This window comes from Mus musculus, chromosome 11 (assembly GCF_000001635.26).
Source record: "Mus musculus strain C57BL/6J chromosome 11, GRCm38.p6 C57BL/6J".
In the NCBI taxonomy this organism is placed as follows: domain Eukaryota; kingdom Metazoa; phylum Chordata; class Mammalia; order Rodentia; family Muridae; genus Mus; species Mus musculus.
Window position 1 is genome coordinate 74,028,109 of NC_000077.6, and position 72,089 is coordinate 74,100,197.

General features: G+C 38.9%; 3 protein-coding genes and 1 pseudogene across 3 annotated transcripts, besides 2 other annotated features; 1 reads left to right on the forward strand and 3 right to left on the reverse strand.

The window, feature by feature from the left end:
• Positions 6,820-8,442: an enhancer, noted in NCBI's record as "Crete enhancer fragment used in the GFP reporter construct". NCBI's record gives its function as "activates a minimal E1b promoter by reporter assays in transgenic zebrafish olfactory sensory neurons" and the evidence as "EXISTENCE:transgenic organism evidence [ECO:0001131][PMID:25417106]".
• Positions 7,845-8,426: a transcriptional cis regulatory region, noted in NCBI's record as "Crete enhancer segment used in the LSCHR array". NCBI's record gives its function as "acts cooperatively with segments of the Lipsi, Sfaktiria, H and Rhodes Greek islands to upregulate expression of the Rhodes cluster olfactory receptor genes when inserted as an array next to the endogenous Rhodes enhancer" and the evidence as "EXISTENCE:transgenic organism evidence [ECO:0001131][PMID:28933695]".
• Positions 16,217-17,164, reverse strand: Olfr139 (olfactory receptor 139). The gene has a single exon (NM_147003.1). The coding sequence runs from the start codon at positions 17,162-17,164 to the stop codon at positions 16,217-16,219; it is 948 nt and encodes a 315-aa protein (NP_667214.1).
• An 8,503-nt stretch (positions 17,165-25,667) lies between these two features.
• Olfr399 (olfactory receptor 399) lies at positions 25,668-26,670 on the reverse strand. The gene has a single exon (NM_147004.2). The coding sequence runs from the start codon at positions 26,647-26,649 to the stop codon at positions 25,714-25,716; it is 936 nt and encodes a 311-aa protein (NP_667215.2). The 5' UTR covers positions 26,650-26,670; the 3' UTR covers positions 25,668-25,713.
• A 6,118-nt stretch (positions 26,671-32,788) lies between these two features.
• Positions 32,789-59,193, forward strand: Zfp616 (zinc finger protein 616). The gene is made up of 5 exons (NM_001177570.1): positions 32,789-32,798; positions 42,062-42,229; positions 42,962-43,088; positions 43,550-43,632; positions 54,764-59,193. Exon 5 carries the CDS (start codon positions 54,799-54,801, stop codon positions 57,760-57,762), a length of 2,964 nt encoding a protein of 987 aa, NP_001171041.1. The 5' UTR covers positions 32,789-32,798; positions 42,062-42,229; positions 42,962-43,088; positions 43,550-43,632; positions 54,764-54,798; the 3' UTR covers positions 57,763-59,193.
• Gm12331 (predicted gene 12331) lies at positions 49,411-50,032 on the reverse strand (annotated as a pseudogene).
• Positions 59,194-72,089: the final 12,896 nt, after the last annotated feature.

A 72,089-nucleotide genomic window follows, 5' to 3' on the forward strand; every position in this document is an offset into this window, starting at 1 on the left:
ATAAAAATTCTGATACACTGAAAAAAGAAAGTGAAGAAAAGAAGGGATTGCTAGACCCCCTACACTCACACTGGCAGAACTAATATTGTGAAATGACTCTATTACTAAAAGCAAACTACAGATTTAATGCAATACATATCAAAATTCCAATGCATATCAACTCTTCACAAAAATAGAAAAATATGTTAAATTAATTGGAAACCACAAAAGGCCTTAAGTGGCCAAACCAAGTCCTAAACAAATAGAGTAGTGCTGGAAGTATTTCAATACCATGTTTCAAAATTATACTACAAAGCTATAATAACATGAACAGCATGGTTCTGGTGCAAAATTTGACATGTTGCTCAATGGAATAGAACAAAGGACCCAGAATTAAAACCCACTTGACTACAGCCACCAATTGTTTTACAAAGATGCCAAAATAAACACTGAAGAAAAGACAGGATCTTCAACAAGCAGTGGTAAGAAAACTGGGTATTTACATATAGAAAACTGAAAGCTGATGCCCATCTCTCACCCTGTATAAAATATTATTTAACATAAATCAAAGCTCTTAATGAAAAAACAGAAACACTAAAACTGTTAGAATAAAGTGTAAGTAAACACTTCAAGAGATAGGCATAAAGAAGGACTTTCTGAAAAAGTCAAAGAATGGGTGTTCCTCAGGAGGACACCTCTCTTCTTCCCCTGGGTCATGAACATCATTACCAATGACTGAAGGAGACAGCAAAAAGCAGGTCCTTGTGGCCTAGAATATAGGTACAAAACATCTCTCCAACCAAACCCAAAGACTTGAAGGTAGAGAAAGCAGCTCAAGTTGAAGATTCCTTTGCTTTGATCCTGACAAGGCAGCAATTTTGTCAGAAGCTTCTGTACCCATTATTCAAGATGCAATCAGAGCCCTCCCTATACAAGAAACTGAGTGCAATGAAGAAGAAATATGTATAAATATACTGTTGTCCCTAGAGTATCAACTCAAGGCAGATGGCCCAATGTCTTACAGTAAACAGGTGATGCTATTGGAATTCACAGAGCAGAAATTAAGCAAGGAATTTGTGAATGCATTTGTGTGTAAAGATCAAGATGAAAAATTCAGGTTTGGGTTTAAATAAAAACATAATGGCATATTTGTTAGCAAATTCAGGTTTATTATCCATATTTATTATTTGGTCTGAGATTTGGGGACCAAATGCCCTGGATCAATGGTAAAATTATACAAACTAGAACTCCAATAAGCACTTATAGTGCTCAAATGGGCTTAACGTAAAAAACAAAAACAAACAAACAAAACTTTTTTCTTCTTCTTTTTTAATTAGGTATTTATTTCATTTACACTTCCAATGCTATCCCAAAAGTCCCCCATTCCCCCAACCACCCACTCCCACTTCTTGGCCCTGGCATTCCCCTGTACTGAGGCATATAAAGTTTGCACGACCAATGGGCCTCTCTTTCCACTGGTGGCCGACTAGGCCATCTCAAACAAAACTTCTATGACAAGCCTTTTGAATAGATAATTACTATGCATAAGGATAGGAATGTTGGTTTTTAGCTTTATAAATGGGAGAATTTGTGGTAATAGCAAAGGATAATTTTGTAGCCAGAAGTACTTCCCTAACTGAATATAAAATGTGAAGTCAATAGATAAAACATCATTCGATTGAATGGCTCTCAAAATTGCAGGCATATTGTCAGTATGGGCTATAGTTATTGGAATTTTGCTGCTTTTTCTTTATCACATTATTACAAGACTGACACCAAACATTAAGAATGGCCTTATGGACACCTTCAATAAGACAAAAAGGCCACCAACAGATTGGGAAAGGATCTTTACCTATCCTAAATCAGATAGGGGACTAATATCCAATATATATAAAGAATTCAAGAAGGTGGACTCCAGAAAATCAAATAACCCCATTAAAAAATGGGGCTCAGAGCTAAACAAAGAATTCTTACCTGAGAAATACCGAATGGCTGAGAAACACCTGAAAAAAATGTTCAGCATCCTTAATCATCAGGGAAATGCAAATCAAAACAACCCTGAGATTCCACATCACACCAGTCAGAATGGCTAAGATCAAAAATTCAGGTGACAGCAGATGCTGGTGAGGATGTGGAGAAAGAGGAACACTTCTCCACTGTTGGTGGGACTGCAAGCTTGTCCAACCACTCTGGAAATCAGTCTGGTGGTTTCTCAGAAAATTGGATATAATACTACCAGAGGATCCCACAATACCTCTCCTGGGCATATATCCAGAAGATGTTCCAACTAGTATGAAAGACACATGCTCCACTATGTTCATAGCAGCTTTATTTATAATAGCCAGAAGCTGGAAAGAACCCAGATGTCTCTCAACATAGGAATGGATACAAAAAAAAATGTGGTACATTTACACAATGGAGTACTACTCAGCTATTAGAAAGAATGAATTATGAAATTCTTAGGCAAATGGTTGGACCTTGAGGGCATTATCCTGAGTGAGGTAACCCAATCACAAAAGGACTCAAATTATATGTACTCACTGATAAGTGGATATTAGCCCAGAAACTTAGAATACCCAAGATATAAGATACAATTTGCAAAACACATGACACTCAAGAAGAACGAAGACCAAAGTGTGGACACTTTGCCCCTTCTTAGAATTGGGAACAAACCACCCATGGAAGGAGTTACAGAGACAAAGTTTGGAGCTGAGACAAAAGGATGGACTATCTAGAGACTGCCATATCCAGGGATCCATCCCATAATCAGCCTCCAAACGATGACACCATTGCATACACTAGCAAGATTTTGCTGAAAGGACTCTGATATAGCTGTCTCTTGTGAGACTAGGCCGGGGCCTAGCAAACACATAAGTGGATGCTCGCAGTCAGCTATTGGATGGATCACAGGGCCCCCAATGGAGGAGCTAGAGAAAGTACCCAAGGAGCTAAAGGGATCTGCAACCCTATAGGTGCAACAACATTATGAACTAACCAGTACCCCAGAGCTCTTGACTCTAGCTGCATATGTATCAAAAGATGGCCTAGTCGGCCATCACTGGAAAGAGAGGCCCATTGGACTTGCAAACTTTATATGCCCCAGTACAGGGGAACTCCAGGGCCAAAAAAGTGGGAGTGGGTGGGTAGGGGAGTTGTGGGGAGGGTATGGGGGACTTTTGGAATAGCATTGGAAATGTAAATGAGGAAAATACCTAATTAAAAAAAAAGAATGGCCTTATGGATCCCAATACTAGAAATATTGATATTTTATTTTCCATATTTTGATTTAACTATTCCCACTGAGTATTTTTAAATAATTTTTATTTATCTTATTTTTTATTATTATCATTCTTTAATCCTCTTTTACAGTCCAGTTGTTATCCACCTCCTGGTTTGCCCTCCAACAGTTTCTCATCCCTTTCCTCCTCCCCTTTTCCAAGAGGATGTCCTAGCCACCCCTTATCCCACCAGACCTACTGCCTCCCTGGGGCCTTAAGTCTTTTGGGAGTTAGGTTGTTTCTCTCACTGAGGCCAGACCAGGTAGTCCTCTGCTGTATGTATGTCAGGGGCCTCATATCAGCTAGAGTATGCTGTCTGATTGGTGGCTCAGTCCACCAATCAGATCTGATTGGGATCTCAGGTATCCAGGTTAGTTGAGACTGTTGGTCTTCCTATAGGGTTGCCTTCCTCCTCAGCTTTTTCTAGCCTTTCCCTAATTTAACCACAAAGGTCCCCGGCTTCTGTCCATTGGTTGGGTGTATTCATCTGCATGTGGATCTTTCAGTTGCTTGTTGGATCTCTCAGAAGACAGTCATTCTAGGCTCCTGTCTGTAAGCATACCATAGTATTAGTAATAGTGTCAGACCTTGGAGCCTCCCCTTGAGCTGGATCCCAATTTGTGCCAGTCTCTGAACCTCCTTTACATCAGTCTTTTCTCAACATTTGTCCCTGAAGGGACAGGGACAATTCTGGGTCAGAGTTTTTGACTGTAAGATGAAAACCCTATCCCTCTTCTTGATACCCTGTCTTTCTACTAGAGGTGGACTCTACAGGTTCCCTCTTGACACTGTTGGGCATTTCATCTAAGGTCCCTCCCTCTGAGTCTTGAGCATCTCTTACCTCCCAGGTCTCTGGTACATCCTAGAGAGACCCCCTACCTCTTACCTCCCAGTTTCCTGTCTCCATTCTTTCTGCTGGCCTTCGGGGCTTTACTCCTCCCCCCATACCTGATTATGTTCCCCTTTTATCTTCCCTGTCCCCTCTCCAACCCAGATCCCACCCTCCCTTTGCCTTCCATGATTGCTTTCTTCTCCCTCCCAAGTGGGATTGAGGCATCCTCACTCCGGGCCTTCTGCTTGTTAACCTTCTTAAGTTCTGTGGATTGGATCCTGGGGATATGTTAATCTTGGTACCTTTCATATTTCATCAGTTTTTAATCATGTAAATTTAAAAATATGTTCTGTGGTTCTGTGTTTCAGGTCTCTAGTGTTTGTTAGATAACAATGTATCATAAAGAATTAATAAAATAAACATACACAAAAGAACCCAACATTTATATTTCATACTTAAACTTCCTTTCATAACAACAAGTAACATCGACATTGAAAGTTTATTAAAAAGTGGGGACTTGTTTTGTACATCCCTTTAGTCCCAGTACTCAGGGGATAAGGGCAGACAGAGTTCTATGTGTTCAACACCAAACAGGTCTACTTAACAACTTTCAGGTTACCCATAGCTACATAGTGAGACCATAGAATAAAAAAAAAAAAAAAAAAAAAAAAAAAAAAACTGGGGAAACTCTAAGGCCAGCTGGGGCACAAACTGTTTTTCTAGCACACAGTAGGGAGGAACAAGAGGCTTGATAGCTAAATGTCAGCCTAGGTAAAACAAGAATCTCATTTTAAAAAGGCTTAAAATAAGATATCTTCTTTAAACCCCTCCCTTCAAGGTTCAGGGATTGAAAGAGAAAGCAGAAAGATTTTAAGAGCATGAGGTAGTGGATAGCTCCAAAAAAGTGTGTCTTCCAGTTACAGTAGGTCCAATACACAGATGAACTCAGAGACTGTGGCAGTATGCAATTGGACCTCCACAGGTTCAATCCAGATGAGGCCCCAGAACTTAGAGGGTGAAGTAGACACAAAGTCTTACCCCAAGAAGCTATTTTCAATCAATAGCTGCTGGAAAAGGAAAACAATCATTTTTCTCCAATTCATTATCACAGAATACAATAACCACACTCCAAGTTAGGCCCTATGTCTAGGAGTAGTTGGCCAACACAAATATACTGTGTGTGTGTGTGTGTGTGTGTGTGTGTGTGTGTGTGTACACTTTAGCTTTTATTTTGGCATTTTAACCTTATTGATTTCCTTTTATTCTTTTTCAGTTTGTATGTTTTTTCTTTGTTTTTCATTGTTTGTTGTTTTTCCTTTTTTTTTTTTGGAAAAAAGAGAAACATGGAGTTGGGTAGGTAGAAAGGTGGGTAGGCGATAGAAGGAGTTGGAGGACATAGTACTACCAGAGGATCCCGCAATACCTCTCCTGGGCATATATCCAGAAGATGTTCCAACCAGTAAGAAGGACACATGCTCCACTATGTTCATAGCAGCCTTATTTATAATATCCAGAAGCTGGAAAGAACCCAGATGCCCCTCAACAGAGGAATGGATACAAAAAATGTGGTACATTTACACAATGGAGTACTACTCAGCTATTAAAAAGAATGAATTTATGAAATTCCTAGGCAAATGGTTGGACCTGAGGGGCATCATCCTGAGTGAGGTAACACAATCACAAAAGAACTCAAATGATATGTACTCACTGATAAGTGGATATTAGCCCAAAAACTTAGTATACCCGAGATATAAGATACAATTTGCTAAACATATGAAACTCAAGAAGAACGGAGACCAAAGTGTGGACACTTTGCCCCTTCTTAGAATTGGGAACAAAACACGCATGGAAGGAGTTACAGAGACAAAGTTTGGAGCTGAGACAAAAGGATGGACCATCTAGAGACTGCCATATCCAGGGATCCATCCCATAATCAGCCTCCAAACACTGACACCATTGCATACACTAGCAAGATTTTGCTGAAAGGACCCAGATATAGCTGTCTCTTGTGAGACTAGGCTGGGGCCTAGCAAACACATAGTGAATGTGCTCACAGTCAGCTCTTGGATGGAGCACAGTGCCCCCAATGGAGGAGCTAGAGAAAGTATCCAAGTAGCTAAAGAGATCTGCAACCCTGTAGGTGCAACATTATGAACTAACCAGTACCCTGGAGCTCTTGACTCTAGCTGCATATGTATCAAAAGATGGCCTCGTCGGCCATCACTGGAAAGAGAGGCCCATTGGACAGGCAAACTTTATATGCCCCAGTACAGGGGAACGCCAGGGCCAAAAAGTGGGAATGGGTGGATAGGAGTGTGTGTGGGGGGAGGGCATGGGGGACTTTTGAGATAGCATTGGAAATGTAATTGAGGAAAATACCTAATAAAATATTTTTTAAAAATGAATATGGTCAAAGTATATAGTATAAAAATATTAGATTCAAAAAATTTGAAAAGACTATAATATTTCTCTAAAAGTGACACTTGAATATATGGATAGACGATCTCATGTTCCTAATCTAAAAAGTTCAATATTGGTACACTGTCAATCCACCCCCCTCAAGTTATCCTACAAATTTAGCACAGTTCTAAAGTAAAATTGCTATGGAAGAAAACCCTAGTTGGCCAAACAAAGTTGTAGCTAAAGTGGAGAAGAAAGTGTGAGAGCATTTGAGGGATAAGAGTCAAGATGGGACTTTCCAGGATGTGATGTGGGTACTATTGTAAAGTGGGTAGATGGTGGCACAGGACACAGAATTCAGAAGCAGGCATATGTATGCAAACACACTTGATGTTTGATGAAGGGCCATTCCAATTATTAGGTCTGCTCTCAAGCCATAGATTATATTTAAAAGTTATAAAAGAAGGAGTGAAAGAATCAGTTATTTTTGAAAATTTGAAATAAGGAAGAGACTTTCAAGTGTAACAGCAGAGGCAGGAGTCATAAAATGAATGTTTCCATGTGTAGATACATAGAAAATTCCTTACAAAAAACAACATTAGGTGGATAAGATGGTTCAGCACATAGAGGTACTTGATGTGTGAGCCCGGTGACCTGAGTTTGAGCATCAGAACAGTGTAAAGATGGAAGGAGAGAAAGTTGTCCCCTGACCTCCACAAGTGCACCCACACATGCACACCATGCACACAAACACGCACAACACACACACACCCTACATCATTTTTAAAGCACCATTATCATTAAACAGAAGAGAGGAAAATATGTTCATTGCCTGTGATACAATGTTGCTATTTGTATTACAATAGGAATAGTCTCTTAGTCTTACTTATAAAGAAATATAAACTAAAACAGCCAGGGAAATATTGCTTCACACTGTGTTGTACATTTTAACTGATAATTTCAAGGTTTATCTAGGAATAGGAAAGCATTCTTCTAACAACAAGTTGATAGAAAAGTACTACAATGTGTCCAGTTAATAACTTAAGTTCATAAATAATTGAAATATTTTCAGAGAAAAATAAACTAGAAAATAGCTATTAAATGAAACAGTCCATGTTCAGAAAGTGAAACAGCACAGGTTCTCTCTCACATGTAGATCAGCATTGTGCCAGACCCTGTCAAACCACAGGTAGAGTTGACGTATGGCTGTGTAAAGAAATCATAGTACACCTATTAGATGAAAAATACAGAAAATATAGACTGTGACCACAAGAAGACATAGGAGACTGAAACATTTGTGTGTGTGTGTGAATTAAGGAGGAAGATATAGCACCAATAACCAGACCCTGCTCCCCTAAAAAGGAAGAAGCACAGTGCCTTATGACAGCAAGGAAGTTGGCTTAAGCCCAGGTGGCTTTATTTCTTAAGTATTTTTAATAAACTTGATTAACACATTAATACAACATAGGGTTTGTTGTTACATTTTCTTACATGAATAGAATAGGCACCTCTCCCCTCTACCCATAGTGTGCCTAATGAGTCTTGCTAATGACAACTGTAACTATCTGTGGCTAATTGGCCTCTCTACTCTCCAAGGAGCTAGTTTTCTGCAGCCTAACAACCAAAAAGAAAGTAAAACTTGTCTGAGTGTTTCTTCCCTCTGGCCTTATTAGCAGAGATGCAGAAGACATCATAACTCCCTTCTCTCAGCACTTGGGCCATAGTGTCTTGAACCCTCATCTGGGAACTAATTAGAGGATTCTGCTTACAAACTTTCAGGGCTTCAATCCCCAGTCTTTGCTCTATCTCTGTGGGGATCATTGCTGGGTAGATACCTCCTGAGGCCCTGCAGAGAAGTTAATGAAGCTTTTCAATTAGTCACTACTTGTCTGATATATCACAATATGCTAGGGCAAGAGACTCGGGAGATTAGCCATTCTCCCTCCTGTGTGTATGTCAGATGGGTGGCAGGTTTCTATAGACCTAAACCTTCAGTTCAGTCAATGAAATAAAGTTAATGGTGGTACAGAGTCCATAGCTATCTGTGTGGACTGAAGTGGGTATCTAGAGTTTCAGGGAGTTACATTTCATGAGTAAGTCCCAGCCCTGATCCTCATTAGAGAGAAAGATATCAGAGATGGTTAAAAAAAAAAACAGTTACTCTCTCAACTCAAAAACCAATGGAACCTTCTTCACATCTATGATACCACAAACATCAATTCAATAATGATTAGACCACTCATCATTGAATCCTCTAAATGATCACTTGAAGGACTCATTATGAATCCTATTTCATGGTTAAGTAAACAAAAGCCATAGAACTGACCTGCTCAGTGTCATATGAGCAACAAGAAGTAGTGTTCATCCAGCATCCACTTCTCTCAACTCCGCATTCAGTGCTGAGTTAGGGCATCAGGAACCTGAGTCTCCCAGCTAACTCCCTGCCACATGGAAGATGCTACATCCTCCATGACCTTCCCTTATATTTATATTCTAAAATGGATGAGCATCTGCAAGTACCAAATAAAGGTCTGAACTCTGTAGGACCCTGGTAGCTTTATTTCCTTCCAATCCTATAAACAAAGTCTAAGAGCAAAGCTGGGCAGCTTCTAACTGACATTCCAACACCTTCTTAAGCTCTCTTCTTTGTTACAGTTGCTGCTACCTCCCAGGTCTCCATATCTCTGTCTGTCTCACTATATGCACCTTCAAAGTGTACGTCTGTCAAGCTGACTATTTCCCAAAACTAGACTCTACCCATCAGAGATCCACCGTATGTGAACAGTTCTTGGGTTTACAACATTCTTAATATTATTTCCTGTCTATTTAATTTCACATAGTCATATATTTCTTCCTTGTGTTGCACCCCATGTGGGTCTAAGCACTTACCATGCAGTAGGTAAAAAAAGAAGCCTAAGATCCTTAGGTAGACTAAGTAAGGTTAGGTTGGAACTGGGGTCTCTATATGTCTTCCTGAAAGCTTTATCCATTCTTATTCACTGCCTTTTGTATTTCTGAAGCTCTCAACAGTATTACTGTTAATTTTGTGGGTCTTCAATGATGTACCAGATGCAGGGAAGGAGGGAGTAATGGTGGACTCAAAAGCAAATGCTGGACTTGAGGGATGTTCCCCCAAGATATTTTTCAGTTGTATATGTGTTAAATTTCTGTCACTTTCTGAATTTAGCAATATTCCCTATAATCTCCCAAGTCAATATGTAAAACTTTTTAGACAAAATATATACTTTATTCAAATTATTTACTTGAAATACTTATGTATTGTTAGTATATAAAAATTTAAAACTATATTAGAATGAAAATTAAAGAAAGACAAAAATAATTTATCATAACTTATGATTATTCATTATTATATACTATCTCTTTATTGCTATCATTCATTTATTATCATTGGCCTACAACACTGTTAAGCCCATTCATTTATTGTTATACACCTCACTATTATAACAACTCATTATTATCATGCTTTCCTACAAAAATCATTTATTATTATCATCCCATTTCACTATTATGATCATTCTTATCCCACTTTACTATTACAACTATTCATAATTACTATCTCATCTTATTAATATAACAGCCTATCATTACTATCTGGTCTTACTATTAGGAGAATTTGTGATTATTGTACCTTTTCACCATTACTACACCACCTCACTAGTATGATCATTTGCCATTATTATGCATACTATACATGGTGCTTGAAGGGAAAAGTCATCAACGGGTCTTAACCAGCTACAAATCCTGCAAGCTACAATAACAACTGACCTAGAAAGGTATAGCCATTAGTAAAAAAGTTATGACCTTCATATTACAGAAGTTATGGAGGTCATTAAAAACTTTCTAATTTATTACAGGCCTATTTGATAGATTGAAATTCATATCTGGTACTGTAGACCTAGCAAAAAAACTCATGGTTGGGGAAAACCTGCTATTAATATTTTGTTACTTGGTATCAAACTGCCTTCTCAACACTGATATTTAAACCTATAGATTAGTGGAGAATTCAGAAGAAGTGGAAAGATTGTAAGAGCCTAATGCTGGGGAAGACTACTGCAAAATAGTATCTACTGGGTATTACAAGGTTATCATACTCTGAACTCACAGCAGCTCTGGCTGCCTACACAAGATCTGCATAAAGAGAAGAGATTCAACATTCCAGCATGAGTTACAAAGGGGCTTATGAAGTTCCATGCCTAGCTGAGGTAGTTGAGGCTTGCCTGAAGTTTCTTCAGGCCTGTGATCCTTAGTAGATTGCCCATCTTCCAAGATATGGTCCTATGTACCTATGGACATACAGGAAGAACTAATTTAATTAGGAGGTTGTGTGTGTGTGTGTGTGTGTGTGTGTGTGTGTGTGCGCGCGCGCGCGTGTACGTGCGTGTGTGCATGTGTGTGTGCATGTGTGTCTGTGTAAAATGATAGAATATGATAGAAGTTAGAAGGGTTATTGGATATCATCAAATGTGAAATGGGGCAGAAGGAAGAGTGAGGAGCCATAAGTGGATATATTCAAAATATATGTATACATGTATGAAAATTCTCAAATAATACATTAAAAATATTTTTTAAACTTATCTATGCCCAAAGTCAAGGATCTTGTCCTTATTATGCCTAATACAATAATTGCTTTTATTGCTCCAGAAAACATTTTCTTTCTAAGAAAGTTCGGGACCTCCAAGTTGGCCTAGTTGGAACACAGCTGCTGTGAAATTATGTCTTCTCTATGACAGGAAAGCTACACCTGTGAGTTTTTTTTTAAGATTTATTTATTATGTGTAAGTACACTGTAGCTGTCTTCAGAAGAGGGAGTCAGATCTCGTTACTGATGGTTGTGAGCCACCATGTGGTTGCTGGGATTTGAACTTGGGACCTTTGGAAGAGCAGTCGGGTGCTCAGAGCAGTCGGGTGCTCTTACCCACTGAGCCATCTCACCAGCCCCACCTGTGAGTTTTTACCTAAACAAGATCTGCATACTGACATCACCAGTTGGCATACCAACACAGACAGAAGAAATCTCACAAGGCCCCAAACCTAAATGAGGAGCTACAGGCAATTAATGCCTGTTGAGAGACTGCCAACTGGTCAACCCTAAAAATATGCATATAAGCAACACTAAATGGATTCAGAAAGTTGTATTTATGGATTTGTTCATGTATCTTTATGTGTGTAACAATAATAGCTAAAAAAATATAAGTCATAAAATTGAGAGGGAGCAGAGAAAGGGGACAACACAGAAGGGACTGGATGGAGGAAAGGGAGAAAGGAATGTAAACACAGATACATATATGAAATTTTATAAACATTTTTTTAAAAAATGGCTTGGTTGGTGAAGTCAACTTTCCTCCAACCTGGAGACCTGAGTTCTATCCATGGAACTCACATGGTAGAAAGAGAGAACCAACTTTCACAGCTTATCTTCTAACTCCACACATGACTCATGGCACATGTGGACACATGCACATACCAATAAATAAATAAATAAATAAATAAATGACAAATTTTAATCCATATATGACTTTATTTTTCCCTAATATTCAGCCCATTAAGGTAGTTTGAAAACATCATGTTGGTTTAGCTTCACAAACATCCTAGGTTAAAAAAAAAAACAAATTTCTTTTCATAAGTCATACTTCTTCCCAGTGTCAGTTAACCTGAAAACTGTATGAATTTCAACTATCTCCCAGCATTCTTCTGGATGTTTGGAGGACACACTGTGATGTAAGATTTAGATTCTAACCTTCAGAACCATATCATTTTCTTGGAGAGAACAAAAATGTCTGCAATAAATACAAAATTATTAACATGGTATCTTTCTATATGATACCATGCTTCCATACTAGAAGCAAAGGGATCATAAGAGTCATTTCTGGGAAATTGTGGTTGAGAGGTGAAGATGGGTGGAGTGGCATTGAAGAAAGGAGATCTTGCATATCATACAAAGATCTAGATTTTAAATGAGAAAAATCATTTCAAAGAAATCAAATAGCCTTTGGAGAATAAGGTGGGGAATATACCACAACAAGATGACATGTTAATAATTTCTGTACTTATTATGGCCTTTTTTGCTCTCTCCAACAGTGAGCAACAGAAGTGAACTAGTGTTAGATAGCACGGGTCTCAGGAGCTCTTGCAAAAACCCTAATGAGACAGCTCAAGACAGTCTGTGAGGACAGATATGGTTAGAGCATTAAATCATTAGAAGTCACTTAATACTATTTATTTAAAGATTTGTTCATTTATATGTGTAGGGGTATACTACCTACATGTATGTCTGTGTGCCACATGCATACAGTGCCCATGGAGGCCAGAAGAGGGTTTCAGGTCCTCTAGAGCCAGAATTATAGACAGTTATTGACCATTATGTGGGCTCTTGGAATAGAACCTGAATCCTCTGCAGAACAGCAAGTGTTCTTCTTAACCATTAAGCCACCTCTCTACCTTCTAGCACTATGTCCATTTAGCAGAAAGATAATATAAAAGAGTTCTTTCCTAGGTTCTATGACCTATCTAACCAGGTTCTTGACCTACTTCATACTAGGAATGTGTTCCAACTTATACAGCCTGCATCAGATTCAATTGGAAAGTGGTTGGCTACTCTCACAACTTTTGTGACACTAATGCACCAGTGGGCAGTTTTCCATACACAGTAGGACATCTGCACATATGAACTGACAGTAATTGTGGCAGCATGGATAAGACCTGCATAATTTCATGTTGTACAGAATCCCAGCCTGGATGTGGAGGTGGGGTTAATAGTTTCTGAAAGAGACAGTGTCAGCTCTGTTTTATCACTGGAGGGACTGACTTGGTAGATCCAGCATACTCCAGGGCCAACCCAATTCTGGTTCAGCAACACAAATTGGACTTGATGAGGAGATAATAAAACAAGAACAATCAAATTTGGGTGGATATGGAGGTTAGGAAAGAGATGGTAAATATGGGAAGAGTTGGGACATGGGGTGAATATGACCAAAATACATTGTATGAAATTCTCAAAGACTTAATAAAAATATTCTTAAGTGTGGGTACAAAGGATTGAAGCCAAGTTCAGAACCCATTAGATAATTGGCTTGGAGAGAGTGGTGGACACAGTTTGATTGGGAAATATCCTCAGATTACCTTTCTTCATTAAAAATAAATACTACTAATTCTTTTTTGTTTGTTTGTTTTTTGTTTTTTTGTTTGTGTTTTTGTTTTTGTTTTTGTTTTTGTTTTTCAACACAAGATTTCTCTGTATAGCCCTGGCTGTCCTGGAACTCAGAAATCCACCTACCTCTGCTTCCCAAGTGCTGGGATTAAAGGCATGTGCCACCACTGCCCAGCAATACTATTAATTCTTTTTTTTTTAATTCTTTTATTAGATATTTTCTTCATTTACATTTCAAATGCTATCCCAAAAGTTTCCTATATCCTCCCCCTCCCTGTTCCCCAACCCACCCACTCCAGCTTCCTGGCCCTGGCATTCCCCTGTACTAGGGCATATGATCTTCCCAAGACCAAGGACCTCTCCTCCCATTGATGGCCGACTAGGCCATCCTCTGCTACATATGCAAGTAAAGACACAGTTCTATGGGGTACTGGTTAGTTCATATTGTTGATCCTCCTATAGGGTTGCTAACCCCTTTAGCTCCTTGGGAACTTTCTCTAGTTCTTCTTTAGGGACCCTGTGTTCCATTCAATAGATGACTGTGAGCATCCACTTTTGTATTTGCCAGGCACTGGCATAGTTCAACATCCTTAATCATCAGGGAAATGCAAATCAAAACAACCCTGAGATTCCACCTCACACCAGTCAGAATGGCTAAGATCAAAAATTCAGGTGACAACAGATGCTAGTGAGGATGTGGAGAAAGAGGAATACTCCTCCATTGTTGGTGGGATTGCAAGCTGGTACAACTACTCTGGAAATCAGTCTGGCGGTTCCTCACAAAATTGGACATAGTACTACTGGAAGATCCAGCAATACCTCTCCTGGGCATATACCCAGAAGATGTTCCAACTGGTACTAAGGACACATGTTCCACTATGTTCATAGCAGCCATATTTATAATAACAAGAAGCTCAAAAGAACCCAGATGTCCCTCAACAGAAGAATGGATACAGAAAATGTGGTACATTTACACAATGGAGTACTACTCAGCAATTAGAATCAATACTACTAATTCTTAATGCTGCTTCTCATAGGATGGAAATGTGTCATTCTTTGGTGGAGGGGTTGTGAGAACGTACATGAGCTCATGCACATTCCCACACACTGTCCAGTGTGTTGGTCTCGCTCATTAGTTAGTTAGAAAGTGAGTGTGGTTGGGAAAGAAAGGTTCTAATAATGTTTCTCTGAAGAATGTGATGACATGATTGTCTGACTGCTTCTCAGATATCAATCACAGTGACTTAGGGGCAGTATCAGGTATGGGAGGAGATGGGGATGATATACATAGGTCAAGAATTTGAACAGAGATGTGTAGCAATAGGAGATGAGGAATGGGGCATAAACACCAGCAAGTCCCAGATGCCAGGAAATCAAGAGGTTCTAGGACCCAACCGGGATGAAATTAGCTGAACTGTTCAACAAAGGCGAGGGAGAATCTGTAGAGACCATATCCAGAAGTTAGGCAAGGCCCCTGGCTGGGGTATGGGGCCACACACTCATGTCCAAATTTTTAACCCAGAATGGCTCCTGTCTAAAGAAAATACGGGGGCAAAGTGTGGAACAAAGACTGAAGGAAAGGCCATCCAGAGAATGCCCCACCTGGGAATCCATCCCATATACAGATACCAAATGCAGACACTATTGCGGATGCCAAAGAGGTGCTTGCTGACAGGAGCCTGACATAGCTGTCTCCTGAGAGGCTCTACCAGTGCCTGACAAATACAGAGGTGGATGCTCACAGCCAACCATTAGACTGAGCATGGGGACTCCAATGGAAAAGTTACAGAAAGGACATAAGGAGCTGAAGGGGTTTGCAACTCCATAGGAAGAACAACAATATCAACTAACCACAGCTGTCAGAGATCTCAGGGACTAAACCACCAACCAAAAAGTACACATGGAGGGACCCATGGCTCCAGCTGCATATGTAGCAGAGGATGGCATTGTCTGGCACCAATAGGAGAGATTGATCCTTCCTTGGTCCTGTGAAGGCTTGATTCCCCAGTGTAAGGGAATGCCAGGACTGTAAGTTGGAAGTGGGTGGGTAGGAGGGGGATCACCCTCATAGAAGCAGGTGGAGGAAGGATGTGATACAGGATTTCTGGAGGAAAACCAGGAAAGGAGATAACATTTGAAATGTAAATACATAAAATATCCAATAAAAGTAAATAAAATAAATTTTAAAATAAAAATATTAAAAACACATTAGTACAAACATAGATTTTATATATAAAGGAGGCTGAACAATTTTTATTTATTACCATCTTAATTTAAGAAGTAAAAATACACAAAAAGTTTATCTCCTGTTCATGATTCATGCTTTAATTTTCTTCCATCTGTATTTAATATAGCTTCTATCAATAACTTACATGGTCTTTATCTAACATTCTGCAACGCTAAGCTATAATCTCCTCCAACCAATACTATCTAATTTATTTCCATCCTTAGACATACTTCCGAAGAATTCCTCCAACTGTGCACTTGAGCTTCCAGTATGAGAATGCCAAGGACATATGTAAGGATGGCAGGACATTTTAATAGCCTTGTCCTGTCTTCTCACACTGGATACCTCTTTCCTGTCAGCACCCTCTTCAGGGCACCCTGTACATCTGGGTTCCGGAGGCTGTAGATGAGTGGGTTTAACATAGGGCTGAGGATAGTATTGAGGATCCCAATGCCCTTGTCCTTGTCTGAGGCTGAGACAGAACCCAGACGCATGTAACTGAAGAAGCCAGTTCCATAAAAGATACAGACCACAGTGAGGTGGGAGCCGCATGTGGAAAATGCCTTCTTCCTCCCCTCTGTGGAGCGGATCCGTAGTACTGCAGCTGCAACGTGGGCATAGGACACTGAGATAAGTATCATGGGGACTACTCCCATGAAAGTGGCTCCCACAAAAAGCAGTTGCCCATTGAGGTAGATGCTGGAGCAGGAGAGCTGGAAAAGAGGTGGAAGGTCACAGTAGAAGTGGTTGACCACATTAGGGCCACAGAAATCCAGCACAGACACTGCCACTGTGTGAGTCAGAGCATTAATGAAGGAGACAGTACAGCAAATACCCACCAGTGTGCCCTGCACTTCACGGCTCATGCGGGTGCTGTAGGTGAGGGGCTGGCAGATGGCCAGGTAGCGGTCATAGGCCATGGCTGTCAAGAGATGACAGTCCACACCTGCCAGGAGGTGGAAAAAAAAGAGCTGTGAAATGCAGGCAGCGTAGGGAACTCTGCACTCATGAGCCAGGAGACACACAAGCATTGGAGGAACAGTGACACTGATGCATCCGATGTCCAACAGAGATAGATTCCCCAAGAAGTAGTACATAGGAGTGTGGAGCTTGGGTTCCACAAAGATGGCGGCCAAGATGCTGAGGTTACCCCCAACTGTGACAATATAGGCAAAGAAGAAGACAACAAAAAGGATAGGTTGCAGTCTTACATTTCCTGTTAAGCCAAGAAGGATGAAATCCGTGACAGCTGTCCTGTTTCCCCAGGCACCTGGCTCCATAGGCCACTGCTATGAGCTGGAGAGCAAAGGAGGAAGAGTTAGATCTCACAATAGGGAAAGAAAGAGGCATGTGTGAACATGCAATCAGCATCTACATGGTGCTGGTATGGTATGTGCAGAACACTACCTGCCGATTAAAATCAATACCTGCCTACTTTGCAGGTATCCTGAAGTTTTCTAAAGAGTCCTACTGACCAAATAATCAACCTTTTAGCTACTGGTCCAGGGAGAAAACCAGAGAATACTGGGAAAGGGGTTGGTTGAGTGGCTATTTACCAACATGGTGTGCAAGTATTTCAATACTACCATACATTTTACATTTGTATCAGTTTATAGAAACTGACTAACAACTCTCACTGGTTGGTAAGTACATGAGTTTCTACAAAGTACACCATAGGGTTAATAGCAACATAAGATAAAAGAGTAATAAAAAAGTTTTCATGAACTCAAAAAGGCATAAAGAGATTGAGAATGGAGAAGAACAAGAAATGAGCCAAAGTACAGAAATACATGGAGGTGGAAGACTGGAGCTGCGGTTGACAGTTTTTAAAGAATATTAGCATTTAGATGTAGTGTATATAGCTCTTTTTATTTAATTTCATTAAATTCTATGAAGTAACTACTGTGCCTCTATATAATGAGGATAGTGATGCTTACAAAGATTTTATAAACACTCTTAGGTCCTAATGTTCCCAAGAGCTAGCACAAACTAAGGACTGTCTAGCACCAATCCCAAATATTTACATTGTATTACTTTGGCATGTGTTCTACTAGGCCTTTTGGGGTGACACTGTGTATAATAAAAAGAGGTATGGCATTCTAAAACTATCAGTGTTAGCATCCAAATAACTATTCTAAAAAGTCAGGGTCCCATCCATTTATCTTCATTAATAATTATTGGTCAAATATTAAGGAGTGTTTTGTGGTGGAACTAACAGATTGGGTGTGATTTGTGAAACACAGGTGAAAAGATGATCCCTTTGCTGAGCGACTAAAAAAATTGAGTTGATGCTAAGTATAACAAGGACACATGATTACTGCATGCCTGTGTGAAGGAAGAGCAGGAGCTTTTCAAAGGCAAATGGGGAATTGAAATTCTGGGGGATATTTCACTGGATTCCACTCACCTCATATGACAATAAGTTCACAGTGGATGGACAGAAACAAGAAATCAAAGGCCCTTTTATTGTTATTATAAAAGTCATTCAGGAGAGTTTCCTTTGACTCTCTCTGCTTCTGGACCCTCACCTATGCTGGGCCACTCTCTCCCTGTAACTTAACTTCTACTTTTTCTGTCAAAAGTGCTCCCTCCACAGATTAAAAAAAAATCCCTTGGGACTCAATCCTTAGCTGTTGCTCTATGCCTTCAAGGAAATTCTCCTTACACAGCCCAGTCTTCATTTGAGTTTTCCCTCCTATGGCATCATAGGCAGTTAGCCTGATCATTCCAGCGCTTCACCAGTAGCACAGTTGCAAAGCTCACAACTCCAGATAAAGAGCTTATCTTTATTAGGGTAATGGGTCATCATAGGACAGTGTGGCACTCCTGCACCTACACCAATCCCATCACCATCATTATGTTCTTTTCTACAAAAATCCATTGGCTATCTTTGAGAAAAGTGAAGCTCAAAAAAACTTACAAGATCACACACATCAGATTTTGTTCTGAATAGACACTTTACTCTTTTCTCCCCAACTCCTATTGACTCTCCAGGCCCCTGCCATACATACAGATACATATGTATATGTGTGAATTTACCTTTCCCTCCCAATTACTCAGAGAAGAAAGGCTCATCACTGCCTCTTCTAATTTATCATCACCTGATACTTTTCCTACACATAGATAGTAAAAAAAAAAAAAAAGACTATCTGAAGTTGAAGTTCATGGATGTTGTCTCACATGTCCTTATTTGACAAGGAAAGAAAACAGGTTGTTGGAGTGGTATGGAGGACTGGAAGGCACTTACCTCACTGTAGCACCTGGTGTGCTTCTGGTTCTTACAGAGAGTTGAGTAACTACCAAGTTGACCCAAGGTTGTCAGTATTCAGAAAGCTTATAAAAAGCTGAGAGTATGTCTTGTTGTTCTCTTCATTTGGGAGCTAATCAGCACCCAAATAATAGTAATATAATTCCCCAAGGATTTCAAAGGAGTCAGAGGAGAACAACCTCAGTCCACACGGGTTTCTCTCCACCACCTAAACAAGTATTCTATTCATGACACCATCATCAACATGTTGGAGACAGGAGAGTATGATCTTAAATGCTTTGATAGCCTGCTGAGTCCAAGTAGATCCATGGTTGGAGCTCAGCCTGGATTTCAGATGATCTCTGAGACCCAGCAATGATCTCATTTAATTTTCACATATTTCAGATATAATTCTGGAAAGTTGGCTTGTGTTTTATGTAAGCTTAATCATACAGTTTATGAGTTTGATAGAATGTGCAGTAATGGATCTAGCACTTCTCCAACAGGGAGGATGCATCAGTGATTCCTTATGGCTCACAAGTGATTCCTTGTAATTAACACTCTCCACATACTACAGCCTTCAGCAATGTCTTATCTGGCTTCTGTCCCTAGAGTTTTGCCTTTTACTATGGCATAAATAGATTCATGCAGTATGCATGCATGCATATCTCTCTCTCTCTCTCTCTCTCTCTCTCTCTCTCTCTCTCTCTCTCTCCCTCTCTGTGTGTGTGTGGGGGGGGGGTGTACAGGTATTCTCCAGTACACACATGGAGATCTGAGGATGACTTCAAGTGTCAGTCCTTGCCTTTTATCTCGTTTGAGTCAAGTCCTCTTGTTTACAGCTGCGTACACTATGCTAGCTGGCCCATGAACTTCCAAACATTCTCCTGTCTCTGAATCCCTTCTTGTTATGGGAGCACTGGGATTACAGACAAGTGCTACTGGACTCAGTATCACTTAGGTGGGTTCTTGAGGATTTGATCTCAAATCATCATGCTTGTGTGGCAGACTCTTTAGTTATTGAATCTTTTTTCCAGGCCCTATTCAGGTTCTTTTAATAAATTAATGATTTCAATAAGTATAATACTTTTGATATTTGTGGGAGATGGCTGTACAGTTGTCCACCTTGTTTATGAGGAAAATATTTTAAAATCCCCAGGGGTTATCTGCCACTGTGTGTAGCCCAAACATATATAAATACAGCATGAATTTCCCATATACATGTATAAAATAGTTCAATTCATGAATGAGATTAACCATCATAACTAACAATAAGATAAAATAGTTACTGCAATATGCTACAAGAAAAGTTATTTAAAACTTATTTGTTGGTTCCTTCTGTAACTTTTTGTGTAGTATTTTCAGACCATGGTACAATGGTACATGAAAAGCAGAAAAAAAATATGGATAAAGATACTAGTGTGCTAAAAATTTTTCTTCACTGAAAAGCTATTCTATTATATAGATATAGTAATTTGTTTAGCTTTTTACCTATTTATGTAATGTATGGTTCTTTACCATTGATGAACATTTGGGTTATTTCTAGATTTTAGTCATTACAAATCAGCTCTAGTAAATATGTGTTTCCAATTCTTTATGATGATCTATGTCTTCAATCCTCCCTGGAAAATACCTTCAACTGTAATTACTGGAGTCCAGGCATAAATGTATTGTTTAATATGATTAACTGTCAAGGCTTAAAAGATGACTCCATGGATAAAGCACTTACTGTGCAATCATAAGAACCTGAATTTGAATCCTCAGCATCCAAGTAAAAGCTAAAATGATATGGTAGTATGCCTGAATGTGAGTGTTCTGGAGACAGAGACAGGATTCCCACAGCACACTGGCTAGCTATACTATCCAAATCAGGGAGTTCCAGGTTCAGTGAGAGATCCTGCCTCAATAAAATATAGGAGAGTCAAGAAAGACACATGACATTAACCATTAACTTCTGGTATCCACATATGCACTCACACGTGTGAGCACACATGTGTACATGAATGACCAACACACACTCTCTCTCTCACACACACACACCCCTCACCGGCCAGTTTGTTGTACAAATTCGTGATGTCATTTTGAATTCCCAGAAAATACAAAAACAGAAAAAAAAACAAACATACAAACAAAAACAAATCTTTCACAGCACCAGAAGATTCCAATGGAAGGAGAGAACCAATGGTTTTACACAACCAAAATTCCTATGAACCACAATAACAATAAGGATGGTAAGATGTCCCTAATGATGCAATACTGGTATTCATGTCTTGGCAGTAACCCACAGCTATCTAAAGCCTGGTCAACAGAAAGGAAATCTTTCCTAGTACTTGAGATCTACCCAATTACCCAAAGCTAATGAAGTCATCAGTCTTAGAGGAGAACCTAATGCCTGCCACTTTACCAATCCAGAATGGCTCCTAACTGCATTCTAAATCTTATCCTTACCCACAGATAAATGTAGCTTTCACACTTCATTAAGGAAACTATCCTTCACAACAACTAATCCTTTCATGCTTGGAATTGTTGCTACTATATCCAGTAGTATTTGTGTATGGTTACTCCACTGTGTGTACAGTTTCCATACTAGTCTCCAAGGGAGAAGTATATGCCTCTAATTACTGTTTTATTTCTGTATTCTTTACATAGAATAGTGCTGAACATTCAGGATACTAGTACGCATTAGTCAGCTGAATGAATAAATGAAGTGAACAGATAAATAGATATGTACAGATGTGACTAGGTATATGATAGATAAATATACATTGATAAATGATAGGAAATAGATAGATAGATAGATAGATAGATAGATAGATAGACTTAAACCTTACATTTACTATTGCCATATAGTCCTGGCTTCCAGTGCTTAAATTTTCCTTAGATTCATTGAGTGCTTAATCCCTAGGTTTTATAATGAACATATAAATACTATTATTGCATTTAAAGCATTTCATTATAATTTTCTTTATGGGTTTCTGTAGGGCAGGAACAGTAAGTAGACATTTTAAACAATCCAGTAAATCAGCGTTTTAGCAAGATCACCTGTTGAAAGGGAAATGACAGAGTAGTAACAGGGATGAGAGCCAGTGTTCACATATCGTACTAACTCTATTCCCCTTAGTAAACACTTCAGTGGCTGCTTTTCTTAATCAGCACACATATCTCTATATATAGAAAATCAAGCATCTCTCTTACTACTGTTGCATTTTCATGGTCTTGTTCTTAGTCTGTGGGAAATCATTTCATTCTTAAGCACCTAACTGCAATCAACTACTGCTGGTGTTTGTCCAGCAGCACTCTGGCAAGCAGTCTTCTTATCTTCAATAAAACTATTAAAAGTTCTCTTCACAATATTTCTGTCCAGCCAGGGCTACATGGTGATACTCTGTTTCAAAACAAGCAAGAATAAGATGAATAGAGCCAGCAAGATGACTCAATGGGTATAAATGCCTTTATTATACAAGCCTGATATCTTGAGTTTGGTCACTGGGACCCAAATAAAGCTGAAAGGAAAAAATTAACTCCATAAGGCTGTCCTCTGATTTTCTGTGTGTGCATGTGTGAACAGAAAATAATAATAATAATAACAATAATAATAATAATGATAATAAAAGTTTTAAACTCCTTTGCGCTGTCTGTGGCCTTTTTCAAAACTTCTCTAGAGAGCTGTACTCATCTGTGATCTTCACTTTCAGACTTCCTTTCCCTGGATCTTCCCTGTGTGTCTACCTCCTTCCCAAGAACTCTCAAAGAGCACATGCTACCTGAGACGAAGTTGACTTCATTGGAATGACAAGTGCCCATTTTCCATTAATATGAGACTCAATAGCCCCATTAACAAGGTTCAAGCATTGCCAAGTTCATAAAAATAAAGATGATCATCTTATATGTTTTCATATAAAAATATTTCTACTACTATTCTTAAAACACAACATTCAATTTTACTAATGATTAATTTCAATTAATGTAGAAATGGGTTATAATATGTGGCATTTAAACAAATAGAAATAATCAATAATTAGCAATACCAGCTTGTTCAATCATTTCTGAGTGTCAATCTAACCAAAGGTTTTGTTGGGTGTTTTTGTTTGTTTTTGGATGGAGGAAAGATTTATTCTAGCTTACAGTTTTAGAGGTCTTCGGTCCATCATGGCAGGGAAGGCCAGGAGCAGTTCATATCTTGGTGGACAGGAAGTAGAGACAGTAAAATGGGAACAAGTCAGGGATGATATTACCTCAAGGACGCAGTGCAAATGATCTACACCTTCAAACTAGGCCCCACTTCAAAAGTTCCCAAATAGCACCACCATGTGGAGCTCAAACATCGCAATCCTGAGACTGAGGGAAACAAAGCATTCAAATCACAGAATAATTTAAGATGGTTTCATAGCTCTGAGTTCACTTTAATCTCTTACCACATTCAGAATTTAAAAAAAAAAAAACTAACATTTAAGTGGGGGGAGTCCTTGGAGTCTTATATATAAAATCCAAAGAATGTCAGGTATACTGCACTCCTGTAATCTCAGCACTCTAGAGGCAAAAGCAGGGCAATCAGCGCAAGTCTGCAGCAGTCTGGGATACACAGAAAGTTCCTGGCCAACCAGGAACGTGTAGTGAGACCCATATTCAGGAAGCAATCCAAAAGTACTGGGATCTTGCAGGAAAAGACGTAATCAAAAAGTTTCTGTCTCTAGCTAAATGTTTTTAAGTATTCTAAAGTTCATACACTTTGACCCAGGGCCCTGCTTCCTGGCTTTCTGTCTTCTTAGAGTTCATAGCCTTTGACCCAGGAATCCTCATAATAGGCTTTTCTATTTAGCAATTGGAAGAGAGTGCACATATGAACACACAGGAAGCTAATCCCAGCATACCATGCAGCCCAGATTATTAGAACAATCAGATTCAATGTAATCTCCTAATAGTATATAAATACATTCATTTCACCTCATCTACTGAAAGAAATACTATGCACCCACAAAAAGGATGGCAATTATCTACATTTAATATCATGGAGAGTCACCCATATTATTGAGTTCACCTATGTTGGCAAAATTATAGAATTTTAGGCATTAAACAATTCTGTTCTTTATAAATGTATATCATGGACAAAAGCATTTTTAATAATTATATATTAACTGTCCATGTGATTATCTGTAAATAGTGAGCCTAATGTTGCCCTCCATTAGATTTTCTGTATTTTCTTATTTATTTATTTATTTATTTATTTATTTATTTGTTTATTTCTCATATATTTGTGTGTGTATGTATATGAATGCATGCTTACATGTGCATGTACCCATATATGTGTATATGTGTGTATATATATATATGTATGCACCTGCATATGGTGGTTCAAAGCTGACATTTGCTGTCTTGGTCAATCACTTTCTATTTTCTTGCTTAGGTGGAGTCCCCCACTAAACTATAATCCTGTCTGAGCTTGCTCTAAGGATACCATGCCTTTGCCTTCTGAGAGCTTGGATTACAGATGGCTACAATATCTATTACTATACCCGTGGGTGCTGAGGACCTGAACTTCAGTTCTCACACTTATATGGAACGTGATTTATCCTCTAAGCTATCTCCCTAGCACCTCTAGCTTTTTAATAGGCACACACTTTGTTGTGTTGTAGAAGCAGCTGTCTAAAGCTTTCAGTTGAGGCAGCTTCCTCCTTAAGGTGACATAAAGGGAACAGTCAGTTTCCTGTTCAAGGATAGGTACCAAAACTTTCTTTTCAGTTCATGAGATTTTCTAATTAATAGACTTTTATTTAGATAAAATGTGACAAACCTCTTTCTAATTAAAAGCCTATTGATAAATCCAGATAGGCTCAAACAGCCTGAGTCTTTGGATCATTCTGTGAGCATCCTTCCACAATCATTTGTCCTTTGCTGTAAGTGGTCTAATGGGGAAACATTCTGCCTTATTTCTATGATTTTTCTAAACAATGCCTGTTCTTCATGAATTATGTTTTAAGATATGTTGTCTTTTTATTTGTTTATCTCATAAACTGATATTTTGAAAACCCTCAATCTGCAACAGCTTCTTTGGACAAATCAGATTCAGCAAAGAAATAAAAATCTAATTCAGTTTTAATTGTGGATATAGCTTTTATTACACTGACATTTCTTTTATTACTCTTTATTATTTTCTATTTATTATCACCTCTTTACTTTAGGGTGCCCCTCCTCCTTGCAATAATCTATTACCACTAAGAAGCAATAGTTACATGTGTAGCTTGCCTCCAGGATCATATCCTTGCTCTGACACTCACTAGCCCTGTGGCTTTGAGGAAGTTACTCAACCTCTCTGAAGTTAAGGTTTCTGATCTACAATATGTCAGCTGCACCCACCTTATATGATTAGGAGAATAATGGAAGTAGTGACACTAGTCACTTAGAACCTTGTATGTGGCAGTGATGATGCAAGTGATAGTTTTAGGGAACTCCCCTTTCTAACCAAGGATGTACCCCATTTTGTCATACACACACTTCACTTCTGTTAATCTCAATATCATTTAGAAGCAATGAGAGGAGCTCTGACATTGGTTAAGGCCAAAAGAAAAGAGTGTCATTAGTGGGCTACCTCCCTGTGAGCACCTTCCGTAGGGCACCCTGCACATCAGGGTTCCTAAGGCTGTAGATAAGTGGGTTCAGCATGGGACTGATGACAGTGTTGAGGATGCCAATGCCTTTGTCCTTGTCTGAAGATTCCACTGACCCCAGACGCATGTAGCTGAAGACCCCTGTCCCATAGAAGATGCCTACCACAGTGAGATGAGAGCTGCAGGTAGAGAAGGCTTTCTTCCTGCCCTCAGCAGACCGGATACGAAGAACTGCAGCTGCCACATGGCCATATGACACAGTAATGAGGACCAAGGGGACCACACCCATGAAGGCTGCTGCTACAAAGAGCAGCTGCTCATTGAGTTGGATGCTGGAACAGGAAAGCTGAAAGAGCTGAGGGAGGTCACAGTAGAAGTGGTTGATTGTGTTTGGACCACAGAATTTAAGAGTAGATAAGGCAACAGTTTGGGTCAGTGCATTACTAAAGGAAAACACACATGACAGGCACACTGAGGCCTTCTGAATCCTCCAACTCATATGGGTGTTGTAGGTGAGGGGGTGGCAGATAGCCAGATAACGATCATAGGCCATGACAGTCAGAAGGAAGCAGTCTGCCCCAGCCAGGAGATGGAAGAAGAAGAGCTGTGAGAGGCAGGCCCCATAGGGAATGTGTCTGTCATTGGATAGAAAATGTTTCAACATGGCAGGAACAGTGACACTAATGCATCCAACATCCAGCATAGACAAGTTCCCCAAGAAGAAATACATGGGAGTGTGGAGTTTGGGCTCTATAATGATAGCAGCCAGGATGCTGAAATTGCCACCAAGCGTAGCTACATAAGCAAGAAGGAAGATGACAAAGAGGATGGGCCGCAAAACTGGAGTCTCTGTGAGACCCAGTAGGACAAATGTGCTCACACAGGAATCGTTTCCCAAGGTTCCCAGATCCATGCCTCTCTTCCACCAGTGACAGTTGAATGAACTTCAAAGGTGATACACAGACAGTGACATCTTGGTAACAAATATCAAGTATTGCAATGTCCAGGTGCATTCAAGATGTAGGAGAAAACACAAGAGGAGGAAAAGTTAAAGGCTGAAACACAGTAGGAAAAGGTGTGATGTATCCAGCAGTTACTGATACAAAGCAATGGCATCAATCAGACTCAGAGACACACAAACACTGACATAGCAAAGGGAAGAAATGTGATGATTGATAGTTAGAGGGAAAGAACATTTACCTGAGGTCAAAATTCTAGAAAAGAAACCACAGTCTTCAGATGGTGACCTAACCCAATATAGGTACAAAAGATCCTGGAGCATGAAAGAGAAGTTTCCAGAGAAGAGATAGCATGGTCCTCTTCCCCAGCCCACATATCTACAGCAACCCCCAGCATCTTAAAAGGATTGGTTCCATAGCTTGTCAGACACCAAAACCTAAGGGTTCTCATGTCTCTTATATAGGATGGAACAGAATTTACATATAGCCTATGCACATTCTCCCACACACTATAAGTTATTTCTAGATGACATAAAATATCTTACCCTGTATCCATGCCATGTGAGTTTTTGTTATCTTATATTGCTTAGGTGATGTTGACAGAGAATGCCTGTCCTTACTAAAACAGACATAATTTTTTTCACATACTTTCCATCCACGGATTAAGCCACAGATGTGGAATTTGCAGGCAGATGGACAGTTAAAGGATGTGAGTAATAAAATGGCCACTGTGACCTAGACTATTAAAAATTGAGTTGTAAAGCCATGACACATGATCCAGACCTTTCACAGAAAGGTAAAACCCCATAAAAACAGCGACACTCCATGAGGACAACATCCCAGACTCCATGAAAACACATCACTAAAGACATTTTTCAGCTCTAGAACTGATAACAAGCAGCCTTGGATTTCCTGACTCCTAAGATAATACATTACATTTCTCTATAGGGTCCAGAAAAGTTGGGTACCACAGTGGTCATGCTTTGCTAAGTAAGAACAATATGGAAAAACTTTGAGTGAGGTGAAAAAATGGATGGTTTAGTGACTGAGAGAGATGAACAGCTATGCAGTTCAAGGGACACCCAGCTGGACACACTCACAACTGGAATCTTGAGCAAGAATATACCCAGACCCTCCCATTTTATATAACATGCATGCTATCACAAGGCTACAGCATACTATAGATGCATAGATGGTTCCCACACATATGGCCATTTACATGCAGCCCCCTGAGCCTCACAAGGACACATAGTGATCTGCCTCATTGAAGTGAAGATAATCATTACTCAGATGGATCCAAAGGCACATAGAAAAAGGTAGAAGCTGGAGTTTCTCAATGACAAATAGAGCAGAGGAACAAGATACTCAGGTCCTAGAAGGCTAACCACTATTAGAGGCACTGGTGTTTTGGTTTTTTTTTTTTTCTTTTTGCATTCACTTAATCATACCACTATGTTCAACTCAGTATCTCTAAAGCTCAAATGTGTATTATTCTCCATCAACTACTGAAGGAAATGTTTTGGGAACAGCCTGATTATCCTAGCAGCTAGTATTCCTGCACACTTTACCCCTTCTCAGTCAAGTACCTGAGCCTCCCCAGGGCCATCTTGGAGGAGAGAGATGCCATTCCAGAGACAAAGAACTGAAATCGCTTGTATGGAAACCCAGTTGTGAGCACGCAAAGAGGGCTCCTGAAATGATACTCACCTAGTGAAGGGGGCAGGCACTTCTTGGGCAGAGAGGAAGCCAAATACTCTCCACAGTTGGGAGTTTATCAAAGACAGAGAAATAAAGAGACAAGCAACTTCACTGACATCATCTTCCCAATGGGTTTGTTCCTCCCCCAATTTTTCCCTGTAGTGGAGTCTGAAATTAAAACATTCCAGGGGGAGCCAGGGCAGGATGAATAACTGCTTTCCCAAGACACAAGAATCTCCAGTGCTTTGAAAATGCTTTAGACTGTCTCTGTGCTTCAGGAGTGATGTTTAAGAGTGTAGTCAAGTTCACACATTTATTTATAAATGAGTTTATAAACTAGCACTCTTGTTACTACCATTTTACAACTGTTATGGCTCTCAGAAACTCTTTACAGCATGCATTGATTGACCATATTAATGGGGCTTGATGTGATATTCCCATTGTGCACTGATCAAATTCTGTCATACTACACACACACACACACACACACACACACACACACACACACACTTTCCAATCTCTAGTAATCACTTTTCAAACTTAAAAACATTTTTTAACTTTTCTATATGAGATAAAGTGTATTTATCTCATTCGATGTCTTCCAGTTTCAACCACATTTCTACAAATCAAAGATTTTCCTTCCTTATGAAAAAATGGTTCTCCATTGTGTATTAGCACCATATTTACAGGAGTCTTACAGTTTAGAAAGACACAGTGTTGGGCATAGAGTACAGATTTAGGGTACAGTTTAGATACCACACAATCCTGATGTCATGTGAATGTGTCCCAAATTTAGGCACTCAGTACTATGAAAGCAAAATAAGTTTGAAGGCATCTTCTGCTCCAGGACCACCCTACTTTTACTAAATTCTGAGCACTTCTTTGGTCATCAAACACAGTTCCTAACTGAACCTTGTTCATGAATAAAGCTTTTCAACTAGATTAAAGATGCCATAGGCTAAGGAGGTGTTAGCAGAGGGCAAGGGTGGTTGGAAATTCCTGTTAGCATCTGTTCTTAGAGGAGGACCTTTAAGGAACCAACTAGAGCCCACCACCTTCTCTTCTTGGCATAACAATGACTGTGTATATGCCTTGAAAGATATTTCTCATATGCTGCTAACCAAGGACACTCCTTGCTTAAACACCAATTGGAGATCTTTTCTTTCCCAACAAATGGCCGATAGGTCCCTGTGGCTGAGCTAGGTTTACCACCTCTCCGTGGCAATAACAACTTAAAAGCAATAAAAACATAAAAATCTGCACATGAACTTTTTTCAATGTCTGTTTTTTATTAGATATTTTCGTGAATTATATTTCAAATGTTATTCCCTTTCCTAATTTCTCCTTGGAAAAAGCCCTCCCCCTTTGCCCTCTCCTCCCCCTGCTCACCAACCCACCCACTCCTGCTTCCCTGGCTCTGGCATTCCACTACACTGGGGCATAGAGCCTTCACAGGACCAAGGGCCTCTCCTCCCATTGATGACCGACTAGGCCTTCCTCTGCTACATATGCAGCTGGAGCCATGAGTCCCACTATGTGTACTCTTTGGTTGATGGTTTAGTTCCTGAGAACTCTGGGGATACTGGATAGTTCAAAATCTAGTTTCTCCTGTGGGCTACAAACCCCTTCAACACTTTGGATCCTTTCTCTAGCTCCTTCTTTATGGATTGTGTGCTCAGTCCAAGGGATGGCTGTGAGCATCCACTTCTGTATTTGCCAGACACTGCCAGAGCCTCTCAGGAGGCAACTATATCAGGCTCCTCTCAGCAAGCACTTGTTGGCATCCACAATACTCTCTGGGTTTGGTGGTTGTATATGGAATGGATCCCCAGGTGGGGCAGTCTCTGAATGGTCGTTCCTTCATTTCTGATCTATACTTTTTCTCTGTAACTCCTTCCATGGGTATTTTGTACCAACTACTAAGAAGGATCAAAGTATCCACACTTTGGTCTTCCTTCTTCTTGAATTTCATGTGTTTTGTGAATTATATCTTGAGTATTCCGAGCTTCTGGGCTAATATCCACATATCAGTGAGTACATATTATGTGTGTTGTGATTAGGTTACCTCACTCAGGATGGTATCCTCCAGATCCATCCATTTGCCTAAGAATTTCATGAATTCGCTGTTTTTAATAGCTGTGTAGTACTCCGTTGTGTAAGTGTACCACATTTTTTGTATCCATTCCTCTATTGAGGGGCATCTGGGTTCTTTCCAGCTTCTTGTTATTATAAATACGGCTGCTATGAACATAGTGGAGCTAGTGTCCCTATGTTGAACCATAGTTTGCATATATGCCCAGGAGTATTATTGCTGGGTCCTCAGGTAGTATTATATCTATTTTTCTGAGGAACTGCCAGACTGATTTAAAGAATGGTTGTACCAGCATACAGCCCTGCCAGCAATGGAGGAGAGTTCCTCATTTCCCACATCCTTGCCAGCATCTGCTGTCACCTGAGTTTTTTATCTTAGCCATTATCACTTGTATGAGGTGGAATTTCAGGGTTGTTTTGATTTGCATTTCCCTGATGACTAATGATGTTGAACAATTCTTTTGGAGCTTCTCAGCCATAAAAGATTCCTCCATTGAGAATTATTTGTTTAGCTCTGTATCCCATTTTTAATAGGGTTATTCTCTGGAGTCTAACTTCTTGGAGTTCTTTGTATATAGGATATTCGCCCTCTATTGGATGTAGTATCAGTAAAGTACCTTCTCCCAATCTGTAGGTTGCAGTTTTGTCTTGATGACAGTGTACTTTGCCTTAGAAGCTTTTTAATTTTATGAGATCCCATTTGTCAATAGTTGATTTTAGAGCCTGAGTCAGTGTTTAATTCAGGAAATTTTTGCTGTGCTGAAGTGTTTGAGGATCTTTCCCACTTTCTCTTCTAATAGCTTCTGTGTTTCTGGTTTACGTGGAAGTCTTTGATCCATGTGGACTTGGGCTTTGTACAAGGAGATAAGAATGGGACAAATCTGCATTCTTCTACGTGCCATCTGCCACTTGAACCAGCACTATTTGTTGAATATGCTGTCTTTTTTTCCAGTGGATAGTTTTGGCTCCTTTGTCAAAGATCGGGTGACCATAGGTATGTGGGTTTAATACTGGGTCTTCAATTCTATTCCACTGATCTACCTGCCTCTCTGGGTATCAATATCATGTGGTTTTTATTACTATGTGGTAGAGCTTGAGGTCAGGAATGGTGATTTCCCCAGAAAGTCTTATTGTTAAGAATGGTTTACTCTATTCTGGGTTATTTGTTGTTCCAAGTGAAATTGAGAATTGCTCATTCTATCTCTGTAAAGAATACAGTTGGAATTTTGGAGATTGCATTGAATCTGTAAATTGCTTTTGATAAGATGAACACTTTCACTATGTTAATCCTGCCAATCCATGATCACAGGAGATCTTTCCATCTTCTGAGGTGTTCTTCAATTTCTTTCTTCAGAGGCTTGAAGTTCTTGTCATATAGATTTTTCACTTGCTTGGTTAGAATCACACCAAGGTATTTAACATTATTTGTGACTATTGTGAAGGGTATTATTTCCCTAATTTCTTTCTCAGCCTGTTTATACTTTGAATAGAGGAAGGCCACTACTAATTTGTTTAAGTTAATTTTATATCTAGCCACATTCCTGATGTTGTTTTTCAGGGTTAGGTGTTCTCTGATGGAATTTATGGGGTCACTTAAGTATACTGTCATATCATCTGCAAATAGTGATATTTTTGACATCTCCCTTTCCAATTTGTATCTCTATGACATCTGTGGGAAGCCACATGTGCCGTTGCAGAGTGGCGCTGGCTACTGCTGGCCACCACGCATAAGTTTGGACAAACAACCAATGTGTACATATGCAGTAAAGCTTTTGCCAAGTCACTGCCTGGTCCAGGCATGTTAATGAGGTACTGAGAATATAACAAATCAGATGTGAGACATGCAAATGAGGTATGTTAATGAGGTTCTGTGAGGTACTGAGAGAGAGTAGCCAATCAGATGAGAAACATGCAAATGAGGCATAGTGCATAAAAAATCCGGGTGTGAGACACGCCTCTCCTAGGCCTATATAAGCAGCACGAGTTCTGGGCTCAGGATCTCTTCACCTCTGCAATCAAGCTCTCCCAATAAACATGTGCAGAAGGATCCTGTTGCAGTGTCGTTCTTGCTGGTCGAGTCGGGCGCGCACAAGAGACATCCTTTCGTTTTGTAATTGCTCTAGCTAGAATTACATTTCTCCTGCCACCACATTCCCTCCTACTTCTGTTTTACATCTGTCTCCAGTCCACTCTCAGAGTACATTTTATTTCCCCATCTCATGGAGATCCATATTTGCTCACACAACACTCCTCTTTACATAAACTCTCTGTATCTGTAAATTGTAGCTTGATTATAATTTACTTAAGAGATAATGTATGGGCCACAGAAGCAACAGAACTCCTGAGACATGGTCCTACTAGGGGCCTTCATCCTCAGCCAGGAGGTGGAGCTGTTCCTCACTCCTCTGTGTACCTTCCCTGCCAGAGGAGAGCTTGCCTCCAGGGAGTGCTCTGACCCCAGGACTTAGGTGAGATCACCATTTTCTCTCCAGTGTCTCCCTAAGGCTGGGCCACACAGTAGAGAGTATGCCACAGAAACAACAGAGCTTCTGGGACAGGGTGCTACTACCAGCCTACATCCTTAGCCAGGAGGTGGAGCTAATCCTAAGTGATCTGTGCACTAGTCTCCCAGGAGTGCTGACACAGGCTTACAGACTCACAGGAGGAACAAGCTACAGCCAGAGACAGCTAGAATATCTAATACCAGAAATTACAAGATGGTGAAAGGCAATGTAATAATCTTACCAACAAAAACCAGGACTACTTGGCATCATCAGAACCCAATACTCTCAACACAGCAAGTCCTGAATACCCCAACACATGGAAAAGCAAGAAATGGATTTAAAATCATATCTCATAATGGTGGCAGAGGATTTTAAGAAGGACATTAACAACTCCCTTAAAGAAATACAGAAGAACAGAACTAAACAGGTAGAAGTCCTTAAAGAGGAATCACAAAAATCCCTTTAAAAAATTACAGAAGAACACAGGTAAACAGGTAGAAGCCCTTAAAGAGGAAACACAAAAATCCCTTTAAGAATTATAGGAAAATACAACCAAAGAGGTGAAGGAATTGAACAAAACCATTCAGGATATAAAAATAGAAGTAAAAATAATAAAGAAATCAAAAAGGGAGACAACTCTGGAGATAAAAAAAAAAAAAAAAAAAAAAACCCTAGGAAAGAAATCAGGAGCCATAGATGCAAGCATCACCAACAAAATACAAGAGATAGAAAAGAGAATCTCGGGCACAGAAGTTTCCATAGAAACATGCACACAACAATCAAAGAATATACAAAATGCAAAAAGATCATAACAAAAACATCCAGGAAATCCAGGACACAATGAGAAGACCAAACCTAAGGATAATAGTTATAGATGAGAAGGAAGACTTTCAACTTAAAGTGCCAGTAAATATCTTCAACAAAATTATACAAGAAAACTTCCCTAACTTAAGGAAAGAGATGCTCATGAACATATAAGAAGCCTACAGAACTCCAAATAGACTGGACCAGAAAAGAAATCCCTCCCCACATATAATAATTAGAACAACAAATGGACTAAATAAGGATAGAATATTAAAAGCAGTAAGGGAAATAGTTCAAGTGACATATAAGGCAAACTTATCAGAATTACACCAGACTTCTCCACAGAGACTATGAAAGCCAGAAGATCCTGGGAAGATGTCATACAGACCCTAAGAGAAAACAAAAACCAACCTAGGCTACTACACCTAGCAAAATACACAATTACCATAGATGGAGAAAAAACAAGGTATTCCACGACACAACTAAATTCACACAATATCTTTCCATGAATCCAGCCCTTCAAAGGATAATAAAAGAAAAACTCCAACACAAGGAGGGAAATGACACTGAAAAAAAAAAGCAAGAAAATAATTCTTCAACAAACCTAAGATAGCCGCAAGAACAAAATCTCAACTCTAAAAGCAAAAATAACAGGAAGAAAAACAATTACATTTCTTTAATATCTCTTAATTTCAATGGACCCAATTCCAAAACAAAAAGACATAGGCTAACAGACTGGCTATATAAATAGGACCCAAAATTTTGCTGAATACAGGAAACCCACCCCAGGAACAAAGACAGACACTACCTCAGAGTAAAAGGTTGAAGAACAATTTTCCAAGCAAATGGTCGAAAGAAACATGCTAGAGTAGCCATTCTAATATCAAATAAAATCAACTTCCAAACCAAAGTTATCAAAAAAGACAAGGAGGGGAACTTCATACTCATCAAAGGTAAAATCTTCCAAGATGAACTCTCAATTCCCAATATCTGTGCTCCAAATACAAAGGAAGCCATATTCATTAAGGAAACTTTAGTAAAGCTCAAAGCACATATTGCACCTTTGACCTTCTTAATCAAAATACCCATGGAAGGAGTTACAGAGACAAAGTTCAGAGCAGAGCCTGAAGGAACGACCAGCCAGAGACTGCCCCACTTGAGAATCTACCCCATAAAGAACCACCAAACCCAGTCACTAGGCAGATGCCAACTAGAGCCTGTTGACAGGAGACTAATATTGCTGTCAGGCTGTGCCAGTGCCTGCAAATACAGAAGTGGATGCTCACAGGCATCCATTGGACAGAGCACAACGTCCCCAATAAAGGAACCAGAGAAATACCCAGGGAGCTGAAGGCAACTGAAGCCCCATAGGAGGAACATCAATATGAACTAACCAGTACCCCCCAGAGCTCCTTGGAACTATATCACCAGTTAAAGAATGTGGAGGTAGAACTTGTGACTCTAGCTATATATGTAGCAGAGGATGGCCTAGTTGGTCATCAATAGAAGAAGAGGCCCTTGGTCTTGTGAAGGCTCTATGCCCCAGTATAGGAGAAAGCCAGGACTGGGAATGGGAGTGAGTGGGTTGGGGAGCAGGGGAATGGGGAAGGGGATAGGAGATTTTTGGAGGGAAAAATTGGACAGGGGATAACATTTGAAATGTAAATAAAGAAAATATCTAAGGAAAAAATTTAAAAAAAATAAAAACAAAACAAAAAAAGAGATAATGTACACATAAATAAATGCATACCGTATTTGTCTTTTAGAGTCTGGATCTGATTTACCTCACTTGAGATGATTTTTTTTTCTATTTACACTCATTTGCCTGTAAATTTCATGATGTCATTTTTAACAGCTGAGTAATATTCCATTGTATAAATGTACAACATTTCTTTATTCATTATTTGATTGAGTCAGCAATATCTATTTTATCAACTTTAAAATGAGTGTGATTGCTTCAAGGTTTTATTTGGCATGGTTGTGAATATAGATTTTTAATTAATTATTAATTAATTTAATTATTATTTATATCCTGGATGCCTTTTACTTATTTCTTTATTTCTTTCCTGAACCAGCAATCATTGAGTATAGAGTTGTTCAATTTTCATAAGTGTTCAGGATTCTTTTATTTATTTATTTATTTATTTTTATTAGGTATTTTCCTCATTTACATTTCCAATGCTATCTCAAAAGTCCCCCATACCCTCCCCCCCACTCCCCTACCCACCCACTGGCCCTGGCGTTCCCCTGCACTGGGGCATATAAAGTTTGCAAGTCCAATGGGCCTCTCTTTCCAATGATGGCCGACATTTCCCCTAGGCCCCCTTTTTAGTTCCCACAGAGAGTATGAAGCAGGCTTTTATTATGCATCATCAATGCCTTAATAAATTATTAATAATTTACATATTTTAATTATTAATAATCATTTAAAATTCTTACATTTCTTAAATTCTATGAGTCCCAGATAAGTAGTCCCAACACCTGTTTCCTTAGAGTAAAAACTAAACTCAAAGCAAAAGTACAATTCCTTATTATTTTACAGAGCCTGTTATTCATAGGTAGCTGGGCACAGGTCTTATGGTTTTCTTGTACAGCAGGGATCAGCCTTTAGTAACTACTTTAGTGTAAAAAGGAAAAACAACAGATTCCTTAAGTAGAAATGATTTCTTTTCTCTCACCCAAAAACTAGATCAGGTTCCTCTCCCCCCCCCCCACCTCCCCCACCCTGTCCACTTTCCCTCCCAGGTCCCTCCCTCCTGAGGGAACTAAAAAGGGGGCCTAGGGGAAATAGGGGGAGAGAGGATAGCCCATGTCCAGTCAGAGTTCCCACCTATGCTCTGGGCAGGTGGATGTTGGAGGGCTGCCAGAAGCTTTCTACTCTGCCCGGGTGGGCATCTAAGCCTCTGACCCACTCGACGAGGGGTGGACAAGGGGCAGACCCCAAAACCAAAAGGGGCCCCGGGGTTACACCCTGTAGCCCCGGGGTTATGGGAGAGGGCTGAGGGAAGAGAGGTTCCCACACAGGCGAGAGTAAGTGCAGTGGACCTTGACTGGAGCACAGGAAGGCCCTCCATCGGGAGATTAGAAACAGCTCATTAGAAGAAAGCCTATCCCATCCTTCAAGCGCAGTGGGCCTTGATGAACAGAGATAGTCTATGGTTTTAGAGCTATATTATAGAAAGGCAGGGAGAAAGGAGAGAAGGTAAAAGAGAGAAAGAGAGACCAGCCATGGCCAAGAGGAGAGAAGGGAAAAAAAGAGAGAAGAAAGGCTAAAGAATAAGAGGGAGAGAGAGGAAAGAGGAGAGAGGAGAGGAGAGGAGAGGAGAGGAGAGGGGAGGGGAGGGGAGGGGAGGGGAGGGGAGGGGAGGGGAGGGGAGGGGAGGGGAGGGGAGGGGAGGGGAGGGGGGGAGAGGAGGGGCCAAACAGCTCCTTTTAAAGAATGCTGCTATCTTTTCTGTTGCTAGGTAACTGGGGAGGAGTTTAGCCTGAATGCCAGAACCTTGGGACATTGCCTATGTGACTTCTAGCCATACTTCTCTTGTGGGGGCTTTGGGGGACAGTAACTTCGACAGGAGCCAGGGTCCAGGAGACATTAGAAAACTCCTTCTGTCCCATGTATGTGAATTATCACCACCGGTTCCCGGGATTCAACATCTCAGCTCGACTGGAGACCATCCTGTCAGTGCATAGCCCAATGCCCCACCCACACCCTCCCTTGCCACTTGTGATTGCTTTCTCCTCTCTCCCAAGTGGAACTGAGGCATCCTCACTTGGACACTTCAACTTGTTGAGCATTTTGAATTCTGTGGACTGTATCTTCTGTATTCTGTATTATTATATTTTTGGCTAATATACACTTATTAGTGAGTACATACCATGCATGTCCTTTTGGTCTGAGTTACCTCACTCAGGATGATATTTTCTAGTTCCATCCATCTAGTTTTGCCTGCAAAACTCAGGATGTCCTTGTTCTTAATAGCTGAGTAATATTCCATTGTGTAAATGAACCACATTTTCTGTATCCATTCTTCTGTCATGGGATATCTAGATTACTTCCAGCTTCTGGCTATCACAAGTAAGGCTGCTATGAACATAGTGGAACACATGCCCCTGTAGTTTGGTAGAGCATCTTTTGGGTATATTCCTAAGAGTGGTATAGCTGGATCTTTAGGTAGATCTATTTCTAATTTTCTGAGGAACCTCTGGATTGATTTCCAGAGTGGTTGTACAAGTTTGCAATCCCACCAGTAATGGAGGAGTGTTCCTCATTCTCCACATCCTCTCCAACATGTGTTGTCAACTGAGGTTTTGATCTTAGCCATTCTGATTGGTGTGAGGTGGAATCTCAGGGTCATTTTGATTTGCATTTCTCTGATTACTAAGGACTTTGAACATTTCTTTTTTATTAGATTTTTTCTTTATTTACATTTCAAATGTTATCCCCTTTCCTAATTTCCCCTCTGAATACCCCCTATCCCATCTTCCCTTTCCCCCGCTCATCAACCCACCCAGGAAACTCACCTCAGGGACAAAGACAGACATTCATCCCAAAGTTATCAAAAAAGACAAAGAGGGACACTTCATACTCATCAAAGGTAAAATCTATCAAGTTGAACATTTCTTTAGGTGCTTCTCAGCCATTCGAGATTCTTCAGTTGTGAATTCTTGGTTTAGTTCTCTACTCCATCTTTTGATTGCGTTGTTTGGTATTTTGGTGATCAATTTCTTGAGTTGTTTAGATATTTTGGCTATTAGTCTTCTATCAGATGCGGGGTTAGTGAAGATTTTTTTTTCCCAATCTGTAGATTGCTGAGTTGTCTTATTGACTATGCCCTTTGCCTTATAGAACTTTCCTAGTTTCATGAGGTCTCACTGATCAATTCTAAAAGGACTGAAGCCCTGAGGTCCTGCTGAAAGAATGTAAACAGGCAACCTCAGGAAATAGGATGTTGGGGGGCCCTCAGAATGCACAAGAGACCTGAGAAGTGAGAAACTCCCAGGACCCAAAGGGAGAGACCTTAGATGAAATGCTCCACAGTAAGGAGAGGGAATTATACAGAGCCCACCTCCAGCAGGAAGACAGTACATCAAGTGAGGAATGGGGTTGCCATGCCACAGTCACACCTCTGAGCCATAATTGTTCCTGTCTGAAAGAATTACAGGGATGGAAATGGAGAGGAGCCTGAGAAAAAGAAGATCCAGCAACAGGCCCAAAGTGGGATCCAGCTCAAGGGGGATCCCAAGGCATAACACTATTACTGAGGCTATGGAGAGCTTACAAAAAGGGATCTATCATGACTGCCCTCCAAAAGACCCAACAAGCAACTGAAAGAGTCAGATGCAGATATTTGCACTCAACCAATGGACAGAAGCAGCTGAGCACTGTTGTTGAATTAAGGAAGGTTAAAAGAAGCTGAGGAGAAGGGTGACCCTGTAGGAGGACAAGCAGTCTTAATTAACCTAGACCCCCAAAATCTTTCAAACACTGAATCACAAAACAGACAGCATACACCGGCTGATATGAAGTCCCCCAACACACATACAGTATAGGACTTCTGGGTCTGTGTTCATTCAGAGATGATGCACCCAACCTTCATGAGACTGGAGGCCCTAGGGAGTTTAGAGATCAGGTGGGATGGGGGATGGGGGCATCCACGTGGACTTCTTACAAAGTTTTTTTTTAATTTACATAAGTAAAATGGTTATCTCTCTCAAATATCTTTCCAGGCATTATCATCTGCAATTCTTCAAATAGCTAGGAAAACAAAGTACCAACTTTTTTATATGCTTTTACATCATCTTTTGATTCTCTAATATTTGTTTCCTCATCCTAGCAATTCCATAGCTTCATGTACTCTCCCTCTAATTCTTATTTATTCCTAAATCATTTATAAATTTCTATTTTTCAGTCCATGCCTTTTATTCTTTAGACCACTTTGACTCTCTATTCTCGATGTCCCCAAGTTCACCCTGGCAAACTAAAGCAGTAGTCGTGGGAATGGAGGGTACGAGAATTTCTTCATGATTCCAAATTCAAAACCAAGTCTGGCAATAAAATATTTCTACAAAGGACCATGTAGGGTTTAAGGACTTTGTGGTTGTGTCCACAAAAACTAGACTCGGGGCTCCACCTTCTGCTGTGTCTTTTCCCATGAGCCTAAAGGACAAGCAGGCCTGTTCCTTGTTCTCCACAGCCACATGACCATCTCTATTTCTCTTTCCTGAGAACCACATCTGTTTCAATTATTATGGTGTGATTAGCTATGAGTAAAAGGGGGAAGAATGTTCCCAAGAAAGTAAGATTGAAAGTAGAATAGTAAAGAGGGCAGATCAGCTTCAGGGCAACAGCAACCATCAGCAGACATGGGAATCATGGATGGCCTGAAGATGCTCCAAGGACAGGAACTGTGACAGACCTCCCCTTATATGGCCATGCCTGACTCAGCAGTATCCCAGATTTTCTGGATATTTTGTGTCAGAAATATTCTAGATTTAATATTTTATTGTTTGATGTATCATCAAATGTGAGAGACCATATCTTTTGGGCTCAGGCTCCATTTTAGAGAACCTGACCTAAAGTTGAACTCAAGGAAACTAACAGCCACTACCTACCACCAATTTCCCAGTTATGCCCCAATAAAACCTGTGTCTAGCACCAGATTCCAGGATATTCCCCCAACAAATCTACACCCCCAGGTTACAAGACTTCCCCTGATAATTCATATCCTAACAACCACCAAACATGAGAAAAAAAAGATATTCAGATTATGGTTTGGCCCCCAGTACCAGTTAAAGGCCATAATGGCTATCCAATCTGATATGTACCAGGCTAGATACCACCTTCTTGACTCTATAAATGCTTGCCTAAAACTAGGCTCAGGGCTCCATCTTCCTGCTGTGTCAGGGTTTGCAGGGACCCCAAACCTGAGCTCGATTAAAGAGACCCTGTGATTGCATTAGAATCAGTTCCTTGGTGGTCTTTAGGGGGTCAGGAATGTTTCCTTGCACAAAACATACAGCCTCAATGGTTATATGGAGGCAATTGGATACAAAGATACTATCCCAATTACTAAACCAATGTGTTTCTATTTCAGAGTGTGTGCTTAAGGAACCCATACAGTTTAAGAAATAGTACATTCTGTCATCCTTAAGCTACAAGCCTGGTTTACAGGATATTTCCATCTGTCTATGTTGTGCCATGAGTCTAAATATATTTCAGTCTAGTATATTTTTTCCTAAGACAAAATTGTTTGTGGTATAGTTTGTGTTAATTTAAAAGTACACAATAAGGTTTGTAATCTCTTTGTGAACTCCATCTTGCATTTCTGAAATGTCTGAATCCATTCATCCATGGCTAGAGCCCTAAGATGTGAAAGTCCTACCAGAGTGAAAAAGAAAAAAGAAATGAAAGAGAAATCTATGGAAAATTCCAATTAATCATTGAGGCACAATTTGATTTCTTATTAGTATTTCTTCTAGAGATTGATGATAAACCATATGGGTGCCTTTTGCAAGAGAGAACAGTGTTTCTCCTTGTGCTGTGCAATATATTCTTTGTAGAAAGTAAATGACAAACTATTACTTGGTAATGATGCCTTTAATGTAACCTACTTTTTAGCCTCTTACCTGCTTTAAGGCGCTAACAAGAAAAATTAAGAATTCAGCTGCCTTCAGTGACAGGTGAAGGTATTAGAATTGTTACAAATGTATCATATTTACATATGAACAGATGGTGTTTTTTATAATGAATCCAAAAGAAGCAATGTCACTGTTAAAAGGAACCTGGTGAGATACATAATCATGGGTAATTCTTTAAACTCTCAAAATCCTGGTATTTTAGAGTGGGACATGGAAACCAAAAGTAATATCTCAGTGGAGACAATGGTGAGGCAAGAATTCATTGCTTTGTTTCTTCTTGGCCTCAGGAAAGTATTTTGCTTACCTATTATGAGAAATACTTTCAGCTGGGGTTGCCTCACAGATACTGGCCATTATTGCAAATAAAGGCACCAACTTTCTTTAGATAAACCACCTCAAGCAAAGGTGAAGAAAGCAAAGTGTGAATATCAATTTTAACAGTGTTCAGCCTTCATTTAAAATCCCACTCTGCCAGTGTGCGGTGTAGAGCAGGTCACTAGAGCACATACCCAGGTCTGCAGAGAAACACACCAGCTTCTGGAAAAGCAGAGCACCTGATGCAGGAAAGGAAAATCTGTTTTTTTTTTCCCTGCCTCTTAAAGCTCATCATTCCTGCATCTGTTCCCTGGAGAAAGCTTGTTAGAGATTTGATTCCTGCTTCCCACTCCTCAGTTTTACCAGGGACAGGGAGGACCTGCTGCCTCTGAATAAAGAGTGGCTTCTGGGAAGTGAAATTTTAGTATAAACTTTTGTGAAACATTTTATTCTGAAGGTGAAGAAAAAAATGTGTTCTTCACAGGTAAATGCATGCATGGGTATGGGAAGGGATGACTGTTCTTACAGGAATAACTTTTTAGTTCAAACATCCAAACCTTCACTGTGCTCACATTTACAGAACTACTTTTTCATATAATTATCTGTTATATGTATACAATAAGTTATATAACTTACAACTTATAATCAGAAGTTATAATTTATAAATAGTACAAAATTCATATTATTTATTGCACATTAAATTACACATTAAATATATAATACATAAATAACATATAACAATTATTATATATTAAATTATATAGTAAGTATATGATAAACAACTTATCTAATAAGGCTGAGAGCCTATTGCAGTCATTCTCAGCCTTCCTACTGCTGCAACCCTTTAATAGTGTTCTTCAGGTTGTTGTGACCCTAACTATGAATTTATTTTTATTGGTAGTTCGTAACTATAATTTTGCTACTGCTATGAAGCCTAATGTAAATATCTCTGTTTTCTGGCAGCTTAGACAACCACCATTAGATCATTTAGGAGATCATGAGAGTTTTTCCCCAAAAGGGTCACAGGTTGAGAACTGCTAGCCTATTGGATCTTTACAGAGAAGTCACAGCATTCTTTCTCTCAGATCATAATTAATCAAAAGATAACATTGGTTATTGATAACAGAACAAGTTGCATAGTTAACTAATATTTCCTTAGGTCAAATCTAGTACTTAGACAATGGGCACGAGGGAATAGTGTTAATTTTAATTTCAGGGTGCATTGACGTTCATGGATGTGGCTATAGAGTTCTCTAAGGAGGAGTGGGAATGTCTGAATTCTGCCCAAAGGGCTTTGTACAGAGACGTCATGTTGGAGAATTACAACAACCTGGTTTCTGTGGGTAAGAACATTTTTATTCCATAATTTTTACTTCATCTTTGGGCTATCTAAAAACTGCTATTAGTATTTGGATCAGATGTTCATTAATTAGTCTATCTCTTAATTTTTATATGTATTGATTTCTGATTTATTTAAAGATAACATGTTATGTACCTTTTCTTGTTTTTTTCTTCATTTAACCTAATGATCCTTCAATTTTACATGTATTTTTGTATAGAAGTAATTAGCATTTATATGTGAGTACTTTGACCTCAACAGTTATATTTTTCTAATGTGGTAATTTTAAACAGAAATTCATAATTTAAAAAAAATTTGAGTTATGGAGAGTCTAAAATATTTTGGAAAGATGAGACTATTAGAAAGTCATTCATGTATCTTTTACTCTTCTCCATGTTACCTACATGGCACATTCCTGTGCTAGCACCCAGCTATGTTCAATGGTATGTCTGTTTGAATATACAGGTGTTGCTGTTTCAAAACGAGAGGTAATCATCTGTCTTGAACAAAACAAAGAACCATGGATTGTTGATGCAGAGGAAACACAAGTAAGAGAACCAGGTAATCTGAAATGAAATAACATGTGATGTGATGATTCTAAACCAAGGAGCAATCTAATCCTGAAGTGTGATTAGACAAGTTCTTCAGAGTAATGTACCAGAGAAATATTGTACCATGGTTTGTATATTAGTTTTGTCTTATTTTACCTGAATAGTGGGGTTCTGAAATATAGTGTATTATACCCATCTAATGAAGTGGTATAAGACTATTCTGTCTTCTAACTACTGTCATTATTTTTGTTGCATGTATATAAGTATATTTGAGAGATTATTGTTTTATTACACCTGTAAAGAATTTTATAGAGTATATTTTGCTCATATGTTTCTCTCTTTCATCTTCTTGCATTCCCCACACTATCTCAATATCATGGTTTCTCTGACACTCTCTCTCTCTCTCTCTCTCTCTCTCTCTCTCTCTCTCTCTCTCTCTCTCTCTCTCTCTCTCTCTCTCTCTGGAAAAGAAAAGTAAAACAAAAATAGAAGCCAAAAAATTGTATTTACACTGGGAGTCAGTTTTGTGTTGTAAACTTTTCCTTAACATAATCCATGGACTATGACTAATAGACCCGGTGTTATACTGTAAAATAAAACTTGTTATCCCTCTCTAAGAAAAAAGAAAATGTAACATATTGTTCTGTAAGCACATGTGTGAGCATTGATTAATGCTGGATGAAGAGGCGGGGCTCAGATTTCTGTAGATAGTGCTATCCCTCCCTAATTAGTTAGTCCTGGGTTAGAAAAAAAAAAAAAAAAAGAAAGAAAGTACAGCAAGCCAGGAGAAACAAGCCAGTAGGGAGCACTCTCCCATGACTTTTGATTCAGTGTTTGCCTTGAGTTCCTGCCCTGATCTCCTGACTCCCCTCATGATGGACTATGTTTAGGATATGTGAGCTGAAATAAACCCCTTTCTCTCAAAAAAAAAAAAAATCTGTGTACTTTGGATAAGTTCTTACCTTGTGTGACACTTTCTACCTATTTCCCCTTCTCAAAGCTGGGGGTTTTATCTGCTTTGAACTTGTATTGATCTGGTGGGTGCTGTCACATTCTCGGTGAGTTTATATGGGTATTACTCTTGTGTGTGGAGATGTTGTTTATCTAGTGTCATTCACTACCTATGCCCTTTACAATCCTTCTGTCTCATCTTCTGCATTGGCCCCTGAGCATTGATAGGAGAGATGTGATAAAGATAGCTACATAAGACCGAATGCTACAATGTCTCTCAATTTCTGAACTTTCCCAGTTGTTGCCTTACATATTAAGCTTCTCTATTGAAGGTTGAGGGATGCACAGATCTACTGGAAAAGCAATATATCTTTAGGTATCTTATTATTATGATTTTATTTGTAGAAATAATAGTAGATTTTAATATAGGACCTAGAAACTGTTTAGTCTCAGATTGTGGGCTGCAGAAACAGTGTCAGATATAGTTTTAACTTGGAGAGCCACCAAAATGCCAATCAGTGGTAGGTATTATCAAAGCATTTATAATTTACAATAAGTGAGCATATCTTACAGTAAGGTCAGCATTTCACATCACAGATTAAATAGCTGGGTGAGACAAATAATTAATTTTGTCCTCCTATGGCCAAGTACTACATAAATATACTATGACTGTAAATCAGTAGGCATGAAAATCCAGTTTAATTTGCAGCTCAATATTTCTGCTGCTTTATGTATTTATTGTCTTTGGCAGTGGCCACATATCCTCAGGTTTGGAGTGCAAATAAATGTGTTTTGGAATTACCTGTGCTATTTCAGTGGAATATAGGTCTTTTGGCCTATAATTCTAAAAGTTGCAACCCATTTCTTGTACTACGTGCTATGTATAGTGGAATATGAAATTTAGCTTTGTATTGTCTGTTCTAATTTGTGGCAATGTCAGTTAAACAGCATTTTATATGTTCATGTGTTAGGAAACTTCTATAATCGTAGTCTACCATATGGCATTAAACAATATGTATTGTAAACCAGAGAAATGGTGCAGAAGTTAGAGCTGCCTGCATTGCAATCTTATGACTTGAATTCAATATCCAGAAGACACCTGGTGGAAAATGAATTCTACAAAGCATCCCTGAATACATGTATACTGCTACACATAGTACATGTATAACTTCAAAAATTGATTTGTACTGTTATTAAGAACCATAATGGTTCTTCTCTATGTCCTATATCTTGATATAAACTTGATCTTATTTCTCCTTTATGACACTGTCTTTTATTTTTCCTTTTATGAAAAAATAAACAAGTGTACTTGCTACCTAGCCACAATAGATAGTCTAAACATAAGAGATATACCCAACTCTTAAACACTAACCTAGTACATGAAAGAAACCATGCAGTGTATTTTTTGTTGGAGTACCTCATTCAAATTGATTGTTCCTAACTCCATCCATTTATCTAAAAAATTTAACAACTAAAGGAATGAAACATTTCATAAACCCTAAAAGAATGTTGTATTTATGACTTACAAACATTGAATCAAGATGAAATTGACCCTTAAGCCAACACAAAACTTCTAATGAAAAAAAAGGTGTAATCAGAGCCTTCCAACTAAAGAAATCCCATGGCCAGATTGATTCAGGGCAGAGATTTACTAGACCAGCAAGTTAGAACTAATGCCTAGTTTCTTTTAGTTTTTCTTCAGGGTAAAACTCAAGGAATTTTTCAATTTCTCCTCCTCCTCTTCCTCCTCCTCCTCCTCTTCCTCTTCTTCCTCTTCCTCTTCCTCTTCCTCTTCCTTTTCCTCTTCTCTTTATTGAATATGTTCTTTATTTAGATTTCAAATGTTATCCCCTTTCCCATTTTCCTTCCCTCTGGGAAACACCCTATCACATCACATCCTCCCTCCCCCTGTTTCTGTTTCTATGAGGGTATTCTTCCACCCACCCACCCACTCCCACCTGTCTTTCCTCAACTCCCCTATACTGTGGCATCTATCAAGCCTTCATAGGACCAAGACCTCTCCTTCAATTGATGCATGACAAGGACATCCTCAACTACATATGCAGCTGAAGCCATGTGTAATCCTTTGTTAATGGCTTAGTTCCTGTGAGTTCTAGAGGCAGATGTTAGCAGTCAACCATTGAACTAAGTTCAGGGTCCCTAATAAAGGAATTGGAGGAGGAACTAAAGGAGTTTCAGGGGTTTGCAACCCAATAGAAAGAACAACAATATCAACCAACCAGACCTCCCAGAACTCCCAGGGACTAAGCCATCTTTTCTTCTTTTAAGAAGCCACAGGCCTGCGTGGTGGCACATGCATGTAATACCAGCACTCAGGAGGCAGAGGCAGGCAGATTTCTGAGTTTGAGGCCATCCTGGTCTACAGAGTGAGTTCCAGGAAAGCCAGGTCTATACAGAGAAACCCTGTCTCAAAAAACAACAAAAAAGCAACTATGAGTTTGTTTCAAAAACTAAGCAAAGATGTGTGTCTCATCATCCTGCATGAATATAGATGCTAAATTTGCAGTAAGGTATTTTGAAAATTAACTAAAATGTGGGGAATTGGGCTATGTACAGACAGGCTGGTCTCCAGTCGAGCTGAGATCTGAACCCCGAAAAGGGTGATAATTCACCTAAATGACATGGTAAGCAGTCCCTCATGCTCCTGAAACTCTGGCTCCTGCCTGAGTTACCACTCGCCCCTCACAGTCCCCACAAGAGAAGCATGGCTCGAAGTCACATAGGCAATGGCCCAAGCTTCTGACCTTCAGGCTAAACTCCTCCCCAGTTACCTAGCAACAGTAAAGACCATAAAAAGGGCTGTTCAGCCCCTCCTGGTCTCTCTCTCCCTTACTTCTTACTCTCTTACCTCTTACCTCTTACCCCTCACTCTCACCCTCTCCTCTCTCTTTGTCTTATCTCCTCTCTCATCTCTCTTCTTTCTTTGTCTTCTCCTCTCCTCTCTCCCTCTTACACTCTTTCTCTCTAGCCTTCTCTCTCTCTCTCTCTCTTCTTTCTTTCTCCCTACCTTTCTATAATAAAGCTCTAAAACCATAGAGAGTCTCTGCTACAGTCAAGATCTGCTGTGCTCACTCTTGCCTGTGTTGGGAACCTCTCTTCCCTCACCCTCTCTCCCATAACCCCAGTGTCATTAGCAAAGTAGCTCTGGTGCTCCCAGGTAGGGCTGCCCCTTTGCCATCACCAGAAGAGTGGGTCAGAGGCTTAGATGACCTCCTGGGTATGAGTGGAAAGTGTATGGCAGGTCTCCCAAGCCTGACTGACCAGAGAATAGGTGGAACTCTGGCAGGGTGTGGATCTTCCCCTTCCCCCTCTTCCACAAGGCCCCCTTTTTAGTTCCCAACACTAAAAAACATACATAAATTATTACCTACCATTTTAAGATGGTTTCAATCCAGAGCTGCCGATAGTTCAACATAAGTTAATTGATAGAGGTAATAATGTTAATAAACAACTACAACATAGAAACCACGGGATAATCTCAGCAGATTCTGAAATGGCCTTTGACAAAATACAGCATCATTATGTTATGGTTCTAGACAGGCCAGGGATAGTAAAACTGGTTTAAAACCAGCCTGGGGACAAGAGCATTCTGCATGGAGAGAAGCTCAAAGCAATTCCACTAAAATCAACAGCAATAGAAGGTTATCCATTTTCTCCATAGATATTCAATATATTTTTGAAACCATATCCAGAGCAATAAGACATTTAATGAGTTTTAGAGGATATGCATAGAATAGATAGTGTCAAAGTATCCTTATTATGTGATAATAATTTTTTATGAAAGTTGACAGGATTTTTCTCAGATTTATATGTGTGTGTGTTATATTTATGCCTTATACTGAATATAAAATCTATGTAAACATATCCTACCCATATACACATATGTATATTTTATATAATTTTAAGTAAATATAAAACAATATTTCTATTTGGCTTTATGAAAATTATCTTTATTATTATTTGTCAAAAATCTTGCCTCTTTTTCTGTATTGATTGTTTCCCTGCTCCCAGTTTAGAAACTCTTCTTCTATTAGTTTCCCACTACATATGATCAGCATTATGGGTTTTCCAATGCAGGATATTCATTGCTTAAACAATATATAATCATGAGCAACAAAAATCTACTCACAGATATGTTTTTATGTAATTGTAAATACACATAGCTAAAAGACATACACACGCACAACATATATAAACACACACACACTCACAAACACACATAAACACATGTGTGTACCTCAAGCATAATCCAAGGAAAAAGGAAAGAAAGGTTTTCAACTTGAGAAGGAAGGTGGGAATGATGTAATGTCACCTGGGACATGATGGAGGAAAAGAAGGGATGATGAATGTGATTTTCTACTTCAGCTGAAAAATTATTTTCCTTTTCTTTCCTTCTTTCTTTATTCACTTTACATAAAGACTTCTTGTTACATGGGTATTTCCCAAGATATTTTACTTTACTTCTGGCTATTGTAAAGGTCATTGTTTCTCTTATTTCTTCATCAGCCCATTTATCAATACTAAAAAGGAGGGCTACTGATTATGTGTTTACTTTGTAACTTTGTAACTTTCCTGAAGGCAAATTTTGCTGTAGGAGTTCTCTGATGGACTTTTGATACTCATTTACTTATACTATTATATCATCTGTGAATAGCAATATTTTTTCTTTCTTTTCTTTTCTTTTCTTTTTTTTTTTTTTTTACATTTCAATTTTTTTCTTTAAAAGGAGTGAGTTGTGTACAGGGGGGTTAAATGCTTTATAGACAAGAAAAAAACTGTGCTAGGACCAACTTATTCACCATCTTCTTCATCTTCATCTTCCTCTTCTTCCTCCTCTTCCTCATCCTCTTCTTCCTCCTCCTCGTCTTCCTCTTCCTTCTTTTTCTTGCTCTTTTCAGCCTTGACCACCCCCTTTTTCGCTGCATCAGGTTTTCCTTTAGCTCTGTAGGCAGCAATATCCTTCTCATACTTCTCCTTCAGCTTGGCAACCTTCTTCTCATAGGGCTGCTTGTCATCCGCTGCAGTGTTATTCCACATCTCTCCTAGTTTCTTTGCAACATCACCAATGGATAAGCCAGGATGCTCGCCTTTAATTTTGGGGCGGTACTCAGAACAAGAAGAAGGCCGAAGGAGTCCTCTTGGGTGCATTGGGGTCCTTGAACTTCTTTTTGATCTCCCCTTTCGGGGGAATGTAGGTTTTCATTTCTCTTTCATAATGAGCCTTGTCAGTCTTTGCCATATCTTCAAATTTTCCCTTTTCTTTAGCAGACATGGTCTTCCACCTCTCTGAACACTTCTTGGAGAACTCTGAGAAGTTGACAGAAGCATCCGGGTGCTTCTTCTTGTGCTCCTCCCGGCAAGTTTGCACAAAGAATGCATATGAGGACATTTTGCCTCTTGGCTTCTTAGGATGTCCTTTGCCCATGTTTAGTTGATTTTCCTTCTCAAGGCACAGAGTCGTCTAGTGCCTGTCTGGCTAAGCGCTTGCCCCGGCGCTGTCTCTATGAAGCTCAATGTACTGCAATGGCTGTGAGAGCGGGAGGCAGATGCAGCCTTAATTTTCTTTTTTAAAAAGAATTTCAAATTTATTTTATTTATTCACATCCCAAATGTGAACACCTCTCAGAGTTCTTCACCCTACCCCCTGCCCTTTTGCCTCTGAGAGGGTGTTTCCCTCTCTCCACATTCACCTTACATGAGGCATCAAATCTCTACAGGATTAGGTACATTCTTTCCCACTGAGGCCAGACAAAGCAGTCCTCAGTTACATATGTGTCAGGTGCCTCAGACCAACCAATGGTTGGTGACTTAGTCTCTGGCAGCTCCCAGGGGTCTGGGTTAGTTGACATTGTTTATCTTCCTATGGGGTTGCCTTCCCCTTCATCTCCTTCAATCCTTCTCCTCGTTCTTCTATAGGCATCCTGGACCTTAGTCCAATGGCTGTAAGTATCTACATCTGTCTTGGTCAGCTGCTGATAGAGCCTCTCAGAGGAGAGTCATGTTAGGCTCCTGTCTGCAAGCACAATATGGAATCAGTAATAATGACAGGGAGAGGGAGAGGGAGAGGGAGAGGGAGAGGGAGAGGGAGAGGGAGAGGGAGAGGGAGAGGGAGAGGGAGAGGGAGAGGGAGAGGGAGAGGGAGAGGGAGAGGGAGAGGGAGAGGGAGAGGGAGAGGGAGAGGGAGAGGGAGAGGGAGAGGTTTAGTGCCCATGCACAGAATGTATCCCAAGTTGGGCCAGTCACTAGACCACCTGTTCCTCTGTCTCTTCTCCATTTTTGTCCCTGCATTTCTTTAGACAGGAACAATTCTGGGTTGGTGAGACAATACCTGTCCTTTTAAAAGTCATATCTCCTTGATCTTTTTTAATTATTTTATTCTCTAACTACAACTTCAAGTACTGTATTGAGGAAATAAGGAGAGCATGTATAGCATGACCTTTACCCTGATTTTTAAATTTTCCCTCCATTTAATTTGATGTTGGCTATTGGATTTTTCTGTATTGCCATTCATATGTTTAGCTTTGTATCCTTGATCTCTCCAAGACCTTTAAAATGAAGGAGTATTGTATTTTGTCAAAGGCTTTTTCAGTGTCTAATGTGACAATCATGTTGTTTGTTCTTTCAGTTTATTTATATGGTGAATTAGATTAATCGATTTTCACATATTGAATCACCGCTTCATGTCTGAGATGAAGCCTACTTGATTATGTTGGATGATTTTGGCTGTCTTCTTTGAATCCGTTTGGGAGAATTTTCTTTAGTATTTTTGCATCAATGTTCATAATAGAAATTGGTCTGAAATTCTCTGGTTGAGTCCTTGTATGGTTTAGATATCAGGGTGAATGTGTCCCTGCAGAATGAGTTTGGCAATGCTCCTTCTGTTTCTGTTTCATGGAATAGATGAGTATTGATATTAGCTTTTCTTTGAAGTTCTGATAGAAGTCTCCATTAAACCATCTGGCCAAGAGCTTGTTGTTGTTTTGTTGTTGTGGTTGTGGTTGTTGTAAGATTTTAATGAGTGCTTCTATTTTCCTAAGTTAGACTGTTTACCTGATTTTGATTTAACTTTGGTAAGTGGAGTCTATCCAGAAAATCTTTCATTTCATTTATATTTTCCAATTTTATAGTGTACAGACTTTTGAAGTAAGAATTAATGATTATTTAGATTTCTTCAGTGTCTGTTATGTCCACATTTTCATTTCCAATATTGTTTTTTGGTGGATAATGTCTCTGGGTTTTTTGTAGTTTGGGTAAGAATTTGTCTATCTTATTGACAAGAACCAGCTCTTGGTTTCCTTGATTCTTTCTGCTGTTATCTTTGTTTCTAAACCATTGCTTTCATCCATAAGTTTGTTGATTTACTGCCACCCACCCCTTATTAGCGTGTTTGTTTCTTTTTGTACGAGTGTTTTCAGGTGTGCATTTACTTTGCTAGTGTGAGGTGTATCTATTCTCTTTAAGAAGGCATTTAGTACTATAAGCTTGCCTTTTAGCACAGCTCTCATGTCTCATAAATTTGGGCATGTTTTGACTTTACATTCAATGAATTAAAAAAGTCTTTCAATTCTTTACTTATTCTTTGACCCTGTGGTCAATTATTAGCAAGTTATTCAATTTCTTTTTTTAATTAGGTCTTTATTTCATTTACATTTCCAATGTTGTCTCAAAAGTCCCCCACCAGCTCCCCACCCACCCATTTCTACTTCTTGGCCCTGGCTTTCCCCTGTACTGAGGCAGATAAAGTTTGCACAACCAATGGGCCATACAGATATTTGCACCCAACCAATAGACAGAAGCAGCTGACCTCTGTTGTTGAATTATGGAAGGCTGAAAAAAGCTGAGGAGAAGGGTAATCCTGAAGGACGACCAGCAGTCTCAATTAATCTGGACCCCCAAGATCTCTCAAAGAATGGACCACCAAACAGGCAGCATTCACCGGCTAAGATGAGGCCCCAACACACATACAGAGAAAGACTTCTGGGTCTGTGTTCATTCAGGGATGAGGCACATAACGCTAAAGAGACTGGAGGCACCAGGGAGTTTGGAGGTCAGGTGAGGTGGGCTGTGGGGACATCAACATGGAGAAAGGTAGGAATAGAGGAGGTATGGGATTTGGAGCAGTCGGAGGGTAGATCGGAGGATGGAGTGAATAAAATATGCAGTGTAAAGGAATTAATTAATTAATTAATAAAAAGAGAGAAAATGAATTATGAAAAAGAGGAGCTGTATTGGAATTCCAAAGAGAGAAGTCTTGAGAGACAGCTGTCTGGAAAGTTATCTTGAGCAGAACTCTATTCATTCATCCAAATACCCAGATGCCCTCTGCAACCTGAGGCAAGTCCTTGGCACTTCACTCAAATTTTGTTTCTTTAACTGTGCTGAAGTATTTTAGTTATATAAGTTCCAACTTGTCAATCATTGGCCTTAATTCTGGGAATGGAGTTCTATTCAGAAAGTTCTTTTAAATAGATTGATAGATGATAGACAGATGATATATAGCTATATAATGGATGTATTTGTATATAGAAAGATTCTTAGATAGGTAAGTGCATATATATATATACATATATATATATATGTATGTATATATACATATACATACATACATACATATACATATATACACACACATACCTATCAAAATATCCATTTACATATGTAATGTAATGTGACAAGGGTTTTTGCTCCCTTGTCAAAGATCAAGTGAACATAGGTGTGTGGGTTCATTTCTGGGTCTTCAATTCTATTCCATTGGTCTACTTGTCTGTCGCTATACCAGTACCATGCAGTTTTTATCACAATTGCTCTATAGTACAGCTTTAGGTCAGGCATGGTAATTCCACCAGAGTTCTTTTATCCTTGAGAAGAGATTTTGCTATCCTAGGTTTTTGTTATTCCAGATGAATTTGTAGATTGCTCTTTCTAATTCATTGAAGAATTGAGTTGGAATTTTGATGGGGATTGCATTGAATCTGTAGATTGCTTTTGGCAAGATAGCCATTTTTACTATATTGATCCTGCCAATCCATGATCATGGGAGATCTTTTCATCTTCTGAGATCTTGTTTAATTTCTTTCTTCAGAGACTTGAAGTTCTTATCATATAGATCTTTCACTTCCTTAGTTAGAGTCACACCAAGGTATTTTATATTATTTGTGACTATTGAGAAGGGTGTTGTTTCCCTAATTTCTTTCTCAGCTTGTTTATCATTTGTGTTAAGAAAGGCCATTGACTTGTTTGAGTTAATTTTCTATCCAGCTACTTCACCGAAGCTGTTTATCAGGCTTAGGAGTTCTCTGGTGGAATTTTTAGGGTCACTTATATATACTATCATATCATCTGCAAAAAGTGATATTTTGACTTCATCTTTTCCAATTTGTATCCCCTTGATCTCCTTTTGTTGTCGAATTGCTCTGGCTAGGACTTCAAGTACTATGTTGAAGAGGTAGGGAGAAAGTGGGCAGCCTTGTCTAGTCCCTGATTTTAGTGGGATATCTTCCAGCTTCTCGCCATTTGCTTTAATGTTGGCTACTGGTTTGCTGTAGATTGCTTTTATCATGTTTAGGTATGGGCCTTGAATGCCTGATCTTTCCAAGACTTTTATCATGAATGGGTGTTGGATTTTGTCAAATGCTTTCTCCGCATCTAAAGAAATGATCATGTGGTTTTTGTCTTTGAGTTTGTTTATATACTGGATTACGTTGATGGATTTCCATATATTGAACCATCCCTGCATCCCTGGGATGAAGCCTACTTGGTCAGGATGGATGATTGTTTTCATGTGTTCTTGGATTCAGTTAGTGAGAATTTTATTGAGTATTTTTGCATTGATATTCATAAGGGAAATTGGTCTGAAGTTCTCTATCTTTGTTGGGTCTTTTTGTGGTTTAGGTATCAGAGTAATTGTGACTTCATAGAATGAGTTGGGTAGAGTACCTTCTGCTTCTATTTTGTGGAATAATTTGTGAAGAACTGGGATTAGATCTTCTTTGAAGGTCTGATAGAACTCTGCACTCCTTGGAACAATGTTGTTGCACTTCTGTGTTATATACTTTTGCTATTATCCTTGGATTAGTGTTACTTTGTGCATTATACATGTATATTATTTTCACACAACTCCAACATGACACATAATGTTTTGCTTTATTACTTTCAGCTTTGTCTTGTGAACATACTGAGAATCTACTACAAATGGTGTGTACACAAAATTATTTTCAAAAAGAAATAACACAAGTATTTGGACTTAATGGTCTTTTAGACCTATATAGAAAGAAGTTTTGGGAATATAGAAGTGGTGGTGAGGAGCATGAAATATGTGATTATGAAAATTATCTGCTGGCAAAACACATCTGTTTTAATTCTGAAAAGAATAAAGGAGTTCTAGCTATTCCTGAGAGAACTCAGGCTGAGTCACTCCCATTTTTACAATTGGAGACTACTCTAGCAGAATTTTTACAAATTTTGAAATGCAACAATGTTCTACACAGGAATACAAAAACCTTAAAGAGTGACATTTGGGTGAATAAACCCACTTCCCTGAAGCATTTATCAAGTAGTATGGGATTTAACAGTACTTCAATACTTTATGAACAAAGGAGATATTGGAGAAGAGAAAAAATTACTGAATATCATCAATGTGAAAGATATTTCTCTAAAAATTCATTACAGCTTCCTCAACAATTAAATCTACTCTGTGACAAGTTCTACCATGTAGGTCAACATAAGAAAATGTCCATGTATGCAGTGAAACTTGGAACATATCATGTGGAAGGTAGTTGTGGAAACTCCAACAGAGTAAATGATAGTAACATGGGCTATATTAAAAACCCTTTTCTGAAGTATTGCCAAAACAATCAACATGGAGAGATTTTATACCAAGGTGATGTCATATTATATGATTCTCATCATGAAACAATTCTAAGTAAAAATGAGATAAGTAAATGTATTTCAGAAAATCATTATAACCATGATAGTAGACAGGCTATGTCTAATCACTGCTCTCAGTCATCTTTGCAACAGCAGGATCATACCACATGGAGCCTTTATAAAAATGACTGGCAGGATGACATTTTAAATGATTCCTTAATTCTTCAGGTTTATAACAGAATGTGGACTAAAGGAGATTTCAACAAATATACATGTGATACATACAGGAATGCTTTAATTGAATCGTTATACTTAGAGAAAGATAACATGAAACACATTAAAAGACAACTTTCCCAGGCCCCAGGGTATAATAAGGTCTTGAATTTCAATTCCAATGTCATTCAACACGATTCAAACCATAATGGAAAGGGAATCCAGAAAGTCAAAGTACATTTGTATGGTATTTTCAATATACAAAATCTCTTGAGACATTCAAATTTATCAGTTGAGGAAAAACCCTCAAAATATAAAACACCAGAGAAATGCTCCAATAAATCCTCAGGCCTTATGGTATTTCAAGCTAGAGGGAAACCATGGAAATGTGTGCAATGTGGCAAGTCCTTTGCTCAGTACTCAGCTCTTCAAAACCCTCACAGGATCTGTACTGTAAAGAAACTGTATAGTTGTAAGGAATGTTTAAAATCATTTACTTGGTTCTCAAAACTTCAAGCTCACCACAGAATACATACTACACAGGAACTTTATAAATCTAATAAGTGTGGGGAATCATTTACCCAGTCATCAAATCTTCAAGTTTATCAGAGAATCCACCACACAGGAGACAAGCCTTACAAATGTAATGAATGTGGTAAATATTTTACCCATTCCTCAAGTCTTAAAGATCACCAGAGAATCCATGCAAGACACAAACCTTACAAATGTAATAACTGTGGGAAAAGTTTTATAAAGTCCTCAGATCTTAAAGGGCACTACAGAATCCACACAGGAGACAAACCCTACAAATGTAATAACTGTAGGAAAAGTTTTACACAGTCCTCAGGTCTTAAAAGGCACTACAGAATCCACACAGGAGACAAACCTTACAAATGTAATGAATGTGGTAAATATTTTACCCAGTCTTCAAATCTTCAAGTTCATCAGAGAATCCACACAAAAGACAAACCTTACAAATGTAATGAATGTGGTAAATATTTTGCCCATTCCTCAAGTCTTAAAGTACACCACAGAATCCATACAAGAAACAAAACTTATAAATGTAATAACTGTGGGAAAAGTTTTATACGGTCCTCAGATCTTAAAAGGCACTATAGAATCCACACAGGAAACAAGCCTTACAAATGTAATGACTGTGGTAAATATTTTACCCATTCCTCAAGTCTTAAAGGTCACCACAGAATCCATACAAGAGACAAGCCTTACAAATGTAATAACTGTGGGAAAAGTTTTAGACAGTCCTCAAGTCTTAAAAGGCACTACAGAATCCACACAGGAGACAAACCTTACAAATGTAATGAATGTGGTAAATATTTTGCCTGTTCCTCAAGTCTTAAAAGGCACCACAGAATCCACACAGGAGACAAACCTTACAAATGTAATGAATGTGGTAAATATTTTGCCCAGTCTTCAAATCTTCAAGTTCATCAGAGAATCCACACAAAAGACAAACCTTACAAATGTAATGAATGTGGTAAATATTTTGCCCGTTCCTCAAGTCTTAAAAATCACCACAGAATCCACACAGGAGACAAACCTTACAAATGTAATGAATGTGGTAAATATTTTGCCCAGTCTTCAAATCTTCAAGTTCATCAGAGAATCCACACAAAAGACAAACCTTACAAATGTAATGAATGTGGTAAGTATTTTGCCCAGTATTCAAATCTTCAAGTTCATCAGAGAATCCACACAAAAGACAAACCTTACAAATGTAATGAATGTGGTAAATATTTTGCCCGTTCCTCAAGTCTTAAAGATCACCACAGAATCCACACAGGAGACAAACCTTACAAATGTAATGAATGTGGTAAATATTTTGCCCAGTCTTCAAATCTTCAAGTTCATCAGAGAATCCACACAAAAGACAAACCTTACAAATGTAATGAATGTGGTAAGTATTTTGCCCAGTATTCAAATCTTCAAGTTCATCAGAGAATCCACACAGGAGACAAACCTTACAAATGTAATGAATGTGGTAAATATTTTGCCAGTTCCTCAAATCTTAAAGTACACCACAGAATCCACACAGGATACAAACCTTTACAAATGTAATGAATGTGGTAAATATTTTACCTGATTTTCAAGTCTTAAAGTTCACCCCAGACTTCATACTGTAGACAAACCTGTTAAAGGTAATTAGTGTGGGAAATCATTTACACAGTCCTCAAAACTACAAGCTTCCCACAGAATACACACTGAACATCGACCTTATAAATCTAATAATTGTGGGAAATCATTTACCCAGTAATCAAGTCCTCTAGCTCACCACAGAGTCCATACAAGAGACAAACCGGCAAATGTAATTAATGTGGAAAAAGCTTTATATAGTCCTCAGATCTTATCAATTAGTACATAATCCACATAGGAGACAAACTTTACAAATCTAAGAAATGTGGCATGTCTTTTACCTGATCCTCATCTCTTCAAGTTCATCAAAGAATCCATACTGGAAAACAACCATATATGTGGAAACGACTGTGGAAAATCTTTTTCCTGCTCCTCAAATGTTCATTCTCACTAGAGTATCCATACAGGAGACAAATTGAAAAAATATAGTGAGTATGGAGTTGATTTCCCAAGTCCTCGACTCTCCAATGTCACCACAGAATCCATCCTGGGGGCAAACCTTTCAAATATACTGAATGTTAACAATCCTTTACCCTGTTCTCAGTAACTTTATAGGTGTAATGAATGTGTAAAATACATTTCCCAGTCCTCAAATCTTCAAGGTGACCACAGAATCCATACTGCAGCAAACATTGTCAATGTAAAGAACGTAGAAAGCCCTTCACACAGAAATCATATTTTTAAACCTGACATAGCATGGATACTAGAGAGAAACTGTACAAATGTAGATAATCTGACAAGTCATTTCTCACTTTCTCAAACCTGTGGCCACCTAGAAGATCAGTGCAATAGACCAAGTTGATGAGTAATTACTGTCCTAGTATGAATACAGAAACCTGGTATTTACAATGAGAAACATGTTTGTAAGTATTTAAATAATGTTAAAACCTTACTCTCTATCAGAGAACTCACAGAGGAAAGCCCTGACCTTATTAGGAATTGGAAACGTTTTACCCAGAAACACAGCTGATAGTCATATTAAGTAGTTATTTCCAAAATAAAATATGAAAAAAATCTTTCACCCAGTATTAATCTAATTATAATTATAATCACATCATAATTAGTAATGGTATAGAATTCAGGTTCAAACAAATTTAGAGAAGTAGTATTTTAAAATGTAAGGATTTAAGCCATAATAATATTATTGAATATCCTTATACAAAACTGTTGCAAAATGTTCTGTATAGTTTAGTAGGCTAGAATATTGACATTTGTGAGATATGGTCTATGTGAAGCTTATTTTGTTTTTACTCTTTGAGCTTTTATAAAATATACATAATAGGAAATTTTTAATCTCAAAATAATCCCTTCTTTGTCAGAATTATCAATAAACATATTACAACTGTCTTCCTATTCCTTCTGCGTTGGTGTGATTAGTATCCATTTTTCTGGGATGGTATCATTCTTGTACTCCATTTCAGGATTGATAATGACAACAGAAACATAAAAGATAAATTGTAAAATTTTATTGCTTTGGACAAATGCCAAGAAAGCAATTAGACAAAATATCCTGAGCAGAGGAAAACCTGAGGTTTTCTCAGTGTGTGTGTGTGTTTGTGTGTTTTATGGATAAAGTCACTGCCATTTCAAGGAATATGGCTTCTAAAATATGGAAAAAAATCCAAGTAGAGCCAGTGTGGATCCAAAAGGTTGAAGATTTAAGATGACAAATTATCCTCTGGTCCAAATGTTGATATTCATAGTGTGTGGTGAATATCGTCCTCCATAGAATTTTCCCTCAGAGAATTTTTGTGCAAAATATTGCTCCTACTATACCTACTAAGATGAGCCAAAGCTGCCTCCACCCCACCTGTATATAATAATGCTGCCCCTTTGCTTATTCATAGACATTAACCTGAGTTCTTTGTTAAACTGTATGTAATGAACTTGCTGAGCTTTCTGGGTGCAGTGGTTCAACATTGTACATCACCTCACTAGGATCACACCTGAAATTAGCTTTAAACAGATCCCTTTAGTTGTTGTGTTCTGCCTTTTAAATATTCCCTTGACACAGGAGGCAGGACCATTGATGGAAACCTGCTGGAAATGACAATTTTAGGAAAATATTTGTTGTTCAAACAAGAAGTATTTTTAAGTTTTTCAATTGAATTGCATCCATAATTTCTTTAAGGATGAAAATTGCCAATGTATTAAGCACTAATTATTATATCAGTAAAACTTCATTAATAACATTTTACAGACCTAGAGAAAAAGAAGCTTATCAAAATGTAAACATTACTTAGAATTCTGCCTTTCAATGTATTCAGCACCTAAAGTATGAACTTTGTACAAGTCTTAAAATTAAAAATGATTTCTCCTTTTGGTAACCCAGGAAATATGGTTTTTTTAGTGCTTAAATTGAGTATTTCCACCCAAGGTAATGTGAATTTAGAATCTCTAAATTTTACAATATAGAGAAATGTATTTTTTATTAAATGGAAGTGCATTGTATATGATATGAAATCTCTATCTGTGGCAATGAAGAAAAACAACAAAAACAAAAACATATCTGTATCATTAAATCTATCAAATTTCCTTACTAAATGAAATCCTATATAATTGCAACAGAATGGACGTTTTCTTTTTCTTTTTTTTTTTCCTTTTTTTTTTTTTTTTTTTTTTTTTTTTTTTAGTTTTGTTTTGTTTTTCGAGACAGGGTTTCTCTCTGTAGCCCTGGCTGTCCTGGAACTCACTCTGTAGACCAGGCTGGCTTTGAACTCAGAAATCCACCTGCCTCTGCCTCCCAAGTGCTGGGATTAAAGGCGTGGGCCACCACCGCCCGGCTAAGATGGATGATTTCTTGAGGGACTTTTTCTGACAAAATGTAAACCAAAAATAATTTGCATAATTTTAACTAAATATCTATACTTAGCATTACTGGGATATTTTGATGTATTGAATTATAACATATAGAGCATAGTATGTATGCATTATTAATAGTTTCATAATATTATAAGCCTACATATAGTATTTCCTTAAATTTGTGCTTTTATCTCCCTGTAGAATAAATCTTGTGGATTTACATTTTAACTTCAAATATATTACAATAAAAATGGCATTTAAACAGATGACCTCAGTTTACTCCATGGTGCACATCTACCTATCTTGTAAGAAAATGCAAACCTAAACCACACAAATTCACATGAGAAATATGGTGAACTCAAGTACCTATAGAAAATTACTGATAAAAAAAAATAACCATAAAAGATCAAAGGTTGACTTTGGACCTACTTTCCAATATTGTAATCAGGTTTGGTGAGAGGTTGTTAACAAAGAGAGAATGTGTTGCACATACCAAAGAAACAACATAATTAAAATCATACATTGAATTCCAAATCTGATTAGATCAAAAGGCTTAACAAATGGGTAAGTCCTTCTTTAACTTATTTCAGATGGCAATATATTCAGTAGTATTTGAGCACCTCTTAGAAACTCAAAATTTCAAGCAACCAATACAAAGATTTTTAATGTGTTTGCATTTCATATTTATTGTGAATAGAGCAATGACTAACAGGACTGAGCAAGAATTTATGGAGTAGGTTAGTGAGTCCTTTGTCCATATGCCAGGGAGTAGTATGGCTTAGTCATATAGTACATTTAATTTTAGCTTTTAAAATCTTCCATACTGATTTCCATAGTTGCTGTACGAGTTTCCAATCTTGGACACATGAGTGAATTTTCCGATTTCTCTGCTGTATTTCCTGTCAATTTCATTGGTGATCTTTGCTGAATGACTATAGCAGGATGACTTCTCAAAGTTGTTTGAGATCCTAGGGCTATCTTTGAATGGGTTGTTTTTATTATAATTTCACTTATGATTTCTTTATAAATTCTAGTTATTTAATTCTCTGTTTAAAATAGAGCTGTCAAAGAACCTCTCCCAATCTATGGGATTTCTTCTTCATTTTTGAGTGTGACATGGCCAATTCAAAGGACAGTGTGACATGGTTCATGACCCAGGAACAGTGCCAGCAGGAAATGGCTCCTTTGAGGAACTCTCTGCCAAGGTTAATGACTCCATGATAATTAAAGACAGCACAAGTCAGATAGGTTAGGGTGTAGGTAATGATACAGTAAAATGGTAAAAGATAAGATCTTCAGAATAATACTTTAGGCTGTGAGAAAGAACTCTGAAAACATGAGCTCTAAAAATATAATTTCTCAACTATGCAAAATATAAGAATATAATATGAGTTGTATAAGAAACTTTGAAGAACTGTCCAGCAACAGGCCTAGGGTGTGATCCAGCTCAAGGGGGGGTGCCAAAGCCTGGCACTATTGCTGGGGATGTTGAGCACTCACAAAAGGGGACCTATCAAGACTGTACTCCAAGAGGCCCAGCAAGCAGCTGAAAGAGTGAGATGTTGATGTTTGCACCCAACCAATGGACAAAAGCAGCTGACCCTGGTTGTTGAATTAGGGAAGGCTGAAAGAAGGTGAGGTTAATGGATATCCTGTGGGAGGACCAGCAGCCTCAGATAATCTAGACGCCCCAGGATCTCTAGAACACTGGACCACCAAACAGACAGCATGCACCGGCTGGTGTGAGGCCCCCAACACACATACAGAGAAGGACTTCTGGGTCTGTGTTCATTCAAGGATGGGGCACCTAACCCTTAAGAGACTGGAGGCCCCAGGGAGTTTGTAGGTCGGGTGGGGTGAGGGGTGGGGACATCTGCGTGTGGACAGGGGTTGGAAGCTAGGATTGGGATGTGGAAAAGTCAGAGTGGTGGTGGGGGGAAAAGAACATGGAATGTGAAAAATAAATTTTAAAAATAAAATAAAAAGAATGCAATATGAGTTGTATAAGGAGCTTTGCAGAACTAAAAGAACAGAGTAATCTGCACTGTGAGCCAGCTTGTCTGGCAGATACAAAACTAAGCAGATTCTGAGTTCAAGGCCAGCCTGAGACAAAGCTAGGTTAGGCCCAGGTGTGATAGGAATGGCAATCTCAGAGCGAGATCCCACCCAGCAAGCTTACTGTGTGTACTTAACAAAGACAGGCAGATCTCTGAATTCATTTGCAATGTTAAACAAATATTCTTGCTAGCTCTATCTAAGAATCATGGGGCTGGGTCCTTGGAATCTGATTCCTGAGATAATCATGAGGCAACCTGGAATAATGGCTTAATGAATGTATAAATAGAAACTGGACTTTTGATCTACAAGAGAGGAGCTATCCAGCAAGAAGGCAGGACATCAAGTGAGTAATGGGGTTTCCATCCTACAGTCAAAACTCTGATCCATAATTATTCCTGTCTGAAAGAATTACAGGGATGGAAATGGAGAGGAGCCTGAGGAAAAGAAAGTCCAGTGACAGGCCCAAAGTGGGATCCATCGCAAGGGGAGGTTCCAAGGCCTGACACTATTACTGAGTTTATGGTGCACTCACAAAAATGTAACTAACTTGACTGCCCCCCGAAAGACTCAACAAGCAGATGAAAGAATCAGATGCAGATATTTGCAGCCAACCAATGGACAGAAGCAGCTGATCCCTGTTGTTGAATTATGGAAGACTGAAAAAAGCTGAGGAGAAGGGCGATCCTGAAGGAGGACCAGCAGTCTCAATTAATCTGGACCCCCAAGATCTCTCAAAGAATGGACCACCAAACAGGCAGCATTCACCAGCTGAGATGAGGCCCCAACACACATACAGAGAAGGACTTCTGGGTCTGTGTTCATTCAGGGATAAGGCATGTAACCCTCAAGAGACTGGAGGCTCCAGGGAGTTTGGAGGTCAGGTGGGGTGGGCTGTGGGGACATCAACATGGAGAAAGGTAGGAATAGAAGAGGTATGGGATTTGGAGCAGTCAGAGGGTGGATCGGGGGATGGGGTGAATAAAATATGCAGTGTAAAGGAATTAATTAATTAATTAAAAGAGAGAAAATGAATTATGAAAAAGAGGAGCTGTCCAGAGAGTATTGGAATTCCAAAGAGAGATGTCTTGAGAGACAGCTGTCTGGAAAGTTATCTTGAGTAGAACTCTATTCATTCATCCAAATACACAGATGCCCTCTGCAATCTGAGGCTAGTCCTTGGCACTTCACTCAAATTTTCTTTCTTTAACTGTGCTGAAGTATTTTAGTTATATAAGTTCCAACTTGTCAATCATTGGCCTTAATTCTGGGAATAAAGGGAATTCTATTCAGAAAGTTCTTTCAAATAGATTGATAGATGATAGACAGAGGATATATAGCTATATAATGGATGTATTTGTATATAGAAAGATTCTTAGATAGGTAAGTATATATACATATATACACATACCTATCAAAATATCCACTTACATATGTAACGTACTAATCTATTTTCTGAATGAGATTCACTTTTTTCTAAACATTAAGGTCAACAATTAACAACTTGGAATACACACACACACACACACACACACACACACACACTGTCAAATAAGTGTTAAGAAAGGAACAAATGCCTAGTACTTTATTCCTGCCCAATAAGTAAAATCCATGGCTGGTAAAACCATAAGGCCTAGGGCAGACCCTATTACTATTACATTACTAAGTAGACATAGTAACAAACTGTCTTATAAATATTTGCCATTATACTCATCGTTTAGTGCAGTTCTTAGCCATTAACAGAGAACCTGTCTGCCCCACCCCATGGGCAGAAGTTTATGCAGAGACACTTGTCACTGTGTAGAGAAAAAGTGATTCTGGGGTGTTTAGCATTATTATAAACATTTTTATCATTCTCCTTGTCCCCAAGTCTTAAAAGATAATCACAGAAAAAGAGGCTGGAAAGACTGTAGGAGCCAGAAAATAGGGCAGACTGAAGGAAAATATGTCCTTTTGGTGTAACGGGCCATTACACCATGAACTCAGAGCAGATATGGTTGTATGAACAATATCAAGCCAGTCAACATTTTTGCACAGAAAAATGAGAGTATTGTAAGACCTTTCATCTAGCTGAAAAGCAATTGGCTGTCGATGGCTTCTATATAAGAGTCAGTTTTCTTCTGGTCTGTTACCTCTGGTAGGTTGCTCATGAAGCACTGAGTATGGCTACACCCATGCACAGAAAAAGAGGCTGGAAAGACTGTAGGAGCCAGAAAATATGGCACATGCATATGTGAGCATCAATAGATTCACTGGGAATAAAAAAGAAGAGGGCATGAGGTTCAGGGGAGTTTTGGGATGGATATAATCAAAGCACACTACACATGTACTTAAAAATTCTCAAAAAATCAATTAATATTTTTAATTGATACAGAAATAAATAAAGCATTTAGAACAAAAGTACTGGTCTAATTCGATGTCTGCATGTGGAAGATTGCAAATAGATCCATATTTATCACCTGGCAGAAAACACAAGTCCTAGTGGACCATAGACCTCAATATATAAATCTAATTGAAGAGAATGTGGGCAGTAGCCTTGAACTCATGAGTACAGAAAACAACTCCCTGAACAGAACACAAATTACTCGGCCCTAACATCAACAATTGATAAATGGAACCTCATGAAACTGAAAATATTCTGTAAGGCAAAGGAACTTCAATAGGACAAAATGGCAGCATATATATTGGGAAGTCATCTTCACCAACCACGTATCTGACTGAAGGCTGATATCCAAAATTTATAAAGAAGTTAGATACCAATAAGACAAAGAACCCAATTTAAAAATGAGGTATGAGCTAAACAGAGAATTCTCAACAGAAATCTCAAATGCCCCCCAAAAATACCTGAATACATTAGGTTTGCTGAGCCATCAATTTTTTAACCAAGTCTTGCACTGATTACTTAATTACTCTGTCTTATTTTGTGCTGTTTTGAGAAACCTCCATTTGAAAATCTACTTTGTTACAGAAGCACATATCTTCAATACTGTGTCCATAAAAAAAGCCGTATAGTTAATTTAATCTTTTCACACAGATGTGCAACTTAAGAGGGAGGGACTGAAAAAAAAATGAGAGGAGGCTATTAAATGTTTTTAGAAATATGTTGCCTTGATCTTATGTAGGACATGAAGAGTATGCTCTTTAACTTAGTAAATATTTTTAACATGTACAGATATGTTGTTGTAGCTAACCAATTCTTAATCAAAGGATTAAGGAGGTCGGGCAGTGGTGGCACACACCTTTAATCCTAGCACTTGGGAGGCAGAGGCAGGCAGATTTCTGAGTTCGAGGCCAGCCTGGTCTACAGAGTGAGTTCCAGGACAGCCAGGGCTACACAAAGAAACCCTGCCCCTCCAAAAAAAAAAAAAGGAAAAATTCAAAATATCACTATGTGCACATGATATGATAGTATAAATAAATGACCCTAAAAATTCCATCAGAGAACTCCTAAACCTAGTAAACAGCTTCAGTGCAGTAGCTGAATATAAAATTAACTCAAACAAAACAATGACCTATCTCTACACAAAGGATAAACAGGCTGAGAAAGAAATTAGGGAAACAACACCCTTCACAATAGTCACAAATAATATGAAATACCTTGGTGTGACTCTAACTAAGGAAGTGAAAGGTCTGTATGATAAGAACTTCAAGTCTCTGAAGAAAGAAATTAAAGAAGATCTCAGAAGATGGAAAGATCTCCCATGCACATGGATTGGCAGGATCGATATAGTGAAAATTGCTATCTTGCCAAAATCAATCTACAGCTTCAGTGCAAATCCCCATCAAAATTCCAACTCAATTCTTCAACGAATTAGAAAGGGCAATTTGCAAATTCATCTGGTATAACAAAAAACCTAGGATAGCAAAAACTCTACTCAATGATAAAAGTATCTCTGGAGGAAACACCATGCCTGACCTAAAGCTGTACTACAGAGCAATTGTGATAAAAAACTGCATAGAACTGGTATAGCGACAGAAAGGTAGACAAATGGAATAGAATTGAAGACCCAGAAATGAACCCACACACCTATGGTCACTTGATCTTTCACAAGGGAGCTAAAACCATCCAGTGGAAAAAAGAGAGCATTTTCAACAAATGGTGCTGGCACAAATGGTGGTTATCATGTAGAAGAATGTGAATTGATCCATTCTTATCTCCGTGTACTAAGGTCAAGTCTAAGTGGATCAAGGAACTCCACACAAAACCAGAGACACTGTAACTTATATAGGAGAAAGTAGGGAAAAGCCTCGAAGATATGGGCACAGGGGGAATATTCCTAAACAGAACAGCAATGGCTTGTGGTATAAGATGGGGAATTGACAAATGGGAACTCATAAAATTGCAAAGCTTCTGTAAGGCAAAAGACACTGTCAATAAAACAAAAAGGCCATCAACAGATTGGGAAAGGATCTTTACCAATCCTAAATCAGATAGGGGAATAATATCCAATATATATAAAGCACTCAAGTGCTGGACTCCAGGAAACCAAATAACCCCGTTAAAAAAATGGGGCACAGAGCTAAACAAAGAATTCTCAACTGAGGAATATAGAATGGCTGAGAAGCACCTAAAAAAATGTTCAACATCCTTAATCATCAGGGAAATGCAAATCAAAACAACCCTGATATTCTACCTCACACCAGTCAGAATGGCTAAGATCAAAAATTCATGTGACAGCAGATGCTGGCGAGGATGTGGAGGAAGAGGAACACTCCTCCATTGCTGGTGGTATTGCACACTGGGACAACCACTCTGGAAATCAGTCTGGCAGTTCCTCAGAAAATTGGACATAGTACTACCAGAGGATCCAGCAATATCTCTCCTAGGCATATATCCAGAAGATGTTCCAACTGGTAATAAGAACAGCTGCTCCACTATGTTCATAGCAGCCTTATTTATAATAGCCAGAAGCTGGAAAGAACCCAGATGTCCCTCAACAGAGGAATGGATACAGAAAATGTGGTACATTTACACAATGGAGGTAGTACTATTAAAAACAATGAATTTATGCAATCCCTAGGCAAATGGATGGATCTGGAGGGTATCATCCTGAGTGAGGAAACCCAATCACAAAAGAACTCAAATGATATATACTCACTGATAAGTGGATATTAGCCCAGAAACTTAGAATACCCAAGATACAATTTGCAAAACACATTAAACTCGAGAACAACAAAGACCAAAGTGTGGACACTTTGCCCCTTCTTAGAATTGGGAACAAAACACCCATGGAAGGAGTTACAGAGACAAAGTTTGGAGCTGAGATGAAAGGATGGACCATCCAGAGACTGCCCCACTCAGGGGTCCATCCCATAATCGGCCACCAAATGCAGACACTATTGCATATGCCAGCAAGATTTTTCTGAAAGGACCCTGTTATAGCTGTCTTCTGTGAGGCTATGCCAGTGCCTGGCAAAAACAGAAGTGGATGCTCACAGTCAGCTATTGGATGGGATACAGGGCCCCCAATGGAGGAGCTAGAGAAAGTACCCAAGGAGCTGAAGGGGTCTGCAACTCCATAGGTTGAACAACAGTATGAACTAACCAATACCCCCAGAGCTCCTGTCTCTAGCTGCCTAGTCGGTCAACATTGGGAAGAGAGGCCCCTTGGTCTTGCAAACTTTATATGCCTCAGTACAGGGCAAACACCAGGGCCAAGATGTGGAAGTAGGTGGTTAGGGGAGCAGGGGGTGAGGGTATAGGGGACTTTCAGGATAGCATTTGAAATTTAAATGAAGTAAATACCTAATAAAAATTGGGGAAAAAATAGAATGGCTACTCTAGCTTGTTTCTTTGGACCATTTGCTTAGAAATTTGTTTCCAGAATTTTACTCTGAGGTAGTATCTGTCTTTGATACTGAGATGTATTGCCTGTATGCAGCAAAATGCTGGGTCCTGTTTATGTATACAGTCTGTCTTTTGGGGGAAATTGAGTCCATTTGTGTTAAGATATATTAAGGAAAAGTGATACTTCCTTTTATTTTTGTTGTTAGAGGTGGAATTATGTTTGTGTGGCTATCTTCTTTGGGGTTTGTTGAAAGATTGTTTTTTTTTATTTGCTTTTTCTAGTGTGTAGTCTCCCTCCTTGTGTTGGTACTCCCACCTATTATCCTTTGTTGGGCTGGATTTATGGAAAGACATTGTGTAAATTTGGTTTTGTCATGGAATATCTTGGTTTCTCCATCTAAGGTAATTGAGACTTTTGCTGGGTATAGTAGTCTGGGCTGGCATTTGTGTTGACTTAGGTCTGACATCTGCACAGGATCTTCTGACTTTCATATTCTCTGGTAAGCAATCTGGTGTAATTCTGATAGGTCTGTCTTTATATGTTAGTTGACATTTTCCCTTACTGCTTTTAATATTCTTTCTTTCTTTAGTGCATTTGGTGTTCTGATTATTATGTGTAGAGAGGAATTTCTTTTCTTGTCCAGTCTATTTGGAGTTCTGTAGGCTTCTTGTATGTTCATGGGCATCTCTTTCTTTAGGTTAGGGATTTTTTACTTCTATAATTTTGTTGAAGATATTTGCTGGCCCTTTAAGTTGAAAATCTTCATTCTCATCCACTCCTATTATCCGTAGGTTTGGTCTTCTCATTGTGTCCTGGATTTCCTAGATGTTTTAGGTAGGAGTTTTTTGCTTTTTTGCATTTTCTTTGACTGTTGTGTCAATGTTTCCTATGGTATCTTCTGCACCTGAGATTCTCTCTTCTATTTCTTGTATTCTGTTGGTGATGCTTGCATCTATGACTCCTGATTTCTTTCCTAGGTTTTCTAACATCAGGGTTGTCTCTCTTTTTTATTTCTTCATTGTTTCTACTTCCATTTTTAGATCTTGGATGGTTTTGTTCATTTCCTTTGCCTGCTTGATTGTGTTTTTCTTCTTTAAGGGATTCATTGTGTTTCCTCTTTAAGGACTTCTAGATGTTTACCTGTGTTCTCTATTTCTTTACAGGAGTCATTTATGTCCTTCTTGAAGTCCTCTACCACCATTATGAGAAGTGATTTTAAATCCAAATCTTGCTTTTCCAGTGTGATGGTATATCCACAACTTGCTATAGTGGGAAAATTGGATTCTGATGATGCCAAGTCCCACCATCTGATTATATCTAGTGCTACGAGCCCTCACTATATCTGACTGGAACCTGTCCTTCCTGTGATCCTCCTTGTGTCAGAACTCTTCAGAGTTCAGCTGTCTCTGGTATCCTGTGATCCTGAGATCCTAAGTGTGTCAGAGCTCCTGCTAGTCAAGCTGCCTCTGTGACCTGAGCTACTTGTGTGACCAAGCTCCTGAGATCCTGGGAACCTGTGAAACAGTGGTCCTGAGTGTATTAGGGTGCCTTGGAGTGGAACTTCTTCTGGGTGTTGTGGGACTGGCTGAGAATTTAGCGTCTAAGATCTGCCTTAGCCTTAAGTAGCCTCTCTTTCCTATTTGTTCTCTTGAGTTTGATATATCCTTTCTCTGACTCATTCTCTTAAATATTTCTCTAAATTTTCACATTGTCTGCCCCTCAATTAGATGTCACTTTCAAGCATCCTGCTTTCCTTTTACAAACTACCATTACCTTCATAGTTAGGGATTAAAAGCATGTACAAAGGGTGTGTCTGTATTCCAGTCAGAATGCTTAAAAGTGTATCATTCCAGCAGAATCGCACAGACCTAGAAATTATTTGGATGTTATTCTTTGCCAGAGAAGCCATGTTGCTGAATTAAAATTTGTCTACATTTGACAATTGTCACTATCGTATTTTGGGGTTTGTATTTAGAAAAAACATTGCTGAGCAATAAAAAGGCCTTTGCATTCATATACTACATTCTTAATAATGAGCATTTGGAGACTGTAGAAACTTAAATGAAACTGGACTCCATAGGCTCATATATTTGAATGCTCAGTCCCTAGTAGGTGAAATTTTTGGAGAAGTGTTAGGAGGTATGACATTGCTGGAGGATGTGTGTCAGTAGGGGCATGCTTTGAGGTTTCAAAGCCCATATCATTCCAGTTAGCTCTCTCTTTCTCTGCTTCATGCTTGTGAATTAGATATAAGCTCTCAGCTACTGCTCTAGCACCATGCATGCCTACATGCTGCCATGTTCCTTGTCCAGATGCTCATAGACTCTAATGGTCTGTAACTGTAAAGTCTTGATTAAATGTTTTTCTTTATAAATTGCCTTGGTCATGGAGTTTTTTCATAGTGATACAAAAGAGCCAAGAATCTAACATAAATTTGGAGAAGTCAGCTTCCCATAGAAGAGCTTTATACTTCTTTGAGATGAGAGTGGGTAGTAGATATAATAGATTGGTGAGACACTTATCTCAGAAGTAGAAGCTGAAAGTGTGAATTGGCATTAAAGACCTGGCAATCAAGCACAGACCACAGGTTACTATTGTTGAGCTAAGGATGTCTTGTGTTCTTCTTTGTAACATTGTTCATTCTACATAGGCATTAATAGTCATCATAAGTATAAAAACAACTAATAGTATCCAAAGATGCTCTGCAAGCTTCCAAGGGGAAATACAATAGTCCTACCTAGTTGTGGAGCCTATGAACACCAACAATGATCAGAATGTCCAGATATACACCAGAGTGCAAGATATCAGTGGCACTGATAGCTTGGAGGAAACCAACAACTATAGAATTTTAGTTAAGAGCTACTGAGGGAAATTATTCCTAGTACTATGTAACCAAGTACTAGGGGAGGACTTGGTGAGGTCATGGACTCTAGAATGGACCCTATTACTGTCTGATTCCTAAACCAGTAGAATTCCCAACAGCGTTCTAAATTCGTATCCTGATATCCGCAAATAATCTTTCACTCCTCATGAAAGAAACTTCTCTTTGCAACAGACAAAGACCATCACATCTGTCCACAACTGGTCAAACTGCAGAGAACAACAGACTTTAGGATGCCAATCTACAACTGATACACCTACAACTTCTACATCTAAGATGTGGGGAACATACAGAAAGAAAGAGAATAAGAAAGACTGCAAGAACTAGAGAACCAGGCTATTTGCTATGAGGTAGTGATTTCTATAGATGAAAGGGAGTTATACCAATAAAATCTTAACAATGTGGTTGCCTAAGCAAGACCTATGCAATGAGAACATCAGGTGAAATGCTAACATAGATAAGGGAAATCTCACCAGACCCTAACCATAGACAAAGAGCTACGGACAGTTAATGACTGCTAAGAAAAGGGGGGGGGGAGATTAGCCTCCTCAGGGATGAGACGCTAATTGTTTATCTAATCCCAAGTGGTCAGCTGTATACACACACATATATAAGAAAAACTAAATGGAATCATTCGGTTGTATTTCTGTATACATATAATAAATAAAGAAGAGATCAAGGATTTGAGAGTGAATGGAAGAGCACAGGATAGCTTTAAGGAGGCG

Coding starts and splice junctions, on each gene's coding strand:
- Olfr399 (NM_147004.2), bottom strand. CDS start 26,649: ATGGATCTGGGAACCTTGGGAAACGATTCCTGTGTGAGCACATTTGTC.
- Olfr139 (NM_147003.1), bottom strand. CDS start 17,164: ATGGAGCCAGGTGCCTGGGGAAACAGGACAGCTGTCACGGATTTCATC.
- Zfp616 (NM_001177570.1), top strand. CDS start 54,799: ATGGTGTGTACACAAAATTATTTTCAAAAAGAAATAACACAAGTATTT.